This window comes from Pleuronectes platessa, chromosome 12, assembly GCF_947347685.1.
Source record: "Pleuronectes platessa chromosome 12, fPlePla1.1, whole genome shotgun sequence".
NCBI lineage: Eukaryota > Metazoa > Chordata > Actinopteri > Pleuronectiformes > Pleuronectidae > Pleuronectes > Pleuronectes platessa.
The window spans coordinates 21,474,889-21,540,924 of NC_070637.1; the positions used below are offsets into that span (position 1 = coordinate 21,474,889).

At 41.9% G+C, this 66,036-nt stretch overlaps 2 protein-coding genes across 2 annotated transcripts; both read right to left on the minus strand.

Moving 5' to 3' along the window:
* Positions 1–5,920: 5,920 nt before the first annotated feature.
* Positions 5,921–52,042, minus strand: srbd1 (S1 RNA binding domain 1). The gene is made up of 21 exons (XM_053436315.1): positions 51,952–52,042; positions 51,408–51,475; positions 50,469–50,913; positions 50,048–50,287; positions 49,353–49,519; positions 48,930–49,047; positions 48,678–48,816; positions 48,242–48,338; positions 47,928–48,090; positions 42,417–42,520; positions 41,530–41,637; positions 41,096–41,253; positions 40,194–40,284; positions 39,975–40,082; positions 27,552–27,643; positions 24,900–24,982; positions 15,413–15,519; positions 14,184–14,351; positions 13,403–13,552; positions 8,275–8,459; positions 5,921–6,734 (listed from the first exon to the last, which is right to left on the minus strand). The coding sequence occupies exons 2-21, from the start codon at positions 51,473–51,475 to the stop codon at positions 6,442–6,444; spliced, it is 3,084 nt and encodes a 1,027-aa protein (XP_053292290.1). The 5' UTR covers positions 51,952–52,042; the 3' UTR covers positions 5,921–6,441.
* A 304-nt stretch (positions 52,043–52,346) lies between these two features.
* On the minus strand, positions 52,347–55,699 carry LOC128453926 (SLC35A4 upstream open reading frame protein). Its single transcript, XM_053437060.1, has 3 exons — positions 55,600–55,699; positions 54,955–55,053; positions 52,347–54,837 (listed from the first exon to the last, which is right to left on the minus strand). The coding sequence occupies exons 1-3, from the start codon at positions 55,612–55,614 to the stop codon at positions 54,610–54,612; spliced, it is 342 nt and encodes a 113-aa protein (XP_053293035.1). The 5' UTR covers positions 55,615–55,699; the 3' UTR covers positions 52,347–54,609.
* Between the last annotated feature and the right edge of the window lie 10,337 nt (positions 55,700–66,036).

Below are 66,036 nucleotides of genomic sequence, written 5' to 3' on the forward strand. Positions count from 1 at the left end.
CCGCTGTGGGACAACAAGGCCTCTTCCTGCTCTCGGGTCATGACCGGGGTTTGGTGGCTCGGCGTGATTGACAGCTGAGTGTTTGGGTTAGGCCGCCACCTCCGGGGATTTACCAAGAGAGAGCGAAGCCTTTATACACGTCCAATACATAACACCGGTGAGATCTCTCTCTCTCTCTCTCTCTCACACACTCACACACACACATATGCAAACACACACAGGCTCGAAATGTCAAAGCACAGAGACTCACACACACACACACACACACTTATATATGACCGTATCGCGTCGACACATCTCCTGTTCGTCCAACTGGGAACACAATCCGACACCATAGCAACCCTGTGTCGGGGGGGGGGGGGTAGGAAGGAAGTGTGAGTTTACAGGGGGATTTCACTTAAAAACAGTTAAGTTATGGAATATTTCCTCTAATTATGTCTTTTTTCCCACCATTTTTAGGGGAATACTTAGTGAAAAAACTGATTCTACTAAAGACACATAAGTTCTATATTCTACTTTGGTATTATCAGTAAGGATTTGGCCACTTTGATAAAATAAGAACATGATTTGGGAGGCTGCAATACACAGACACAGCACAAGCCGCATTAAGTTGCATTATAACAATTAGCTTTTCGAGCCGCTACCGTATAAAGGGGTTTGTCTAACATCTCCAACCTGTGTGGAGCCCTCGGGGGGGGGGGGCAGAGACACATGGAGTCCTCCAGCAGTGGCAGTTGTTTGTTTAGCTGCGCATTTTGGCCGAGCCATTAATACTGAGGCCTAATAGTGCTGTCAGAAGCATTAACACACGTGGGAGCAATTTCCTGAACACAGATTACACACGGATTTAGACGAGCAGAGTGCTGCTTCCTGGACACGGATTTAACCTGCAGACTTAAAACCTGAGGAGGAGTGTCGCACCTTTTAGGCCACACAGATAATACATAAAGAAAGGGATTTTGTTTTTTGTAAACTCCCAGTAGATGTGTTTTTAATGCGCCTTCATCAGGAACACTTTAGGAAAGACTCTGAAGATCCACTGATGGTAAATTAGGGAGATTTTTAACAGCTTCTGTAATTTGTTTATTTTTAATCCTACAGCTCCGTCAAATGTCGTGTTCCCATTATCTTTGAGTTTGTAATCGAGCTCCACAACATGAGTCCGGGAGTGAAAATCCTTTTTGTAAATTTGTAAATTATTTTTGTTAATCTTGTTAGTTTTGTGGAAGCTTCATGATGTCAACTGAGTTTTGCTCGTAATGTCGAGGAAAAATACTCCACTACCCACAATCCTCAGGTATAATAGTGACATCTCTGATTGGCAGAGCTCCCTGTTACCACAACAATACATTTACCACAGAACAACCAGGATTTCACTTTGAATTTCCCATGGGATTAATAAAGTATCCATCTATCATCTATCTACTGCAGAGCTTTTTTAGAAATGAGGAGAAGAGTCGAAAGGGAAATGTGTGGTTTTATTCACTCTTATAATAATTATATATAGATGTCAAATGTTTTATGGTCACAATTTGTCTCGTAGCTGGTCGGTTTGGTTCCAGACTCATACAGGATTTTCTGAAAAGTCTAGAGAAAGTGACATCTACTTGGGAAGTCAATGTGACGCTCTATTGACCCCAAAAAACACACAAAACAACACAAAAAGAACAACACAAAAGCACAAGAGTCTGATACACTTCATTCCCCAAATACTCACCCATCACTCATCCTTTCGACAGCAGGGGCTGTTCTGCTGATATCAACCTGTGACTTGGAAATCTAAACTTCCCTTTAGAAGGTGGAATGTGACTCTGCTCATCTGGACCTGCATGAGAACTCTGAATCCAGGTCCAGAGGAGACACTAGTGCTCCTAGTGACTCAAGCATTTCACTGCCAGCGACTGCTTAATGTTATAGTTGTGCATTTGATAATAAAAATCTTGAATCTTGAATCTCCTGCTCCTCCACAGACGTAGCATAGCGCCATCCCCTTGTCGACTGGAGCAACTTCATGGAAATAATATTTTTTTGATCCTTTTTAAAAACAAACCCTTTGTATATGTTTGGCAGGCGACCGGTGTCGGGGGGGGTTTGAGGCTCCGCTGCAAGAGTGACAATGGGACAGTTTCTCCTCTGATTGTTTTCCTCTGCAATCATTGATTTTATTTTACCTGCCGTGGCAGCGAATCTCATCCCGAGCTGTTTTCATTTCAGTTTCCACTTTGACACCTGCAAACTCATCCTCCTTAAGAACATCGTAGCATGACAACAGTTTGGCTGCGGGTGCTTCAGAACGGCAGACGCCTCCCGTTGTCCTTACCGGTGATATGTGGCGTTCACACAGCAGCTGGATTTCTTGGGACATTTTGTAAACCCCCGCGGGTTCCCTGCAGCAGAGCAGAACTCAGCCCAGTGGGCAGCCCGCTCTGATACAGTGGGACAGGAGGAGAACGTTTGTGCACCAAATTCTTCCCAGATGTGCCGTCACGAGACTCTTATGAGATTAGATGCATTCCTTTTCATGCACCACACAGGTATAGAGCAGCTTGATCCTATAGGAAGCCAACTTGAGGAATCTTCAAGAAGTAATGTTGAGGCTTTTTTCAGTCAAACTTAAGTGGACTTGAATAGATATGTGGTTTTAAATAGATATAAATGATTTTGTGGTGTCACTTAGTTGGAGTTAAAGAGGCTGCGGGGCCTTGTCGGGGATATGAGCTCGGTTGACCTTCCTTCAGACACTCATATGTGTTCTATCAAATTGGTTTAGTGAAAGGTTTTTATTTCATTACACAGACAATCATATTTTCCTTACAGTCAGTATCAGAGGAGAGATTCTTTTCTGTGTCAGTGACTCTGAGTGTCTCTACTTGGTCGGGTTCGTTCTGGTGTGTGATGAAATACGTGAGAGGTTTGACGGAGAGACTGTGAGAAACGTAACAGACAGAGAGACAAAAACACATGTACTGTGTGATTGTCTCTGAGCCAGTGAATGAAATACACAGCCTGCAGACTGTGTGTGTGTGTGTGTGTGTGTGTGTGTGTGTCCTGGCACGTGTGAGGTGGTGTGTGGGCGTCGAGAGGGAAAGCTCATAAAACCCATGATCACACTGATGAGGTCACAGGGAGTGAAACCAGAGAAAGCCTTTCATTTCCTGTCTCATTCCATCCCTCTCTCTCTCTCTCTCTCTCTCTCTCTCTCTCCTACCTCCATTCATTCCGTCTCTCCTCTAACCTCCTGCGTATTCTTTTCTCCTGTGACGCCGAATGCCAGAAAGTCTTTCTCACTGTCTGAGCTGGAAATTTTCAATGTGTGCCACCCAGCACGTGAAAACACAGAGGACAAAAGAGATGTGTTTTTAAAAAACAAACAATGATTTGACTTTCAATAAATAAATTTGTTTTTGTATTTCAAAGTAAAGGTCCTCTCCCTTGTGCTCTATCTCTGAAAGTGTATTGGTTACAATGGGTTTTATCATCTTGTACTCTTGGGCTGTCATTCTTAAAAATACACATGTACACTAACTAAAACCGATTTTCCATCATCAATCGTTATTTTGCTGATTAAATTGTTTGGTCTTCAACTTCCTGTTACATCCGACCAAAAGAAAAAACACAAAACATCTTCACCGAAAACGAGCTGCAGCACAATGGAATCAGTTTCGAATGCAGAAACCCTCGACTCACCATTATAGCTGAATTTCTTTCCGTCCCCCCCCCCCCCCCACACACACACACACACAACCACACACACTCTATTTGATTCATGTGAAGGGCATCAGAGCCGCACAGAAACAGATGTTTCAAACTGAAACTTCTCCATCACGGCAGGAAAACATCCAATAAGTCAAACAAGTAGATTAACTCAAAATAAACCATTCCAAACGCACACATTTATCTGAGGTGAACCCAAACTTTGTGTTAGTGTACACAACTGATTACATACAAGTTAAAACCAATAGAGTTTCTCTGTCAGACGTTGGGTTTGGCCAAAGTGAAATGCAGATTTGAGCCAATCACCGAATGCTGGGAGTTGATGCGAGGACAATCTTTAGCAACACTGTTGGTAGAACCACAGAGAATTTAGGTTTTTTCCTCTACAGCCCAGTGGAGACCAGTTGGATGTCAGTGGTCTCACCTATAACCTGGAGTTACCAGCACTAATCTCTGTAATCCCCCTGTGGCCGTCACAGAAAGAAGCAGGTAGATAAGGAATGTCTAAATATTTTATACGTATAACCTAAATAAATACAATTTCTAGACACTATAGTCTATGGTGGTAGCAGAGGCAGCTCAATGAGGAGCACTGCAGCCTTCAGGGGTTGTTTTCAATGCTTTAGACATGGACTCTTGTGTTTTTGACAGGCGGTGGGAGAAACCAGGGATCAACAGAGAAAGATATATTCTCCACTCAGTGTTTCCTCTGCAGGACACGTTGACTAGCTGTGAGAGACGTCCCCTCTGCTACCGTGTGGGACAAAAGCTCTGAACAGTATCCACCTGCGTCTCCGTGGCTGGATCCCGGAGCAGAGGAGAAGATGAAGACACGGAGCCACACACGACCACTTGACCTCAGACAGCCTGGGGACTCGTGCAACAACAAGTGGCCAGATGACGTCTCACGAGTGCGTCTGTGACATTCACTTAGGAGTTTGCTTACCACCAACTTCCTTCAAATTTCACCAAAACCTCGAGGCTGCACCTGATCTCAATCCATAACACAACAGAAGAGAAGCGGAGCGGCGGAGGAGGAGGACAACAGAGAACTGAACCAGCAGCCGCTCGGCTTCCCATCACAGGCTCATTACTGGTCAGCGTTTGACAAAAGCTCCGAGGGGCAGCGGTCGCTGGCTGCCAGATTGCCTCTCCCGTCCCTGCGCTCACGTTTAGTAGAGGGAGGAAAATTAAAGGTGGGAAAAAGCAGGAATGATGCTGAGGGAAGCTGTGTTTACTGGCACAAGTCTGAAGAAAAGAAAACCGCTGGAAACACTAAACAAAAAACAAGAGGCGATGCCCGAGATCAGAGGAAACGAGAGACAACAAGATGACAGAGGCAGTTAGCGTCAGATAGAACCGGGCACCTTGATTACAAGACCAAATTCCTCTTTCGAGAAATGACTACGTAAAGACAGACGATGAGACGGAGGAAGTGAATCCAGTCTGGGTGTGTGTGCGTGTCCTTTTCTCAGATCATCTCTAAGCAAACTGCCACTTCTGATTAATCTCCGTTTTGAAAATCTGTGTTTGTGTCGACAATATATTCCATTTGTTTCCCCGAGGGGAGGAACCGAGGCAGCGGCGCTAGCAGTGATTAGGTATTCTGCATTCGGTATAAAGTTTAGCACAGGGGACCTCGGGCCTTCTCCCAACCATATTTTATGTTTTTTTATTTATTTATTTTTTATTTATTCCAGTTTCATGAGCACAAACAGATTGGATAATGTGGATGGGGAGTCTGGGATTAATTTTGAAGCAGCTGATTAGAGTGCGTGTGTGTGTTTGTCTGTGTGTGTGTGTCCTGGGCTAATTGTGTCTGGGACCATGCCGCAAAAAGCCTCGAGGCTCTGTAGCAGTCTGGAAAATAGAAACACACTCCTCCTCCTCCTCCTCCTCATCCTCATCTCTGCGTAACCCCCCCCCCCCTACAGCCCACTCAATCTGTTTTTTCCCATCTTCCTGTTGTCTGCAAGAAAAACTTCACTTGTGTTGTCTCCCGTCTTTCCATCACTTCACTAATCCGCTGTTGGTTCGACCACCTTACCCTCCCCCCCTCGTTTCATTCCATCCTCTCCAGGTGTGAAGTAGATCCCATTGAGTACACAAGACAAATAATTAAAGGTATATAACAAATACTCTGATGTATAGGTTGTGTCCCTCGGACGGTGTGATCAAGTGGTTCCACAATGACTGTGACATGTGCTTTGAATAACACAAAATGTGTATTTTTATTGAACTGTAAACAACAGCACAATAAAAAACAATTACAATTGATCTATTAAATCATGTTAATAATATCTAAGTATCATTTCATATTTGAAACCAACAACAAAAGGTATTAGCACTGTTCTGCTAAGTGCTAATTAAACGGGTTTCATGGCATCTCAGTCTATTCTACTGATTGGACCGACAGTGTGTGGAGCCCTACCAGAGGGTTACGCCCTAAATTAAGGAATAAAGTTTAGTGTTCAGTATCATAAAACACTAAGTCAACAATGCACAGGTAGTACTACTCAGGTTGAGAGGGTGACCTGAGGGAATAACTTCAGGTTTCCAATTCATTAACATGGAAACTGTAACTACTGTTTGAATTGAACACTTACAATTCAACCAAGAATAACCGTCACTGTCATCATCATGAAGTTATCTGCAGGGTCCGTGTGTGCGATTCCCGGTCAAAAGTAAAATGCAGGTACAGAATGTCAATAATGAATATGAATTCATTTATTCTAGAACCCTGATCAGGTCCAGGCCGATGCGTCCCCTCTGATGGTCCACATCCAGGACCCGGACCTCCACCCGCTGTCCAGGGCCCAGAGCCAGGCTGCGGCGGCGCTGATTCGCCGGCAGCTTGTCCAGTGTGATTTTGCTCTTGTGGATGAGGCCCGCGCGACCCACGCCGATGTCTACGAAAGCCCCGAACAGAGCGGTGTTGTCCACCCGGCCCGTCAGCACCGCACCCACCCGCACATCGCTCATGGACACGATGCCCCGCTTGAAGTCCGCCTGCCCAAAGTCTGGCAAAGAGAGAGAGAGAAAATATCAAAAAGATGAGGTGGCCAGACGACAGTGAGGCAGGAAGACCCGTGACAAAGTCCAGTATGACTTGCAGCTTACACAAATGTTTGGGAAGAGAACCGGGAAATGGGGACGCTCGAAAGTGGCGTGGGGGGGGTGGGGGGGGCAGAAATGACAAAAAGGTATTACATTTCAGGCGGTAACCAAACACTTGTGCCGACATACTTCCACGTTCCTCCGCATTCTGTCCTACCCCACTTTCCACTGGGCCGGCGCATGAGAGAACTTTTTCCTCTCTGTAGCATTAACACAAACAAGGAAGGCTCGCGCCCCAGGAAATAGTCCGGTCCAATTATCCTCCCCACAGCACTGATTTCATGCGGTAGTCTCGGCCCATCTGTTTACTCAGCTGAGCACGGGCTCGGAGGCCAAGCATAGTGCGCTGCAACCGAATAGGGCCAACCCGAGAGTGAACCTCCAAGCTGCGTTCCTTCATTTTAAAAAGGAGCTCGTTGCAATGACTCGGTCTCCAGGCTGGACTTTGTTCCCCTCGATATGAAACTGTATGAAAACAGCAACACACACCTAACTTCATGATTCTACCTAATTTGCAACAGTATTTCTTCTCTTTCCATTTTTGACTGAAATCAGGAAAATCTCAAGCAGCCCTGTCCAATAGTTTATATTTGTAGATTATTTTGCTTCCTGAATCAGCGAGTACACAAGTGCACGTACACAACTGAAGTGCAAGTTTCTATATTATACAGTATTTATATTATACTCTCAGCGAAAGGCTTTTATATTTCATCTTTTTCCAGAAAGTAGCCAGGGAAAAGAAAATAGAATAAACCTGAGCCACAGCTTCACTTGCTGAAAAAATCGAAATGCTTGTGACTGTTTATGATTTTATTGCTATATTTATGTGTGCCCAGACTCAGGAGCATGTGATTAAGGAGAAAAACAGAGGTCTTTTGTGTATTTGTGTCTCTGTGAAGATACTCTGTCCAACAACACTGTCTGCTGGACCCATCACACCCTGTCAGAAACACAGTGCTGGTGTTGTCGGGCCACGGGGAGGAAGCCGCAGCACTGTCAGTTCCTATCAAGTTACACGGCCGAGATGTGCCTATTATAAGAAAGGCACAAGACGAGACCGTGGGTGTGTTGCAACCAGCGACCCAGTCAGATACAGGTTTCTATCAGTCAGCGGGGACCTGCAAAGACCATTATGAAGGAAAGACGAGAGACTGAGAGACGTTACTGTGGCTGCGAGGCTGCTCTCGCTTTTACGAGTGTCTATGAAATTTTATATGATGAAAAACACGGAGAGTTTGAACGTGCAAAAAGCAGAAAGCAACACAGTTAAACTTCTTCTCACAACCTCGTACATCAAACCCGTTACAAGACAGCGTTATGTCAATGTTGAGTTTACGTGGACGAATATCGTTTTTTTCAAATGGTCATTATATTCTCGTTTGTGTTTCTGTGTCACATAAAATGAGTGGAGGTCGGTATGTCACGTGCTGCTGTGAGTCTTACTTTGTCGTATGTCGAACCCGGGGGGCTGCGAGAGGCCGTCGATGATGAGTTTGAGGGTCTCGGCTGTGGTGTCCAGTGTCCGGGCCAGTTCCTCTGCACTGCTGGTCTTCACCTTGCTCTCCACACACTGTCGCAGGCCCGCGGTGCCGATCTGGTCTGCGCTCCCCCCCACGAAGGACAGAAATCTACAGAGAGGGATGATACCTGTGAAACTCTGCTTTCAAGAGAGAGAGAAAATCTTTGAAGGGGGATTCATGGTGTTTTGATCTGGGACGTAAATGTTGTCATCCATTCATTCAACCCAAATTGTGTGACTGTACACTTCAACCGTTGATGGTCCAGGTACATTATATATATTATGTATTATTATGTATATTTTGTTGTTCGACACTTTCTGTGTAATATGGAGTCAGGTACGCAGCCCTGGAATGCCAGACCAATCCCGGACCCTTATTTTAGTATAAATGGAACAGGGGAGCGTGAACGTATGACTGGAATGAGATCGCAACTCTCAGCTGACACACAACTCGGAAAGTTCGGTCAACTCTCTACACTCTGCGGGAGAGAACTGGGCCTACAGGAGGATGTAGTCAGAGAAGGAAGAGGGGGAAGGGGGATGTAGGGAAGGCGGAAAGTGATGACAGACCCAGAAGAGTTATGAGGAAAAGAATAGTAGAACAGTCCAAAAAAGAGGAGAAGCTAAGTAACAGGAAGGAGGGAAAGAAAAGCTAATGCAGGTAAAGTGATAGGGGAGGGAGGAAGGTGTGAGAGTAATTACACCGAACGTCGGGAGCTGCAGAGAGACCTGGCTTTCTGTTCCGAAAAACACACATTTATTTTTACCCGCTTGTAAATCAGACTAATCCACAGTGGGCCTGTAAACGCCCCAACACCTTGTCTCCAGAAAGTGCCTCCACTTTGCTGAGGTTGGACTGTTTGTCCGTCCGTCAACCGCTTGGGAAAAAAAAATCTCTTTACATTACTTTATTCTAGCAGGATGTTCCACCTCCATCACGTCTAGACGCTCAGTCCGGCTGCACCACTTAAAACTCACAGAGCCCCGAGAATTAAATCCAAACTAATTAGCTGCTCGACAATCAAAACAGACTCGGTAATAAACTGGCAAAGGGAGTCAGAGTTACAAATATGGAAAAATATAGGATGTGTGTTGAGTGTGTGTGTAATGTGCACTCCGTATAAATTATTTACAGTAGGCACTTTCCAGAGTTGGTGATAGATGTGATTGCATTTGCCTCTATGCATGCATTCATGTGCGTACCAGCTGGGCAGCGACCGTGATGGATGTCGCTCACTGGCAGCTCGACGCCAAGCAGACTCCGCAGCTGTCCCCCCCCCCCACCCCCCCACCCCCGCCCTGTGATGGACAGAACAGGTGGACACACACACAGGAACCTACACACAAAGTGGATTCATGCAATGTGTTGTTCGGAGATGCTCGCTTGGCAGCGGCCGGGACAGTGCGGATGTAACGCGACACGGCTTGTGTACAAACTATGTATGAGACAGCTGTGAGCGGGGAGAGGCCCCCTGCCAGCGGGGTCAGCATCTCGCCTCCAGGAGAAGGAGACAAACAGAATCAATCCCTCAACACCAGCGAGCCAGATCGGTACAAAATAGAAGCTAAGTGTGTGCCAGAAATGGCTCCGTGGTGAAGAAACACCTTTTAGACCAAAATGGACGTCTGCCTTAGACAAGGATCTTCTCTCCTGTGGCTCCCTGCAGGCGTCTCGGCTTTCCAACCAAATATATCTCTTTACAGGGAAAGAAATATTTGTGCCTTGGTGGCCTGGAGGTCTGAGACACAAACCACAAAACTCCTCTGGAGTTCGTATCCAGCCTTGGACTTTTTGTTGAGGGTCATCCCTCTTCCTTTCTCTGAGACAGAATATTTCCTGTCTTTCTCTACTGTTTCAAAAACTTAGTATATTCACAAATAAAATAAAGCTTGGAGAGAGGGTGTAGACACATTTTTAATAAAAGGCAAAAGGAGCTCATGACATTGGGGGTGTTGTTCTTCTACCAGCAAGCTAAAGTATACTTATCATATTATGGGAAATTTAGGAACTCTGGCTTGCAACAGGTTAAAATATTGTCCATATATGTTGAGGCAGAATAACAAGCTTCTTTCCACCAACACTAAATCTATTCAAAGTCAATTCAAAACAACTTCAGTGACAAAATCTGTGAGAGTGAGAGAGACAGAGAGGTAGAGGTGGGGAGTGGAGAGGAGAGGAAGGAGGAGAAGAGAGGCTGGCTCTAAATCTTACAATGCTTTTGGTGGATGGTGGGTTATATTTCCAGGTGTGTGTGTCTGTGTGTGTGTGTGTTGCCCATCTCATTTTTCAGGGCTGTATGTTAGTATTTAAGGGGTACCAGGAGTCTAGGGGCCCACACCACAGTCGGGTTCATACTCATATAATTATGACCAACACAGTGTGTGTGTGTAAGTGTGTGTGTGTGTGTGTGTGTGTGTGTGTGTGTGTGTGTGTGTGTGTGTGTGTGTGTGTGTGTGTGTGTGTGTGTGTGTGTGTGTGTGTGTGTGTGTGTGTGTGTGTGTGTGTGTGTGTGTGTGAATGTGGGGTTGGGTGGGCTAGAATACAGATTTTATCCAGGCCCACAGCAAGAACCTATTCTGACTTGTATTATAAAGATATAGGGCCCCAACTGTTACACCCCCCCACCCCGGAGTAACACAATACACTTCACTGATATTTTTGAAGTGAAATATTCTGGATTGTGTTTCTCTGATTATTAACATTCTTTACAGAAAATCTTCACTGCAGATATGTTTTGCTTTAATCAAACAAATCATACCAGTTCTGAAACAAAAAGGTGGACAATTGTGTCTATGCCTTTGTGTTCTCGCTTGTGTGCGTGTGCGTGTGTGTGTGGTGGTATATGGTTACAAAGAGGAGATGATGTGTGGGCTGGGAGCAGTGATGGAGGATCCAGTTTCTCTAATGTGATGAACATGATATTCCTTATAAACCGTAAAGACGCACACACACACACACAAGCACACACACACATTCCTTCACAATCCTCGCTGTAGACCTCCTGTCCTGAGCTTTTGTTCGTGAGGATGTGAGAAAACGTCGTCAAACCTAAAGCTCTATACCCAATTTGAGTTTATGATTTAAAGGTATTAAATACAAGATGATTTACAAATAATTGACTGTACAGAAAAAGATTTACTTCCAGTTAACAGATACGACTGACACTCAAACTGGTAGTGGAGTGGAAACCCATTCAAAAGTTAAATACACTGATATATTTGTATCACCTTCAGCGAGGTGGTTGCGTCTTTGTTTTGTTTATTCGTCTGTTTATCAGGATTGTGCAAAAGCTACACAACTAATTTCCACACAGTTTGGGGGAAGGGTGTCACAATGTCAGAACAAGAACCCATTAAGGTTTGGAGCGAATCCAGGATCCCCCCCCCCCCCACTTTCTTGAACATGATGAAGGGGCTATGTTGCCTTGATGGAGGTCTGAGCTCCCCCCCCCCTTCCAGATCCAAATTAAACCATCACTTTGAATGAATGACAACAAAACTCAAACAGGTGAATCAAAGCCTAAACATCACAGCTGTAATCTGAGGACTTTTTTAAGGGAGACAGCACAAATCAGACTCAACTACACACTCACCAAGCTGGATGTTCTATTGTGCAGAGGTGGGAAACGCCCCCCCCCCCCCCCCCCCCCCCAGATTGCAAGTATCAGGTGATTAATTTCCCACTGTATCAAAACTAAACAAGGCTTTCAAAAATTCCGAGGAAGAGCGAGTTCTGACACGCGCGGCTTTTCCCGTCGTCCAACATCGTTAACATTTAAAACGGGATGTGACTTACTGTGAAACCACAACACGTGCTTTGAGAGGTTTTAAAAATATATATACACACACACACATCTCTCAAATTCTGCATAGCCTTGTAAAAAACAACGAGACCATCACTAAATGTGTGTGTATCAAGTGAGATATTAATCAGCAGTGAATTGAGTAGATTCCCAGACAGGGATTAGAAGCTAGTCAAAACAAAGAATACAGCATTTGCCGACACGGGGTTAAGAGTTGTGGACCTAAGGAAAAAATGTAGAAGCTGAGGATGATAAGTAGAGTGGTGAGAAACAGGAGTAAGATCTAATTATGAAGTTGGAGAGGGCAAAGACACAAGTCGCAGGACCGGGAAATGAACATCAGACTGAACTTTCTACTGTCGTGCCACCTAGTCATTTTTACTGTCCCTGATTACATTTTAATAATACATTCCCATACTTATATATATTAATGTTAATGTTGCTTCAGGATTTCTGTAAAAGATCTTTGATTAAAATAAGATAAACTGCAAATTTATCAGCTGTCACTTAACAGTGGAACATGACAGAGAATGAAAGAGAGAGGGAGGGATGGATATAGAATCAAGACAAAAAAGATGTGTGTTCATGTACTGTAGGTGTACAATAGGACAATTTACAATAAAGATAGATGAAGGAATAGAGTTTGTTTTGAAAAGAGTCCTTCTTCTCTTAATCTTAAGCCTTTGAACAACTCTTCAATACAGATATACACACAAGTCGCTGAACTGAAGTAAAAAATGATGTCAAACCCCAGGGTTTCATACAAGCAGCATCGATCCCTCTTCACACAGAGACACGTCCACTCACACACATGTTCTGAGCCCATTAGAGCGATGCTTAGAACCACTAGTGTCAGAACTTATGTAGACTAAACACAGTTGAGTGACTACAGCTGTATCAGAGAAGGCCCCGCCCTCTTTCTCTGTCTGTCAGTCCTGCTCTCACACACAGAGACACACACAGGACACAGAAGTCCCGGGTGGATGTTCAATGTGCTTTTGATATCAGCATCGGCAGCGCTAACAATCATTTCTCACACGAGGACACACACAGACACACACACACACACACACAAAGCCAACGCCTCCTCTCTTGTATCCCATGTCTGTGTAAATCAAATCAGGGTCCTCCACCACTGTAACCAGCCCCATATGAGACGGTGTCAAAATCAACTCCATCTCAGCCCAAACACGCTCCTGCCGATGGGGTGGGCTGTGTGTGTGTGTGTGTGTGTTGATGTGCACTCTACCTTTGGGCCACATGGTAGGACTCGGGGTGAATACAGGTCTGGTCCAGAGGGTTAAACGAGGTTGATACATTGACTGAAGTCTTTCCTTTGCCCTTCTTGGTCGCTGGTTTCTCTGGAACTGATGGTTCAGGGTGAGGTGAGGTTTTCAAACTGTTTGGAAAAGAAAAGGATTTTTAATCTTTGAGGAAATACAAGTCTTACATAGCCTGAATTAAAAAATAAGATACAAATTCATATCACCAAATTCTGAAAAAGGTGTATCTGGTCTTGCAGGTTGTATTTTGACCTAGACTCTAATTAAGACTCAGCATTATTAAATTAAACCGTGCACATTGAGATCTAAAGTAACTGAGGCATAGTTTATAAAGAATTCCCTTTATTCTATCACACGCCACCAGAAATGAACAAGTACTCTCCCCACCTTCTTTATATTATGTACATAAAATATTAATTGTGTTATTAATACTTTGATGGGTTCAATGAAATTTGCATTGACAGAGCTACACCTGCATTTCCGTGAAAACCTGCAATACAGAATGTCAATGACACTGAACCTGTCTATAGAATTTTACATGATACTAATAATACAATTGTAATAAAATTTGTTTATATAGCACTTTTCTTAAGGGGGTCATAAAGCGCTTAATGGAACAAAAATGGAAATTAAAATCAGAGCAGTTAAAACAGTTCATAAAACCAAACGCAACACAAATGCTACTAAAAGACACAAAGGATGTTGCTCATCATAATGTGCCCGTCTCATACACACGTGATTGTGTACCTGTGCAGGGTCTGTGGGTTGATCCTAATGAAGCCGGCACACTGCTGGAAGCTCTTGGGCCCCATGCCTTTCACCAGTGTGAGCTGCTCCCTGTTCATGAAGGGGCCGTTCTGCTCTCTCCACTCGGCTATGCTTTTCGCCCGGCCCACGTTCAGGCCTGCCACATGCCTGGGGAGACAAAGCAGACGTCAGATGATGCTACTGTAAGAAAACACTACAACTAAAGTTTAGTGTCAAAAGATCTTAAAAACTACTAATAACACACAGCTCTGAAACATTTGCTTCACACACACTGTCCACACCAGAGTTCTACCATATACAAACAAAAACAGCAGAGCTAACAGAGCGTGACCTGGCACTTCAGGCGGGGCAGGACCGACAGTCACAAGAGACGCACGTGAGCCAATATTTAGTGAGTGTGTTTGTCCCGTTTTGGCCGAGCAGAGATGAGAGGTGATTTAAAACTCAATTAGGTCGACTCTGTTAATGTCCGCGGTGACTCACCGATGCTAAAACACATCGCTATGTCAACACTCCACATAATACCTCAGTCATCAACACGTCTAAGTGTGTTTAATGTGTGTGTGAGTGTGTAGCATGACTTCTGGCAGGAGTGGAAAAAGCTCACTTGCAGAGCAGACAGGTAAACAGATGACCTGATGCCTGCCCTGCAGCTGATGCCAGCTCCTTTCACACCTCTTGTATGAAGCGTGCGTGTGTGTGTATCAAGTTTGATGACTTCCTGTGCTTCTCCTGTACATTTCATGGTAAATATGTGTGTGTACAGTATTCTGCCAGATATATGTGTAACTAAATGAATACATGTATGTAAACGAGTGTGTGTGTGTGTGTGTGTATGTACCTTGCCTAATCCCCTCTGTTGATTCCAGTCAGCCAAGTAAGCCCAGTAAGCCAGGCCAGGGTGTGAAGCATTAGTCTAAACAGAAAGCTGGCGGGACTTCTAAACATGTGTGTGTTTGTGTGTGTGTGTGTATGTGTGTGTGTGTGTGTATGTGTGTATATCGAGCATGCGTCTGTGCCCAAGTGTGAATGAAGCTTTGCCATGTTGTGACTGCTGAGGGAAAGTATGTCAGAGGTCTGAGCCCTATTCATCTCACAATTAGTGTGCGTGTGCATGTGAGGAGGAGAAAGTGCTCAGGTGTAACACGTGCACTTGCTCATGAGGACGTATATAAATATATATACACCTCTGTATGCACTGGCTTTACCTCATCAGGATCTCGGAGCAGATGTTGATGTCCACTCCCACGAAGCTCACACACTCCTGCACCACGCCGTCCAGCGCCGCCTTCAGAGCTCCGGCTGACACATCATGCTACACACACACACATTCAGAAAAACACATTTTATAACACACTTTTAAGAAAGGGAGCACACACACAATTTGCTAAATGCTAGATTTGTATAAGTTATATTAAATCTCTCTTCTACAGCAAAGTGTTAGCAAAAAAAATATTAGCACACTGAGAGGAAAGGGGGTTAATTGAGCGAGTAAGAGGCAAAGAGAGGAACTGTGAAAGAGAGAGGGAGCTGATTGACGGACAGGGGGGGTGCAAAAAGGAAGAGAGTGAATGTTTTGTTTGGCAGAGATATCTCTCTCTTTCTCTCTCTCTCCTGCTAACACAGTGTTCTCATTACTGTGGCTCGCTGTCCATCAAGACACTCAAAATGAACTCTTGACACTTCTCAACCTCCAGCCAATCAAACACGAGCAGGACATATTCTCTAAAGGGGCTAGAGTCTTTTTCCTAATAGAGAGGAGATGAGATGAGATTAGAGGAGGAGAGAGTCTACAAGTATTTCATTCAATTGCATTAATTACGAAGATTTCATTCCCTCCTTGTTCTGATGTTGGTTTATTAGTAAATTGGGCAACACAAAAAAAGAAAGGAAACTCAAAGGTCAAACTTTTTGGGCTACTAACAAATGATTTTGTTGAACCAGAAAATCCATAAGCCAAAAATGTTTCTCAATATAATCAAGGCCACTTGAATTTTTTAATCTACTTAGTTTGGGACGAATAATAGATATCAAATCAAATGTAACTGTAAAATATATCAAAATGTAAACCTAAAAAAAGAGCAAGGAGAGACATACCATACAGCAACTTGTCAATAAATGATTTGTATGAATATTAAAATGGGAAGTTCTTAAAATAACCACAAATAATATTTCAGATATTAGGCAGGATGGGGCCAAAAGACAGTTCTGCTGAAGCCTGACTGCTGGAGGATCACACCACACTCACTGAACTACACTACTGTTGTGCGTGTGTTTGTGTGAACCTGAGCGGGACTATCATGGGTTTCTGCTGTAACATGATCGTGCTCTGAACAAACCTTTACTTGTAAACAGATAACAGGCAAACGCACCTTCCTCTGTCAGCAATAACAGGACAAAGGGACGGATGAGGACAGATGAGGACAGAGAGGCTCACATGTTACTGTAATGCAACAAAAAAAAAATCACAATGCTCAATATGCTCTAACATTACACATAGATAAAAAGAAAATGAATAATGGATAACCACTCGGGACCCAAACTGACTGCCGGGTAATATTATCCTGGAGGGTATAAAAGTTCTATGAACAAGCTCCTTCAAAAAGGTAAGTGGCACATGTCTAATGACAACAGCTCTACTCATATAAAAAAATAAAATACTGGTAATTTAAATTAAATAAATGCTCTGCATGCTGTTGACATTTCTAAATGCCTGGCTCCACATACAATTTATTGCTTTATTTAATTAATGTAAATTGCTGAATATAACAAGCTCAGGTTTCATTATCGCTCATCTTGTTGGCAAGCTCTTCCTTATATGAACTGTAAAACTAGCATTAGCATATTAACAGTGAGTTTAAACCTCACCTGCATTAAGCAGGACGATAAGTATTGCGTCATTAAGCAGAGATGGGATAACAGATAAAGAGAAGAAGAAACCCTGGTGACTCCTCCAGTGACCTGCAGCATGAATCTGGGTGAGAGCGCTGAGACTCCACAGCCCGAGGCATTTTGGAGACAGTAAAAATAACTTTCCAAACAATAAGAAGTTCCCATCGAAGTGAGACTGAAAGATTTATGACTTCCGATGAGGACATGTGGGAGAGGTGAGAGACGAAAGGTAGAGGGAAGAAAGAGAGAGGAAATCACCTGTAATGTCACACCGGAGAACGATGTTTTCACGTGAGAAAGGTGGAGGTGTGCGAGGAAGCGTGATTTTTAACCTGCAGTAAAACCCCGGTGAATATGTTCTCAGATTCTAATTGAAACCTTATAGAGGTGGGAGCAGCACTAGAGGATTTCAGGTATTGCGAGTGTTGACACAGAGGCGGCATGTGCACTACAGTACATAACTGAAAGCCTCACGTCTATCAGTATTCATTTCAATCCAATTAATAAGAACATTTAAGGGGGAAAGATAAAAACTTGAGGTGACGAACACAGATCACAACAGATCACTGCACAATCCTCCATTAGGAAACAGGTTCATGAAGAACCTTTATTGTCGATAACTAATGAATTAATAATATTGACAACACTTCATCTTTTCAGTTGCACCTCTACTGTTAGGATCAACACTTAGCTGCATGTATTCACAGGTTTAGAATTCTGGAATTCCTTGTGAAACTAAAGCATTCTATTTAAAATGAAATGTGCTTTAAAGTACAGATCATGTTTCTAAATGATTACTAATGATTCTATAATGATTCGCCAAATAATCTTGAGGCCAAGTCTAGAAAATGGCCTTCAGCCATAATTACATGTACATAGACAGACGCTACCGGCTAACTGTGCTTTTATTTCCCTGAATTTCACAACCAACAGAAGCTCAGAGCTCTGTGATATGGATTTGTAATAACAGCTTTATGGCTAAAAAGATTAGTCTGGGTCTGAGTAAGTTGTCTTAGAAGTTTGAAGTGAATAACTCAAGAGGAACTGAAAAGTCAAATTAAAAAGAAAAGAGGCCAATCAGCCAAAACAGATAAACTATTTTGTGATGGGTTCAGACCAGCCTGTCATCATGTTGACATTCTGACCCATTAGTACTCAGTAGTCATTACATGAGTCATCCACGCTCTTAAGTAGGACAACACCCATCTTTAAACTTGGCCTTGATTTGAACTATCCACCTATAAAGCTTTGTGACTGTGTCTCGCAATCTCTCTGCAGAAAGACGCATGAAGACCTGCCAAACAAACTGAGACATCACCGCTGTGCTGACGTCCACAGAGCAGAAGTGCTCCTGGAGCTCGACCCAGTTAACAGGGACACTACCTGCATCAACAGAGCCTCCTACCTCTCAATGCATGCAACCATTTGTTTATTAATTCTTAAAGGTTATGGGGGCACAGAGATGTTTAGAACGTCCTGCTCCTCTGCGACCAGACTTCTACAAACCGATCCTCATCCACCTCGCCCACAGATACCATTTTCACAACCACCTTCACTCTCTCATTTCATGGTCCCAGTGCCCGAACCCTCAAACCCATCTAACACCAATGGGCTGGATCCCTAAGGTCATGTTTGAATTGGCCAGAAAGCACCTGAAGCCAGCCAAGCAACACCCGAAAGACAAAGTGTTTCTGTCTGCACCTCCAGCACTTAAATGCTGCAGTTACCACACGTCAGTCAGAGAAAGACGGAGGAAAAGAGAGTGGTGAGAAATGAGAGCGAAGGGCAGAATGAAAACCAAAACACGTCTTTGTGCGTTGTTTCACAGAGAAAAAGAAAAACATGAATGTCCTTTTCTGTGATGCAGAAATACACACATACTGTAAATGTGGGCAATACAAGTCAGATATGAGCCTATCAAGGTTGATATTGATATCAACTTTTGTTTGCTGATGAGCATCAATTTGAAACTTTAAATCTTACAGAATAAACAATGCAGAAAAGATGTGCATTTATATTTACATTTAATGTAATGTTTCTTATGTGGTTCTACTTGTGTTTTCTTTTTATGCATAGTTTATAATAAAGTCTGTCTGTCTGTGTGTGTGTGTGTGTTTGCACATGTGCATGTTAAATGTGTTAAATGCCAGCGTTAAATACCACCTATAAATCAGCAGCTGAAATTGATATGGCAGCGAGGAGATAGATTTATGTTTTTCCGACAATGCTTAATGGCTATTTCTCTGCTTCCTGCCTAGCAGTCTCTCACACACACACACACACACACACACACACACACACACACACACACACACACACACACACACACACACACACACACACACACACACACACACACACACACACACACACACACACACACACACACACACACACACACACACACACACACACACACAACCTGAGGGACTGCAAATCACAGCATGTGAAAATCAGAGCTCAATAAGGCATCGGAAGTGCAAATGACAGAGTGAAATTACCAGGATTTATGAAGTAACGTTAGATCAGTCAAATATTCAATTACATGAAAATAGGTTGAAGCAATTTAGGCTTTTTTATGACATAATAGTTACAGAACAACTTGGTTAGCAAGATCAGCAGCTAATCAATCACTGAAATACCAATTTCCCTCTAAACAAACATCAACAACACTCATATTTGATCTATTGATGAAGAAGCAGACAAGTGGTATTTAGCCTGTTTAAATCTATCATACAAGCATAATTACAAAGTGTGTCTTGTCTCACCTCCCGACCCATCATCGAAAGACACAGACCCAGACAGACAGGGACATACCTAATCAAAATAATTAAAATAGTAGCAGATTGTGTTTGGCAGCTTCTGCCACTGATCAACTCTGTAAGAGACCGATTGTTTTTCCCACGCCTCAAATCGCAGAGGCAGGAACCATCAGTCACTGTCAACGCTCCATTTCTCACTCTCCTTCCTGTCTGCTCCTGTCTCCCCTGTAGGCACAACCATTCAGGAATGAAAGCATGCTGTAGCGCAGACACACACACACACAGACACACACACAGCACTATAGCCCATGGTGTGACAGTGACATCACTTTCACTTGCTGCGAGTTAAATCGTCAATTCAGGCGCAGTTTATCAACAAAGTCTGAAACCTCATTTCACTTGTTTTGTTGTATCAATAAGGTATATTTAATTATTTCAGAGGCAGATTAATCACTAATATGTGGGTGTCGGCCTGTGTCAGCCAGCAACCAAAGCACATAAACGCCAAGATATGCACTTCTGGCTGACATTTTGTTTTGAAACCTTCAAATATCAATATTGTTACCAGTCTCCACTGATCCGTGGCTCTAATAAACTATGGTGGCCGCAGCTGCCAAAATCGGGCTTATCCACGTTGTAATTACATAACATAGCATACAAAATCGAATATTAGACCCTTGTATATATTACAGAAAAGAGCGATAAGTCACATGTGTTGAAACTTAAAGATTTAGCCCGACTTGAAAATATTATTGGTTATGTGTTAAGCCAGAAACGGGGGCTGCTACCTGAAAACCTATTAAAGCTGTTTACGTTAACAGAAACTGAGGCAGATTGATGGAAGAATCATTTCAAAAGATCCAATATGAACGTACCACATTGAAGCAGATGTGAGTGAAACTGTGGAATTCTCTGCACAGTTATTTCAAATGTTGCTTTTAATTTTCAATTTAAGTGTATTGAGTCATATATATTGTTTAAATTGATTAATCTATATGTGAAAGTTGAAGTGACTCTTATGTTAAGTTATTTATATGAAAGGTTAATATCAGATTTTTCTCCTATTCACTCCTAACAAATTGAATTAACTTCAATAAAATTCCCCAAAATAATGTCCCTGTACAAACTGTACTGCTTACAAAAATAGATTATATGGCATGAAAGGAAAGCAGAGGGAGAAGAGTCATTGGGACGAGAGTGTAAAAGAATGGAGAGAGCTGGAAGAGGTGAGCTTGACTGACAGTTTCTTTAATATCCGGGTGGCAGGCAGTGTTTTCTTACACAGCAGTGTGTGTCTCTGTGTGTATTTTCCAGTAGTTAGTCTCACAGCCCTGGGGATTACTCAGCTGTCAACAGACCACAGCAACCTAAAGAGCTGATTGACAGATGGAGGAGCTGTCCAAAGGCCACACCCACTAAGCGTCTAATTATAAAAGGAATCCCATCCCGAAACTTTCTGAACTTTAAATACAATTAATCTCAAATCTATAAGAGCATCAGCACAATGTCAATATGTAGGAAACCGCAAATATTAGCAAATAAGAAGAACATTGTCCATTCAGACAGACGTGTATCTGGCAAACTCCAGCACACGGCGAGGCCTGTCCGTCAGTGGTGCTGCAGTGAAAACCAGAGTTCCCACACCAATAGTTACGTCCAATCTGAATTTAATGGGCCTCACCTTTTCAGCCCTCAGCTCATTTCCTCCTTTCTCTCAGAGCTGTCACTCACTCGGTCAGCAGAGGGAGATAGAAAGAGGGAGCATGCTGTGCCAACTGTCTAGAGTTACAGCTGCCCTTATGCTTTTTTGGGTCTAATGCCATTAAACTCTCAGAAAGCTCAAAACACCGCAACTCACACAAAAGAACACCAGTGTGCATGAACGCACTTTTCTCACACATTTACATTCACGCATGCACCAACACAAACATATACACACACCCATGCAAGGACACACACTAAAAAAGGGATGTGTGTGCACGTGTGTGTGTGTGTTTGTGTGAACTCTCATGTAGGTCAAAGAGATGTCCCATCTCATATCTGTCAGCACCCAGAGTTTATTTACCTGGTTATATTATCATTTGTTGACCTAGTCACATGATCTGAGAGCGGGAGGTGCAGAACCCCCGGCACCCCGGAGAGCCCAGTCAGGACATGATGAGAGAAACGGGCCTGTGACCTAACAGCCACACATGCACACGCACAGCCACATGCACATTCTGACCTCCTCGTTTTCTCAGATCTCCATTTCTACCCCCCTACCCTTAAGTCTCATAGCCATCCCTTTTCCTTTGACTTTTGTCCCCCTCTGCTGTCCTTTCCACCCCCCCGTCTTCTCTTCTCCTCTGGAGCAGTTGTCCACTGAGGCTCTTTCTTTACGCTGCTGGACTCTTGATCTTGTTAACGCTGTAATGGATGCTCTGGCAGCCAACACCAACAAATGACAGAACTTAGACACACAGGCGAGTTTCAGCTGCTAAATGTTAAAAATATTTTGACACAGAGGAAAAGTGCAAATGAATCTCGACCCAGCGTATCTGTCATCTATTGAGAGAGTGTCCTCTCCATAATCTGGATGTATCTGATTTCCCTCAGTCCCTTGGATATCCCCTTGAATACCTCCCAAGATTAAACAAACACAAAAGGAACAGCAATCATTTTCAGAAGGCATTCATGTTTAGCCGGCTTCTGAAATCTGAGGATTTTCTTCCTTTGTGGATTAACAAATTGCAAAAAAATTATAATAATACAAATCTCCGTTTGATGTCATCCAACTTCTTGTTCACTAGAAACATGGAAATACTTTTCTTTTGTCAGATAATTTACAAACTAACATAATTGATAAATAGATTACATCACAGGCTGCAGACTTAAAGTCACTCAGCCTCCGAGCACATTAACTCATCTCTCTTATAGTTATCCAATGATTAAGTAGCCTTGGCATCTCTATGAGGAGAACAGCTCTTCTTCACTGACCCATGGTCCCACCCTCTTCCCTATTCCCACCTGTCTTACTAATGCCAGATCATGCCCCTGTTTTATGAAATAAAAAGACTAAATAAAGATGAATTATTAGATCTGGAAGCTTTGACTTGAACCTCTGGATTATTCACTAATGGCTGCATCGTGTACGAGTGATAATTTGACTATTATTTTAGCTGCTGAAGTATGAAAGCCACTGCTGAAACTTCACGCTTCATTTATATTCACAACGGAAATATAACCACCCCAGCTTTGCTCAATGCTTGCAGCTGATTGGTGATATAATAAAACAAAGGGAACGCTACTACAAACTCACTGTGACATCACCCTTTGAACAAAGCACAAGGGAGAAGCAACACATGGGGACTCTACTGGACAGAGGTTGTAGAAACATGGTGCAGGTTAGGAAGTGAATTCTGTTTGTAGAAATAACTACTGAAACTTGGGCACACTCTCCACAAATGACAACGCATGTGATCAACTTTAATTCAATTTAAACGTCCTTGCACCAGTTTTGAGAAATTAAATTTCTTCTACAGGAGCAACCCAATCACACCCAAATGGTCTCATTCGTTTTTTACATTGTTTGTGCACATTTATGCAAGCGGAACAAACATCTGTGCTTCATTATTTCTCAATGTATTTATCTGCAGTGCACTGCGCCTAACTGGAGAATTAATGAGAAAAAGAGTTCTGCTTGTACAAACGATGTGATGTCATTTAAACATGAGGCCTATGCTAAAATAAATGAAATGTTTAATTTCTCAAACTCTGTGTGAGTACAAATGTTTGTTGCCTTTGCAGATTAATGCAAAACCCGCCAACTTGAAAAAGGTACAGACTAAAACTTGTGCAACTTTTTCCTGTACTCTTACACTTTGTTAGTTGTTACATTGCAGGGATCCACAGCCGGAGTCAAAAGCCCCTGATAAATTACCACACAGATGATATGACATACATGAGTAATCCTATCTGTAACAGTTCTATGTTTGTTTTAAGCTATTCCTCCACCGACATGTGTAAATAACATGTTTAAAGAAAAATAATCTGAGTGGAAACCTGTGTTCATCCTCCCTCATCCTCATTCGTTCCCATTTCCATCCTCTCATACTTTTCTTCCATGATCTACTATCTGAGGAGAACAATGCTGCATCGATAGCTGATGTAAACAGTACGCACACCGACCTAATGCCCGTCTTCACTTCCTTACACAACTACACAAAACACACTCATGTGCAAAGTCAACATTGAGCCGTCTGTTGTTTCATCTGCACACGCATATCTGAGCACATGGAGCGGCACACAAGCAAAAACAAATGTCCAAACATACGTCATGCCTGAACTTTCATTAATTGAATTTGCTGTCATCCTGAACATCATCTGTTGACACAGGCCTTCGCCAAGTTTATCTACTTCCCTGCTCGCCGGGCTTCTCTCAACCTGTTCCACTTTATCTCATCTTAAATCCTCTTAATCCTCACTCGCATTCACTTAATGCCTCGAGCACCAGCTTCTGCCTGAAATAGGGAAGTCACATCAAAAGACAGTAACAAAAGACCAGGGCCTAGTAACCAGTTGTAGTTTAGCGTTTTTAATTATTATGTACATTATTTAAATTGTGTGGGAAAAAGCTCCAACTGCTGTGACGTGTCCCTACTCGACCAGACAAACATTAATTACAAATCCGGTAATAAATAGAAAGTAGATCTGATTGAGTAAACAGATACAACACATCATTATTGGGGTTCAGCTATTTTGTCTCAATCATTATTTGAAATTTATTTTACTGTATAAATTACAAAAAAATTGAAAAACAACAAAATACAATATTTGTCATTTTTCTCTAAAAATAGAAACGCCATTGTCAAATTCTACTTTTCATGTACACACGTGTATTGTTTTACATGCTATCACTCAAACACACACTCTTGCACACACACACTTGTCCACTGCCCTCTTTACTGGAGTCTAAATCACAGCAGATGTTCCACTGCCCAGGGACAAGAAGCTTTAACCCACAGAAAAATCTCAACAGAAAAAAAAACGAATACACAATTACCTGGTATGTTCCGATGCCTATGTGTTTAGGATCAATCTTCACAAGCTCAGCTAGTGGATCTTGGACACGTCTTCCAATGGACACTGTAGACACACACACAACAGAGACCAAGAGAGAAAAGAAAAAGCAGGAGTGAGATTTTGTCTCAAGAGATTCTATATTTTGTGTCCTGATGAACTAACAATCTGAATCTTACTTATTGAATATGCAAATCTATAATTTTTTCTAATGACCAAATATGTAAATTGTCTGCATGTGATCGGCCTGAGGGGCGGCCAGACCTAATTGTGATTCCTCCACCCCCCTGGTTACTGGAGTCCCTGCACCTGTCATTTAGGTTCCTGATCGATGCTGGGAACGTGAACCCTGAAAACCACTGATTTAACCACACCCGGGCACACGCAGCCAAATACAGCGCACAAATAAACACACACATGGTCTGTGTTGACTAAAATAAGGTTTGCTGTTAACGGTGGAGTCTGTAAGGCTTCAGCCTGCTGCTGCTCATGAAGCCAAATGTCTTTTCCATGAATGTGCTGGCAGGGTCCAATGACAAGGAGAAAAATTACAAACAACCCGACTCACACACACACCATAATACATGACATCAGCTCTCAACACACACAGGCGTGCACACGCACACACACACACACACACCCACCCAGTGAAGGGGGAGAACAACATAACCTAACAAATGTTCTCAAATCCCTGTAACAGACAAAGGATCTGCTGCTGTGGGTGTGTTATTGCCATTATTTGCAACATAGGAATATATTCCCTGCAACATCCTTTCTGTGAAAGTGGCGTTTGTGTGTTTTGTGTGTCTCCATTTTGTGACTGTTTGAAGTTCAGTGGTGGACATGGTAGCACGACACATGAAACATGTCAGACTTGGATCTCCGAGGCGGAACCGACAGACAAAGAGAATAAGGAGGATGGGATGTAATATAGTAAGAGAGCATGTCTGGAATCAATGGCTTTCCTCTCCTCTCTCTCCTCTGGCTGCGGTGCGAGGCGGCTGCCTGAGATAATATTTAGACAGGGATGGAGTTTCAACCCTGGCCTTACTCAGTGCACCACCAAAACTCTCCAGCACTCTTTTCCATCTATTCTGTCTCAGAATCCCTCCCTCTCTCTCTCTCGCTCTCTCTCTCTCTCTCTCGATGAGTGGAGCCGGAGTCGAGCTCCTCATCGCTTATTGAAAGTTTATGAGCCGTAAACTGAACTAAAGGAACAATGGAGAAATCAGTAATAGAGGAAGGACACGTTCAGGATCAGACAGGTCGCTCTGAAGAACGGGGGCGTGCAGCGTTGTGGTGACGAAATGCTACCTGTAACCACCAGGTGTCCTACCTCTTGTATAGACAGTCAGAAATACTCATAACCCCCCCGAAGGCAGAAGAGAAGCACACAAACACTGTCACAACATCCAAATCCGTAACAGTAACGTCCTGGCTCTTAATACCCATGCAAAGTCAAACGCTGTAGTTCTCCTTGTGGCTTTCATTAGAGGTATAAATATGGCTTTTCATGGCTCTCTGTGCTGCTGACCACAGGAAACTGGTGAGGAATAATCCGGCCCCATGTGATTTATGGCTTTTATAGAGGAAGTCTGCTGGAAGCATTTGTTCTCCGAAAACTCTGAGTGTTTCTTTTTTGTTCTGCTATGTGTTTTAGCGATGTAGTGTGGGGAGAGGGTGAGGGGAGCGGTGGCAAGTGGGAGAAAAGGGGGAGGATGAGAGTTATGAGGGAACAGCAGAGTTTCACTGATAATCGGACAATACTGTATTTTGCCAGTAACAGGATGGAAATAAACTAATAAAATTAAAACTCTTATATTTTTAGACGGAATTGAAAATGACTACTTAACATAATTAATTTAAGGCTGCTCACCATTACAAAATACTTTATTGTTTATTCGTCTTAGTTTCTAACCAGTGATATCATTTGTTTATGTTGCTTCGCCCAAAAATCCAACAGGAGTATAACAGAGCCCTGTGTCCTGTAGAATCTTTGCCTTCTGTTTCTTACCGTGCATCAGTTTGTTAAAGGTTGTGAAGGCAATAAATCTCGAGGCAAGAGTAAGTAGCTAATCAAACAGTTAGATACAGAGCAGTTAAGCCAATTAAGTGATTAGACGAGCACATTACAAGTTAATGACCTGTGGGTTTTTGATTACTAGTTGTAGAAAACAATTGGAATAACTCTCCTTTGACTCAGGATAACATTTTATAGACAGAAATAATTAATAATAATAATTACTGTTTAGTAAATTAATTAAAATGATAAATGCAACTGTACATAGTGTCCTCTACAACACTAGCAACTTTGCCATAGAAAAGAAAATCACACAAAATGTCGACTCTCCCTCAGAGGAAAGTTATTTGCTGTTTTATATACTGAATTATTAAATTGACTGTTTACTTAAATTTATATATTGTATTACAATGCACATATTTATTACAAACATTTTATTTAATACTCTTTACACCTTAATTCTATATTTATTTGTATTGCTAACGTCTTGATAGATAGATATATATATATATATATATATATATATATATATATATATATATAGAGCCAGATTTCAGATGGATAAAAATAGATAAACAAAGTATTTCTAAATCAGATTGTGCTTTTCAAGTGTACCTGCACTCCTAAGGTTGGGGTCCAGGTCTGGCATCTCTTTGATTGCCTCAGGACTCACACTATAGATGGAGGATCCTGCCTCATTGGTTATACTATGGAAAGAAAGGGAAGGAAAAATAATTAAACCAGTGAGACCAAGAAAAGGACGAGATGACGAGCCCTAATCTAGAAGTGGGAAATAAGAGGCAGGGTGGTCAGTGGGGGAGAAAATGAGGAAGACAAGGGTGCAAAGGGAAAACATCTATGGGAATGAAGGGAGACAAAAAGCAGTGATTACTGCATGAAAGAGAAAATGAAAAGACTATAGGCAAATCACTGCGATGCTAACTCATTAGAATCTGGCTGACCCTTTGTCATGAAAGATTAACTATTATTATTACTGACATTTAGCCATTATAGCATTAATCATTCCTGGCCCTGCCCAAACATTAACATCACAATTACAATATTTGATGAAAGAGTCACTGGCTTGGTGAGCAAATATGAATGGTGAACCCATTCAGATTCAGAATGGGTCGTTTAGCGAATAAGATGATTGAGTTTTATTTTAGATAATTTTTCAAAACCACCTGTTCCCCGTTGACACTTCAATAACAATCAGGATATAAATGAATCTGTGTGTGTGTGTGTTGGCGTGTGTGTGCGTGTGTGATTAAGTGCAGGACATTGAGTGAGGACGCCTCATGCATTTTATGTGACACTCTTGCCATCTAGAGGTCATTGGGGTGTACTGCTATTATTGAGACTCGAGGTGAGGAGTGCTTTTCTTCATTCAATGTCAAGTTCTCACTGTCACATTGCAAAATCCTCAGCTTCAGAGTGTCAGGCCCCAGCATCAAACTATGAAGAGAACCAAGTGTGTCTCTAGTTTTTAATCTTAATTGTTCGCCAAAATATTTGAGGTAAAATAAAATCATAAGGCACTGGACAGTAAACAATTTACTGAGTCTTAAAAAAAGAATAAATAAAGATTAAAAGAGTGACTGTCTAAAATTTATCTGAGATATAAAAAGATAGAGCCAGATTTCATTAGAACATTCAGTTGGATAAAAACAGAACTTCTGTCTGAGTATCCTTTTTTTCTTGCGTTTGAAATCACTGGATAAACTCACATCTTTGATCGTGTCTGTAAAGTGAGGTGGAAAAAAAGAAAAGTTCGACAGAGCAAGAAGAGATAAATTAAAAGCCCCTTCATAATCACACAAAATGTTTAATGAACTTTCTTTTAAAAGTACATAAAAGCTTTTATTGCTTTATGACAACTTAACAAAAAGCAACATTATTCAAGTTCAAGTGGCAATTTCAGTCTTGATTATGTTGATCTGGACAATTTATAATAATTCTGCAGGGCAACATTGGATTGTTAATGTATTCAGATAAAAGTAGGGTGCTTATCGTCCATCAAAACACAGACAGGATGGTGGGACAACAAAGCCAGTGATACCCGCATTAATGCTGCTGACGTACGACTGAAGCTGTCGTATTGTTTAGTCCTTCTGCTCTCTCGGCTGAATGGAAAGAGAGGGAGAGAGGGAGAGAGGGAGGACTGGTGGAAGAAAGGGGGGCTTTTTCCTCAGGGCTGACCAATATGATGAGGGGGTCAGCACCTCCCCTGTGTGCAAAACTCAGAGTGAGGCCCCTAACACACACACAGACACACACACACACACAGACACACACAGTCCCAGAGGCCTGGACCTTGCCAGAACAACCTTGCCAATTATAAGTATCTTGTTAATGAGGAGTGGCAGAGGCCTTCTGATGAGAATCACATTTAAATGAACTTGTCCTCGCTCCCTCTTTCCCATCCTCTGCATCCATCCCTTCCTCCACCCCACTGTTCTTTTTGTCAGCTCCTTATCCATCGCTCTGACAGCTGACATATCGCCATGGTGACGCCACTAACTAGCACTGGCACATGACCTTCAAAGAGGTCAACGCGGAGCTGGTCATTAGCCTGGCACACATACAAGCACATGCACACACATGTTCATTTACGATGAGTAATATACACAAGACATACATATAATTGTAAAAAAAATATGCCCTCTACTTCAGTCTCATGCAGTTCTCTTTCTTTAACGTGTGCACAAATGGACATGGCCTTCAGTTAGTTCACATGCAGAGAAAACCTCCCTCTCTGCCCTCAGTCAGAGACTCAGGCACAATGGAGGTCAAGTGAACCAGTGGCAGCATCCCAGGCGAGTTGTTCAAGAACCAGTGACAAAGAGAGAAAGCTAAGGAGAGATGGGACAGGGCAAACCTGGAGGAGAATAGGGAGTGAAAAGAAAGAGAGGCCACCAGCCCCTATCATGTCCAACTTAATTAAGGCTGCCGCTGGGGCAGCTGGGTAACAGCACTGTCATGGATACAGCTCTGAGCTCTCGTTGCCACAGCGTCCATGGCTGTCGCCATAGTGAGGGCATCGTCCTGGCAGCTAGCAGAAGGTTGTCAGCTCCACAGCTCTCCGGCTTAAGTGGGTGGATGGTCAAAGTGCGGACACACACACACACACACACACACACACACACACACACACACACACACACACACACACACACACACACACACACACACACACACACACACACACACACACACACACACACACACACACACACACACACACACACACACAGTCAGTGGTCGGCTCTTGATGTAAACCAATGACATGATGGTCCCGAAAGATCATCATATATTCACACACTCTTTTGTCTTTGCTAATTTGATGTATAAACACACACAAAAACCCACCGGCCTGCCTGTGGCCCTGTCCCATCCCGGGGCAAAGTCACAAACTGGCTACCAGTTCCCCTGCTGGTCGTCTCTGAGACACACCCTTGGGCCTGACACACGAACACACACATCATGACGGGCCCCCCGCTGCCCCTCAAGAAACGTAACATTGGAAGAGATGGATACACACTTTGATACCTCATTATAGCCTTCTGGCACACACGTCTCTCATCTAAATTAAAGCAGCTCATCAGATCAGTCAGAAAAGAAGAGGGGCAATAATATCACCAACTAATCTGATACAGAGGACAAAGACTGGAGAGGAGGGGGGTGGGGGGAAAGACAGGAGGGCCACGGAGAAAATTAAAGCAAAAGCTAAGATGCGAAAAAACGGACTGAAACTGCAAAGCCTAAGTTGAGAAAGGCATCAGTGTGACTTTTCATAGAAGTTCCCATTGGTACGGAACAATGCTGTGACACAGCAGCATGCAAGAGAGCGAGGTTCGGTTTCACAGTATGTTATTATGTGGCCCAAGAAAGATCTTGAAAGTGAACAATAAAATCTTGCCATTTGGAATTAAAAAGCACCACCATGAAATTAGTCTGACTGTAAAATTGAAAAATTCAGGTTGATTCCAGTGCAAATAAGTGAAAGTGTGTGGCGTCTGCAGGGATGTGGTCGCAGCGATGAAAGAAGGCCAATCTCGAGCAGCACTACATCTGGAAACATGCTGCTCTACTGGACCAGTTGCAAGGACAGAGCTACTTGGACAAAGTCCCTGCTCTCTGGCAGAGCTCGGTGTGTCCAACAGGGAGCTTTTCACAAGACCACATTCTGACAGACAATGTTAGGCAGGCAAATTTTGTGGCCATCGAATTATTACCCAGGGAGCTGAGACCTCGTCCAGAAGGAGAATTAGTTGCTCCACTTCGGAGTTACGAGAACTAGACAAAGTAAAGTTTGCTCCAAAGTGTCAGTTTGTCCCGAAGAACCAGCGCAGAGCTGATTTCTTGTATTTGAAAAAAAAAAAAAAAAACACTGAAGGATACCGCAAGAATTCTCCAGCTTTTCCAGTTTCCTTTCAGGTCTACGATGAAACAACAGACGTAACGACCAACTGGCCACATGGGTTCCCTGCAGAGTTTGATACAATGGAGGAAGCCGTGCATGACACTACTGAGGTACAGGAAATAGCATCATCATCATCACTACCACCTGACATCGGAAACCAGGAATTTAGAGCTTCTGGAGGAGATTCTGATCAAAGTTCATGATATTCCCATATGAGGTGAAAGTAACATATTGCGGGGAAATTTAGTTTAACAAGGAAAAAGCTGGGATTTATATACATCCACCATATAAAACATGTTTAATCCTTCTTTAAATTGATCTCATAAATCCCTGATACCCAAGATAAGATTAGATGTTATTGATCCTCGTAGAGAAAATTCTAATTTGACACAGCACCACAAATGAGTAGCTGCCAAGGGGGTGTAGTAAGAAATAAAACTAAGACAAAGAAACAGAAGATAAGATACAAATATAAACACTATATACAGTATTGGACCGTTCTATAAATATTCAAGTTTATGCGATTGTCAAAATATATATTCATGTATAATATACAAAATATGGCCTACTTGAAATTACAATACCACAGTTGCGATGCTTTCTTTTGTGTCAAAAAAATGATCTACTTAACTGAGCTGCAATTTTCTTTGCAGCATTAACAGGTTGTTAGCTGAGATACATAAAACAAATACGGCATCAGATGAAAAATATAATATAATATATCCACAGGTAGACTGCAGTACAATGAAGTCACGGAGGAAGACAACTCGCCATCTAGAGGGTTTCAAGTTATAAAACTTGTATAAACACACATGATTCACCTTGATAGTGTAATGTCTCTATCTGTCGTTTTCTGTGACCATAACTCAGACTCTATTTACCTAGATCGACTCATTTCATGGCCTTAGAATGAGCTGTGATGTCACCCATTACCAGCCCAAAATACATTTTTAATAAACACACACACACAAACACACAAGTTCCTCTGTCCCGGCTGCTCAAACAGCTTGGCTCCATTGTTCAGTCAGCTGCAAAGCTTGACCTCAGGGAAACAAATTGAGGGACGCACCCTCTCTCTCTCTCTCTCTCTTTCTCTCACAGACACACACACACACAGTCACACACACACGTCGGGTCTGAAGACGATGACATTTTTCACAGAGAAAAGCGTCCAAATGGCAGGTGTCAGGGGCCGTCAGTCTCTAGCAAGGCGCTAGAAGGCAGGCAGGCAGGCACGCAAACACACACAATCACGCACACACACACTCACACACACAAACTCCAACTGCCAGTGTGAGGCACGTCTGAAAAGAGCAAAGCCTCACAGACACTCATGTCAATCTGGTAGCAGGGAAGGCTTGTGTCAAGCACAAATGCATACACACACACACACACACAAACCCCAAATCCCAAATACACACATGGCATGTCACACAGACTCATCACACATGTTTGTCACACGCAGGACCATCGCTCGGAACAGTGGAGGCCTTGGGGAGGACTGCATGGTGGATGAGTCGAAAGAGGGGAAGAAGAAGAAGAAGAAGGGACAGTCCGAGGCTGACCACCACTGAGGCATGGTGGGAGGGGAGAGGGAGGCGCGGGTGATATGGACAAGGCTGGCAGATATTCACTGTACACCACCTGCGAATGCCAAAGGTCCCCAGCCTGACACTGCCCTCCCACGAGGAGCTACACAAACAAACACGAATATACTTTTTATAAGAAAACAAGTTGTGGTATGATGCTTTAAAACTAATTTACACCAAATTGATGATCTAAGGACAGAAGGTGTTGGATGTTCTACAGTTTTAAATCCTTAGGGGCAACATTTGGGATTTGAAATGTTGAGCTATATTAATAAAATTCCTCAAAATTACAACTCTGTGCAAGCCCCTTTTGAGGGATGTCCACTCCCTCACCCATTCGCTTTCATTCTCCATCTCTTTAACTATTAAAGGTTTCAGCCTCCACATTAATGTTGGTTCTCTGTGATAGAGTCGTTAAAGATTTGAAGTGAGGAGCTCTGAGTCTGACGATTCTTAACTCTTCTATTCAAATCTTCCTCCAGCACTATATCCATTTACACCTGAATATGGATCTTTTATATTTATCACACCACTTAAATACTCTGCTATATTCATATTAGTTAGTATGTATGCTACTTTACCGCTCTTGTATACCCCCTCACTACCTCGGCTTGTGCCATCTTATACTTTTATTTCATGCTTCCTTTGTTTTTATTGATATTTTATAATATAGTTGCTTGATTTCTTTTACTTATTTCTTCTTTTTTTTTAAATCACAAAAAGTTAAGTCTGAGCTTTGAGACGATTACAGACATTAATCCATCATTTTTTTTTGTATCTCCTCTTCCAATTCCAGGGTTAACTTTTTTCTCGATGCTTTGATATAATAAAATCCATCAATCCATTAAAAAGATTTTGAAATAGGTTTCAGCCTTCCTCTATGCATCCCGCATTAAGTCAAATACACAACCTCCTTCTAATGTACCCATTAATACTTTCAAAGCAGCCAGACCCATGCTAAGGCCTTCTCGCATGCCTCCAAATGCATCTGTCCCTCTGCACCTCCTCCTCTCCAGCCTTCAAACCCCCGGTGAGTGCCTGGATCTCACTCAGTCATCGCTGGTCCTGCCACTGTATGTTCATCACTCACTCGGCCTGGCCCTGGGAGCATGCCCGGTCACAGGACATGACAGGGGATACACACACACCCGCGACCATGCACAGCCATGAATACAGTCTACACCACTGTCCTCCAGGTCCATCAGCTAGCCAGTAATAATGATCTCATCCCAACAGGAGAGGGCTAGAGGGGAAGACGGTCAAGGACTTATTGTGAGATTGTCTGTGTGTCAGTGCAGATGTACACTGGTGGCTATTTGAGTGTGTTTCCTGCTGCAACGGCTTAGACTGCCCTGGGACAGCTTCAAGTATGAACCAGTCAAGGAGAGAGTGATGAATACTACTGGAAAGAGAGATGGCCAACTACTTTTGTCAGTACAACATCAGGCAATGACCGACCTGCACGAAGGGGAACACGTCTTCACAAAGTGAACTCCCTGCATCTTTAACTATCGACATGTAGAGTCCTTCGATCAAATCAAGTGGCCCCAAATTTCACACACTCATGGAAATCAGTTGTCTTAACATACCTGATTTTGTTCACATCAATATCCATGAATTACTCTCAAGGAAATCTGTGGAAATCTTTAAAAAAAAACGCAGCATCTTGCAAAGCTCCTGCATCCACACCAAAATTGAAAGGAACCTTAGTTATTTTTGTGTGGTCTTGCAAAAGAAACGCACAGACAGTATATTCCTTCGAGGTAATTATAAAGCATAACAATTGTATAGCCAATTCCCACCTCACTGAATTACCTATAACTTTATTGTAATTCATCAAATAATGAATTAAAGGCTGGTGACTTGAAGCGCCCTCAGGGATGTGTTAGTGTGTTTATGAGAAAGAGTAACGGGGTCGGTCATCCCGTTGCCTTGAGGAGCGACGGAGCAAGTGGTCAAGAATTTGGATGTCGTTTTTGTACGCCTCTAGCTGTGGTCACTATGTGTGTGTGTGTCTGTGTGTATATGTATCATCACCATTGCCCAAAGATCTCCCTAACCTTACCCCACATATTCTTGCCCTCTGTTTTCATTAACATCAGCCAACCGCTGTCAACTTGTCACACTTCATGTACACAGACCAAAACACATGCATTAATATTCACATAAATTACAGTTAAATCAAAGGACGGTGAAAGCAAATAGTTTAAGTCTAGTTTAACAGCCTGAAGCAACCACATGCAAAAAATGTTTTTATCAAAGTGAAAATTAAAACATGATGACAGTAACATTCCCTGCCGTCAATCACTGACCTTTTTTGTTGGTTTTGTCTGTTAAATACCAGTGATAAACCAGCTGCTGAAGTAATGTGCCAGCGGGGGTGTGTGTGTGCGTGTGCGTGTGCGTGTGTGTCATCACTGCCAATCACCTCCATTTACAAAATCTGTCTGCTGTTACAGACCACTGCACGTCTCCAAAACACACCGCTGCAACACACACACACACACACACACGCACAACTGAAACACAAACACACCCACACCTGTCTGGCCAGACCCAAGCACTCTTATGGGCTTTGACAAAACCCACATGCTACCAGTCAGTGCATTGACAGACAAGGTCACGCTGCACTGATCTGTCAAGTGCCACAAAAAACACACACACACACACACACGTCGGAGCTCTAGCCATGAGCAGGTGTTAATGACAATAACCAGGCCATGAAACAGACACATATTTCCACACCTACATCACACACATCTATATACAGTGCATACATACGGGTTTAAACCACCTACACACAAGGAAATAATTTACTTTATTCAGAGACATCAAGTTTTTTTGTGTGCTATTTTAAACCACTATGTCAGAAAGTGACGTCCAGCAGCAGGTCCTTATATTATTGGGACGCAGCTGCAGTGCAGATAACCTGCTGTGCATTCAGTGGGGGGGGCACCACAGGCGCAGACAAACCTTGTCAGCTAAATAAAACCTCATGCTGTAAAATGTCCTGCAGGATGCAGGTCAGTGATAAAGGCGATGTTCAGGCTTAATCATGTAACTGTTACTTTGCTATAAATCTAACACAAGAGTTGTATCTGTGGATTTTCTTCCTTGCCTCAGCTAAGACAAAAATAAAGGTTACGTGCAATGTTATCTGAGATGCAGTTGAAAAGGAAACACACATAATGGTGAGGTTACACTCGTTAGTTAAATCTAATGATAAGTTATATTGTGCTCTATGTGCAGTAAACTACATTTTGGCCATGTAAATTGATTTCATTGCATTGGTTTCTATTATAGTATTCTTTTCCGAGCGACTTCCACAATTTGATGCAATATGTAGAATTGATTTATGTCGTTAGCATAACAATTTATAAGAAAGGTAATACAATGAACGAGCAAAAACCTTTAAGTTTACTAATTATGCTAAATATTGCACAAAATAAAAAATGTAACAGGAAAATGTATTAATGAACATCGAGTTGTGATGTAATGAAAAATATTAGCCTCCAAGACAAGTATTCTCATCATCTATCAAAACCTAAACAGAACAAAATATGACTCACTAGTTCTGTAAATAGAATCTTTTTTACAAGAATAAAACCAACAAAAAGCCAGCTAAAGCACGTATTGCTCTTATTCATGCATGGAGAGAGATTTAGATAAATAATTTGAATTGAAAATTAAACTGAGCAGCATCTTATACAGATTCACACCTGCCTCCATCTGCAGGACACTACTACATAGATGTGCCCTTGTTTGGATGTCTTTCAAAAACACACCTTACAAATTATGGAAGAAGTGACTCAGTGAGTACGATGAGTTTACTCAAACAGGACTAAGGCACTGAAAAAATACACACACACATACACACACACACACACACACACACAAGGATGTCCCGCAGGCTGCCATTTCTGGCTGTCATTCCAGCTGAGCACTGAGGCAGAAGGACGGAGAGAGAGAGACAGGCGGGTAGAGAAGAAAGGGTGGAGTAGGGTGGGGGTGGTGACACAATGAAGGCTCACATAGGGAGACAGGAAGCAGACGGTGCAAATGAGGCTGAGGTCTTAAATGAACTAATGCACTGTCAAGCTGCAGCGGAGAGGAGAGGTTTAATTGCCTCTACAGACACATGTGCTGGTATCGGTACACACACAGATTCATAAAAAAAAAAACACAGCCATATAAAACCTCTAACAGCACTTCTGCTAAAATGATATATGAAAAAAATGAAAAAACCCTCTTTCAACATTTGTAATATCAAATTCTACTGGCTGGTCCTCACAAGGTCATGATGTTAAAGAATCCTAACAATCAAGTCTGCTCTTCCGTTTGGTCCAATACAACAATGATAATGAAACACAACCCCTCTCTCTCTCTCTCTCTCTCTCTGTGTCTCTCTTTCATTTTGACACAACATTCTCTGGATTTTTGCTTTCGAGCCAAAATACATCTACAAGTGCACAGCTGCTTTTAGTGGCTGAGGATGACAAAGAACGAGTAGAAAGAAAAATAAGTCACTGGAAGCCAAAGAAACAGATGGTAAAGGTGGAGCCGTGATTTTGTAAAAGACAGTGTGGGCTTCACAATAGTTTTGTCTCGAGCATTTATTGATGTTTGGAGGCCAATGCTAATATTAGGGATTTAAAAAGTTGACAATGACTCCTAAGATGTCATTATCAAACGTTTTTCTGTTTTTTTTTTTAATTCATTCATAAACTTCATTACAAATTGGCCACTTTTTAATCCCCAAGCAGTATATCACTCGGGCTCTAGTGTTGCCTGTGGTTGCTGTATGTTCTGCTGGGTGAGCTAGCTGTCGACGAATGGGACGCCTGAAAGACTTCCTATACCTGTCGATCATAAACAGTTTGAAGCAACTTGGGTATAAGGTCAACGTACAAACGTATAGAACGTACACAACGTCACAAAGTGTCCTGGAAATCTGGGTCAATTAATTATATTGGGGACAGTCACAGCACGCACCGAGGCCCCGTGCTGTTCCTGATGCAACGTGGCTATTCTCTGTCATAGCCATCACCCTAGTTGCTGTGGTAATGAGGTTTCCCTAATGGCAGGTCAGGGTCGGCTGCGGGTCAGTCAGCGGGGGAGAGAGACCCTCACAGCTACTAACAACCATCACTCTGTGAGGCCGGTCGTCCTCCGCTGACCTCCCTTCCTCATACATCAAGGGAAATTTTGGTCAAAATTGGCATATCAGAGGCCAAGGTCAACGTTCATCCAGATACCTTGAAGGAGTCCCGATTAAAGAAAATAAACATATTACTAATAAGAGAGCACTTGGAGCTGAGGACTTTACATTTTGTTGGCCAATTTTGTGGTGAACTCCACCCAGGTATCACATGTAGCTCATACTGTGTGTAACACTTCAGTGGAAAGTGGGTCCATACCCCAGAGTCTTATATTTCAAAGACATAAAAAATGTGGGGGACCACATCTCAGAGGAAAGAGTGGGAGTAGACTGGCATTATGTGGATTTCCTAGTCATTTCCAAAGCACATTGAATTGATTGCATGACGATAGTAGCAATGAAGTGAGGAGGGAGAGGACAGCAAAGGGATGAGTTCAGACAGGAATCAAGATGGAGAGGGAGGTCTAGTAAAAGAAAAGAATATAACTCGAGACAAACTAAGTTTTAGCTCTATCATCCGTGGTTCTGAGATTTCACCAGGCACAGTCTGAAGAAAACCAAAGTGAAGCATAGGACCAGACAACTCCAGGGCAATTCCATCGGGTTCACAACAACCATATTTCTGTGGCTAATCTCAAAATAACATTCATCTGCTCTTCCATAGTTCAGGCAAAAGCTTTTTTTCTACAAACCTTGCTAAAGCGTCAGCAGAACGTTCATACATGTGTTTCGAGCAGCAAAAATATAAAGCTAATCATATCAGGTGGCAGAAGACATTCAGCCAGCACCACATCAAACCAGAAGCCCCAACATTCTTACGTGTTGTGAGACGCATGAACACCGAAAGACTCAACAAGAGAGACATTATATCAAGATGTGAAATGTCGCTGCTTTGAAGGTGCTCCAGTCTGCTCCCGGGAGAAAAATGTCTTTCACAAAAATAATTAAGTGGAAGTTAACTTAATAAACCCATCACTTTGACGGTTTCAGCTTTAGCAAATAGACAGAAAATGGAACTTTAGAGAAAAAGCATGGGCTATTAAAGCCGAGGTATGACCTCTGGAGTGTGCATGTGTGCATGAACTCAGAAATACTGAGAAAACGCTTAAATACACACACATTCAAGCAAAGCTCAGAATCATTCTAGGCTGTGGTCCCAGTGCAAACCTCAAGTCAACAAACACACATGGAACTCTGCAGTGGGAGAAGGAGACGGAGCAACGAGAAGCCAGTGGTTATTATGCTTGGATCGAGGTTCTGTGCCGTTGTATTCTGAGGTGTAGACCCGGCCTGTTCGCAGACACAACGTGCACCGCCAACCTTCAATCGGACCGAAGTGAAACGAAGTCCAGATGGCTTTCATAGACAATATTCGCTTGAGGGACACATTCCAATTTGTCTTCCTCACCATCTGTGTCCCGCTGTCTCGCTCCCACACGTTTTCCGACTCGGTTCTTTGCCCTTTCACATTCTTCCCTCTCTCTTTCCTTTCCACACCCTTAACTTTCTGCATTTTTTTTTATATATCAACACCATAATATCATTTCTCCCCATCATTCCTGATCTGACTGACATCCCTCTTCATCCCAGAGTCGCCCGCATTGAGCCGTGGCGTTAAAACCTTTAAGAATGTGAAGGTCTTCATGTGAATTACGAGGTTTGTGAACAATGGAAACTATGAAATGTAGTTAATTTTACTAAAAAACATGATATACTATGGATTATTAATTAATTACTCATGGAAATCACAATATGCAACAGGGTAGGGGAGTAGGGTTTCATTAATCCATTTTCTATAGCATCTTTCTCTATTCAGGGTCCAGGGTAACTGGGGCCTGCTCTGGCATGCAGTGGGTGCACGAGCTTACCAGTAGGACACGTCCAGGGGGTGAAAGTAGCGCCTGGAGATGAGGTCAGCAAAGAAGGACTCGGTCTCACGGCACGCTGTCCCATTACCTATGACAACCTTGGTACAACTGGTATGGACAAGAGGAAGAGGAAAAAGACAATGAGGGTTAAGAAAGCAGCCACCACAATAGTTTATACATCTGTAAGTTTCATGGGTCATTTAAACTAAACACCAATACCTGTATTTGGTCATGAGGTGGCGCAGTTTTTCAGCTTCTTTTTGCTGGTTTGCATTATGCAGGTATGCAACATCAGTATAGAGAATCTGACCTGATGGAGAGACAAAGACAAAAGAGGAGAAAACACGATGTCAAAGTATTATAGTGACAAGAGGGGGCTCAATAGAGATAACTCCATACTGTCAGCTGATGTCTTTCCACTGTCAGATGTCATATGAGGCAGAAATGCTGCAAATGAACTCAATGATTTATGATCTCCACATCTGCACTGCCTGATCCTCCACAGGAAGTCCAATCCCTGCCAGTTCCCTGCTTCCTCAGAGCACAAGTATAGATCTGAAGGGAAAGCTCTGACAGGAAGTCATGTGTGCGCTCGGACCCAAACATGCGACCATAGCACGTGATGTATGTACAGTAATATGCTGGTGTCTGTCTGCTGTAAGTGTGTCAGCGTGACTTGTGGCCACACAATCAGTCACCCAGAGGGTGGGATCTACCCCTGCACAGCGTGAGGCCACACCCACTGAGAGACATGCTGAGACCTACAGTGGACATACAGAAAAAAAACACACACACACGTGCACACACATAATCCACCCACCTAGGTCATGCCAAGTGGTATCTACACACACACCTCAGTGGGAATAACCAGTCTAGTGGTGCCTGGTTACATGGAATTCTCTCAAGCTTATTAACATATGTAAAATAACCGAATTTCTCTTTTCTATTAGTGAATTCAGTTTTTTTCCTTTTCTGTGTCATGTGTGAATGCACTGATAAAAATCGTCTTGTTGTGCTCTGTGCAATGAGAGAGGGAATTTATCTACCTGCCAACCTACCTACATACCAGCCTATCGACCCCATTAAAACCATAAATACCAGTACACTCTGAGTTTACTTACTAGTGGGGGAGAGAATAGCCAGTTTACAGCCGTGTCTAAAGCCAGGGTCCACCCCCAAGACGGTACAACCCCTGATTGGAGAAACCAGCAGCCGCTGGCGGAGGTTCCGCACAAACATAGCGATTGATTCCTTCTCTGCTGCAACTGTCAGCTTAGTCCTGAAGAGAGGGAATGAAAGAGAAGATAAAAAGGTTGGGACATAGAAAGACGGGGAAAGTAGTGCACAACAACAAAAGGAAGATTGAGATGGTAGCTGCATGGTGAGGGTGAAAAGAACCAAAGAATGAAAGTGGAAATTAATTTACAGAGAAGAAAGGGAAGAGGTGAGAGATGAGGGGGGGAAGGGGACTAATAGGGCCACAGTGCTAATGAATAAGTGGTTATGTAATGAAGAAAAGCCCTGAAAGCAAAACACACAAGCACGCTTAAAGTACCTGTAACTCCGAGTCAGGAAAGGCAGAATGAGTCTTTTATAAGAGTCCTCCACTGCATTCTTGATGATTGCATGAAGCTCTTGTCTCGCAAATGTCTTCGGCCTCCACCTGCATTAAAGCAGCGGAGAAAAAGTTGATTATTTTTCTCTATACAATCTGTGAAAGGAGACGTGAGGTGAAGTTGACTGATGAAAAATGTCAGGAAAGTTCAAATTCACTCGCAAACATTTTTTCATTTTGTGTTTTACAAACTCCAAATATATAATATGCTTTTGAAAATATCTCTCTAAATTATATAAAAAAATAAATGGTGCAGCAATAGATTGTGGAGCAAGTTCAAGTCAGACAAAAAAAAAATTACACAAACCATTACACATTCTTTGAGTTTCTGCTTTCTTTTTTCATTCGAATCTATTATCATTCAAGGTAAAATCTCCTCTAAAAAACATGAGGACCAAACCTTGACCAATGAATGGATCATATTGAAGTGAGGAGCCTTCGTATTTGTCACAGTGGAAAAGCTATTTAATATTCAATATTTCAGCTCCAATCAAGTGCTAATTCACTGCCTGAATCCTTTAATAACAAATATCTACTCATTTATGAATATATTCATCTTCAAGTATCTGCAGTTGTGTCATTGTACTTATTGTCAACCTCTACCACTTGGACTTGGCATGGACCAAAATCAATGATCTCTTCATAAGTTTGTATGTATTTTATGAAGCACTCTCCTAAATTAATGACTACATTATAATAATATAACCATGAATCTGGTTATCTATGCCCTAGACATAGAAAACTGTGTCTGTGTGTGTGTGTGTGTGTGTGTGTGTGTGTGTGTGTGTGTGTGTGTGTGTGTGTGTGTGTGTGATCTTTTTCCTGACCTGTTGTTGATGCACCACCAAGTGAAGTCAGTCTTCACTCTGTCGGAAATGTTCACCTTCACTGTCAGAATCTTCAGACTCTCCCCTCGGTTAATTGCCAGGGTCTGTATGCGTACAGACAAATGAATGAAAGCACACACACACATTTCCTCTGGTTAATGCAATATAATAAATTATTAAAGCAGTGAGCAAAGAAAGAAGCCACAAGTAACACATTTAAAGTAATGAACATTTTTTGTAAAAACGTCTAAATCCATACAGCCGATTACTCAGTAATTGTGGGTGCTACAAAATGAATTCTCCAATTTATTTATTGTATAAATCTAGGATAAAATGTTGTAGTTTGATCATTTAGCCTCAACAATTGAGAAATATGTTTTGTTCAGACTTCAGGTGAATTTAAACCACATATCTCTGCAAACAGTAAACATAAAAATACATGCAATAATTCTCATGCTCAGAATATTTAGTTGTTTCCATTCAGGCGCAACAAAATCAAGAATAAAAACCATTTTATACCAGAGAATATACTGGTTGGCAGATAAATATCACGGATATAAATCCTTAACAGTCATATCGACAGTGATGCTTACGTGTGTCGTTGGATGTGAAAATATGAAAACTTATATTTCACAGAATAAGCAATGCAGAAATGTGTGTATTTATATAAAAACATTTAATTTCTTGATTCAAGTTATATTAACAGTTATTATTAATAAAGCCTCAATTACGTTTCGTTTAGAGTTTGAAAAGGACATCTTAGAAATGTCTTAGTCCAATATTTTTATCAGTATCGGCTCTAAACAATTCATATCAGTCGGGCTCTTATCTGCACATATGAGTTTTTTTTTATATATATATATATATTTGAAAAAAACATGTGCTCCAAAACCTCACAAACACACAAAAACAAAACTCTCCACACACGTGTAAAAGTGATGAGCCTAGCAGTGTGTCCCGTGGCCAGGCCTGTTATGTGCGGGTCCCCCCTCAGAGGAACTGTTACATGCTGTTAAGCAAACAGTAGTAAGTGTCTGACCTTTTCAGTGGGGAACCTTTAGCCCGCCACAGAACAGGAGCAAGAAACAAGACGTCAATCTGGAGCCCAAGCGGAAGAAGCGAGCTGACAAATGCCACCACTACGCCACCATCAGCGCTGAGACCGCAAGGCCTACCCCCACCTAACCCAAAACACACACACACACACACACACACGGTGCCACAACCATTACCACTCAGCAGCACCCTCGGATGTGCTGCGCCCGTGTGCAACTCGCACACACGGATATAAAAAAAACACAGCTAATGGCAGACGCGAGAACTAATGCAGCGAGCTTCTTGACTTATGATGAAAGTAAAATGTCTCTTCCGTTGGCATGTTCCCGCCCGGGGCCGCCGCTGTGACTGTGATGTCATTTCTAAAACAATCTTCATCAAAGCACTGAAGTTTAACATGCTGTCCAAGGAATGAGGGACAACACCTCTGTCTGCTCGGGACTCTCGGGGAAAAGCCACGAGTGACATTAAAGTGGTAAAATAAAAACACCGCTTTGCAGAATCGTTTTTTTCAGGATTTGATATTCGATCATTTCGTGCAGCGACGCATGACAAACGGTCTTTACACGACTGTAGTTCATTTATGAAGCAGTGTTGGGTGATTGCAAAATATCAAAAATGAGGAGCACCTGTAGCAAAAAGTCTTGTAGCCAAAAAAGGTCTGTTGTTGGTCCAAATACTTCAAAAGTCAACTGCCTCAACACACACACCCCAAACTATCAATTGTCTGTTCTTAACAAGTATTAATGAAGAGTCAGAGATTCAAGGATTTGATTTTTTACGGAAAAGACAAATGAGCACTGCTGAAAATCAATACCCCCTTAATGACCTCCACCATAAACTTTTGCTGTGCATCCTGAAATTCAACAACCCAAAATGTATATTTCCTTAAACTTGCTGCCACATACCAACAGATGTGTCTTAGCTCCGTTTTCCCTGGTAGCGGGCCACTGTCCTCGCTAATGATAAATAACAGTGTCTATGAGCACATCTCTCAGTTTCCGCCTGCATTAGGTCAATGGCGGGACACAGAGAGTGATCTGAAAGGAAGGGTGATGTGAGACAGAGTGAGAAGTGTGTGTTTGTGTGTTAGATGGGCCACGAGTGACAGGTAGCCAAGTGCTGGCCAAACCCTGACGAGAGCAGACAGACTGTCTGCTGGATGCCCCCTTCGTCCTCCCACCAGCCCCGAAGGGAGGGCAGCGGGCCAGCCAGCGTCCCTCTCTCTATCTGTCTCCTTGTCTCGATCACCCTTTCTTTAGAGGAATACTGTCATCAACACATCTAGCCATCCAACATAGCAGGGATAAACAAACACACACAGACAGACACAAAGATCCACAGCAGTGTGTCAGCCGCGCAAAAAAAAGTGAGAGGCAATCTTACTTGTAGCAAAGCAGCCCTATGCTACAAGGTGAGGCTTTGCTCTGTTGGTGCAAGAGGATTATAAAAAGATCTGCACGGACCATACAATGTTCTTCATAGACACTGAAATTATAGCAGGAATCATGGTTCAGCTTGATTAACATGTTTTTTTTTGGGATAAACACACTGGCTTCTTGGAGAGAACATTAACGTGTGTGTTGGGTGATCGGCACCAGACTACGCCCAAAGTTGATCGGAGGTCGATGAGTTTTGGGTGGAATCACATCTCCATTTACAGTCGTCCACTTATGATCACATTATGAAAAATGTGTTAATAAAAGTTCCTCTGTCTATTTTACACGCTCTCATTTTACCCCAAAAACAAACCATGGAGTTCAGAAAAGCTTTACGTTATTTTGCCTCCATTAAAAGTTTTACAATTTATTTCTTTATCTCAGTTGCAAATACTGAATATTGAAAAAATAAGGCACGGATTCCTTGCACATGTTTTGTAAGGATTCTTAAAATAGAATATATATCGCTGTTAACATGATAAGTTCTGTTTGTTGTTCTCCGGATAATTTACTATATTTTACAATATAGAAACAATATATATATATGTTAAGCACCACCTAAGAATAGAAAGTACTCGTACATCCTGTGAGGTCCTCTAAAGCAACACACACAAACAGATATACACACTCACACAACTATTATGAGTATTTGTATGAGAGGTTGACAGTGGGGAAATAAACTTTTTTTCCCCACCTGTCCATCAAAAATCAGTGTTTAATTGATGAAGCAGTTCCATTTACCAGAGCTCCACTGCAGGGGAGCCCCAGACCGGAGCGCTAAACTGCTGTTGATCAAAACGTAAATCGCATTAAAAGTAGCTCACTGCACATTCAACAAATCCACTCTGGCATACTCCAGCACATACCAGCTGCTGATAGCTATAAGCTAAATGTGTAGCCTTCCAAGACAGTTTCAAATCAAATCTGACGGAATTAAATCAGAGCTATGCACCCCGACCAGACATGTCATAGGGTTCATGCTTTGAGAGACACAGTGAAAACCAGAGCTTTATACACACTTAATATTAATTTCTTTATAAAACTAATAGAAATAATTCAATAACAAGGCTTAGTACTTAATTTATGACCCGAGATCAAAATACTTGATGTGAACATTTTTTTTTTAAGAAAAGACACATACAGTCTCAGGTTCCAGCTTCTAAACCATAGAACTCTTTAGCTTTTCTTTGTCTTATTTAATTGTAAAATATATAGAAATCAGATGATATCATCCTGAGCCTTTTACAGAGCAAGTAATTAATCATGGACAAAAACATCATCTGCATTTTTTTTTATATCAGCATTAGTTGCACAGAGATGTTTTTATATTCCTAAATTGCATTAATGTTCATGTTTAATCTTTCTTCTATAAAAACAAATTTTTGTTTTTGTACGTCTCAGTTTTAACCATCTACAGGTGAACTTGTATGTTTTCTGGACCACATCACTCTTTACTGATTCATTCCTACAAGCAAGACCCTGTCCTTTACTTTAACAACCAGGCAAGTGTGTGCTCAGACACACACACACACACACACATGCCTCCTGTCAAAACACATCTCCCACCTGCTCCCACTTCCCGCCAACTTGACGGCTAGAAAAGGTTCATTTTAGCCGGAATCCGACAGCTAGCAGGGTCACAGCAGCCTGTGGATTAACACTCCGTGACAAAGACGAGTCATCGAATTAAAGGCCCCGCATACTAAGGAGAGGAGAGGGGAAGAGGGGGGAGCAGTGGATTGGAGGGCTTCATCGGAAAAGGGGGGGGGGGGGGGGGGGGGCAGATCAGAGCAGAGCGAGAGAGATAAGTGACGGACGCACCTCAACGTCGCTCATCTGTTCATTCTCTCCCTCCCTCCACCACCCCCACTCCCTCTCCACACCCCTCCGTCCGCCTGTGGGCCCAGCAGCAGTGGCTGTCACTACAGGAGAGCGCCTGTCAATCAAAGCTTCCTAATCCAATGGCATGTCGGCAGGGGACATGTCACATATGTTAAGAGGAGAGAACGAGGGGACTTGCCGGGTGTGCTTGTGTGTGAGCAAGTGTGTGTGTGCGCGTGTGTGTGTATGTGATTGTATGACTGTAGGGCAGAGTGCGGTTGCCAGAGAGTGTGATGTGGCAGAGAGGCAGCGGGTGATGGAAGTTATGGTGACACATGAGGCCCGGGACCAACTCTGAGTAACCCACCAGTCACTAGAGGGACGGGGGGGGAGCAGAGGAGGCAGAGCAGGGCACAGGAGGGGTAAATGTGGAGGCGCAGACAAGGCTAACTGCGACTGACAACACTAGCATTCAGAAGCAGCACACACGAAGGAGACAGAAATGGCACTAACACAAACAGATGGTGTGCACGTGTGTGTGTGTGTGTGTGTGTGTGTGTGTGTGTGTGGGGGTGTGTGTGTGTGTGTGTGTGTGTGTAACCCTATACAGGACTATAAGAGCAAACAGGTTAAACTACACTATTAAGAATTATTATCGGTTATTACTTTTAGATAACAGGCGTGCAAATACAATTAAGTTCACTAAATATAAGACAGTAAACATGTGGCTATGAAGGTTTTTTCAACTGTGTTCATGTATGAGATGTGTATAAATATATATATATATAAAAATAAATAATATAGAGTTGTCATGATAACAACATTTTAGACTTCAATACAATAGTTGAATTAAGAAAGGACACTTGATACCACAACAAAGAGATGATATAATGCTTTTCTTGGAAGCAATACAGATTTATTCAATTAATTAATTAAGGCCAGGAATTGATGTGCACAACAAACTGGCCAGACGAGTCTGTAATAAGCCACAGGTTGAGGTAAGTTGATTCTTAAATGCACCCTTGCGTTGAAAAACGGATTTTGGATCTGTATTTTCTGACAAGCATGAAATAATGTCACTTGTATATGGTGTGCTGATGTGTTTCAAGTGTGAAATTAAGCTCTCCTGACACATTAATGCTCCAACTTATGGTAATAGAGCTGTTAAATTAATTAATGAACAACCGGTAACTACCTGATGAGCCTGGATGCTTTGGATTTTGTTGGTGAAGTCAGCGTAGAGTTGGAAATTGTTGATGTCTGGTTTTCGTCGGCTCTGGTCAGTCTTCTCCTGCTCTTTTCCCTTCAGCGCGGACTTGGACACAGACGACTGGATGGAAACATAACTGTTCTCACACCTGACACAGCAAGAGAGAAGTTCAGAGAGAATCAATTGAGGTTGAAATACTTTGATTCCCAGGAAGGCAGACACAAGGGAGAAAAGTGCAATGATTCAATGTACAAAACAACAACAATAAAGAAACATTGTGTGCATGTGGACGTTCTCACAATGTTTTTACATAGGTGAGTGTCTCCGGGTCTTTAGCGATCATATCAGCCAAGATATGCTCCACACCTGTAGCCACTTCTTCCACCGAGGACAGACCTGTCACATAAAAAAATGTATAATGTAAATCTAAAGAATACTATAGGTGACTTTTAATGAGCTCTATAAATATGCAAGTAGAAATATAATTTCAAAATGGTGTTAATAAAATATTTCATAACTGAGTTATTATTTATTTGTGCATGAATGTGGGTATAAGACTTCACATCTAAACCAATTGAATATAAGCAGGAAAAAACTTTATTATTATTATTTAAAAAAAATAAGTCTAACACAAGGAAAGGTCAACAAATCCAAAGAGCTCTTGGGTGGAAAAAATGCTTTCAGTCAATTTATGTTTAAAACTCCTCATTTTGAGTGTGTGTGCTCATCTCTTGCCTTGAGTATCAGGTTTTACCCATGTCTGTAAATCCAGAGTGTGAGGTGTTTCCATCAGAGCAGAGGCAGCCACCTCAAGGCCAAGTGCTTTGGCTTTGCGAGCCTTTGTGAGCTTACTTCCTTTTTTATAGGGAGAATACTACAAAGACAGAAGCATGAAAAGGTGTAAGAGATTCATTCAGGTGTAGACAAGTTAAGATAAAATTGAGATCTCAAATAAAAAAATATTGGAATGAATAATGTGATTCTAACCACATGATCCAGGTCATCAGCCGATCGACAGCTCCTCAAGTTTTGTTCCAACTCGGTCGTCAAAACTCCGTCTTTCTTCAGGGTCTGAATCGCAGACTGGGTCTTCTTAGCCAGGGTACTGAAGCAAAACACACACACATAAACAAAGACAAATTGATTAAATGAAAAATTATAACACACACACTGAAGATAAAGTTGCACACATGTAAAACATCACACACAAAACTGATCCAGGATTTAAAGCTTGACCACCAGCACCATCTAGTGGCCAAAGTCTGTAAAGGACCCCAGTCCTGCTGAGTTCATATGAGAAAAGATTTCATGGCTGCTACATGAAACTCAATAAAGTGTGCTAGGGAGTGAGTGGAAGAAATATTTGTTTGAGTGTCTTTTCCTTTTGGTTTGACTGAAAATGGTTCCTACCATAACTCCTCATATACCAGCTGGACGTCCCGGACAGCATCAGCATCCATGTGGTTTATCATCTCTTTGCGGTAGCGCACCATGAACGGCACCGTGTTCTCCTCACGGAGCAGACCAATGATATTTACACACACCCACTTCTCCACACATGTCAGGACGGACACCAGCTGAGGGTAAAGACATGCAGATAATAAATGGTACATCTGTTTGCCCGTTGTTAATATCTCACAATCAGTATATTAGGGTGAAAATACAGTATGGAGAGAATTTAGACATGAAAGGGTGCATGAGAAATGGCCACTCTCCCTGACTGGACAGCTACTTAAAGCATGGTGTTGTTATCAGTGCACGTAACAGTCCATCTCCCGGACCATGCATCTGAAATCCGCACTGTTGTCCCTCAATGTTGTAATATATTGCGTAAAATAGGTCATAGATTATCAGCATTATTTCTGGGGGATAAATTGCCATGTCTGTAACAGTGTCCTAGTGAATTTAGGAGTTTGTTCACAGAGGCAGAAATGTGAATGTAAAACCACGTCAGTGTTGCTTTTGGCAGGAGCAACTTCCTAAGTGAGCACCTGGGTCACTTTGAGAACATTCATTCATTCAGTGAGGAACAGGACGTGTCCCCTGCTACACTGCTTCAACCATGCTACAAAGAATATACACTAACACATAAAACCCAACAGTACCTCCTGTAAGTCCCAGTTCATATTGAGCTCATTCCTGAGAGCTTGTGCGACTGCATGTGGTAAAGCAGTCGGTCGTCCCAGGGAGGCACCGCTGGTCTTCTGCTTCTTTAGAGAGGGCTCATCGAATGTGAAATCCTCCTCCTCTACTTCCTCTTTCTTTGCTTTGAGACCAGCGAGTGAAGGCCCCTCATCTGCCCACCTGTCGGCCTCGTTGGCTCCTGACACGATAAACGACACCCTCTACAAAACAAGAAACAGAAAGATACAACTGAAAACTTTAAAAGGCTCAAAAGAATATGAGAGATTATTGGCAGGATATCTACTTTGTTGAAAAGTAACTCCAGCCTATTTTCATCTTCTTGTTGTTATCAAGGTATGTGTGTATTTGAGTATGTACATATATATATACTCTTACTCCTACCTCCTTTTTCATACTAACACTTGGCCCACTTTCTTCAGCCCTCCATCCCTCTGGGCCGTCTGTTTGTTCTTCCCCTTTGACTTCTCCAGCCTTATCAACCTTTTTCCTCTTCGTTCCAGCCAACCCGGATCCACCAGAATCCTTGAGCGCTGCAGGAACCCGTGTTTTTCGCTCTGCTGCTGGTTTGCGCGGTGCCCTCGGCTTAACAGCCTTAGGCTCTTTAGGCATTTTGGGAGCTTTTGGTTCTTTGGGTGCTTTTGGTTCTTTTGGCGCTTTTGGTTCTTTTGGCGCTTTTGGTTCTTTCGGTTTCACAGTTCTCTTGACAGCTGCCTTCTTCTCCCCTTCAGCAGGGGCGCTGGCAGTCTTGCTGGGTGCTTTTGACTTTGGCTCAGATGGACTCCACTCATCACTGTCCTCGTCGCTACTGATCGTCTGGGTAAAGGACCTGATGGTAGAGTACGAACAACGGAAAGGAAAAGCCGTTAGGTACACTACTCCAACAAGATTTGTCTCTTTACCACATTTAGTAGGTTTTTCCCAGGTAGTAGGGGGCTTTGGATCAGCTACAGTCCACTAACCAAAGGATATGTGGTTCGATTCCCAGCTCCTCAATTCCACAATTGCCCCTTATCGCTGTGTGCTGGCAGTGTGTGAGCGAAACTTGTATTTATTGATAGATAGACAGACAGACAGACAGACAGACAGATAGATAGATAGATAGATAGATAGCACAGGCTACCTTCTGTATTATGCTACGCAGTCTTATTTATCTAGTATAATATATATTAATATAGTAAATGCCTATATTTCCACCCCCAACAGTGAGGACAGACCCCAAGCTGCCCCAGAGACAACGGACACACATGTGATGTTTTGCATTAAGTGGATTATCCTCGGGATAGAAATGCTAAATGCTATGAATAAATGAAAGTCACTTACAGGTCGGAGTCCTCCATGTCTTTGTACTGGGACACCTTGCATGTTGTTGCTCGGGGTTTTCGCATCATCTGTTAGAGAACAAGTGTAGTTATGAAGCTTAACATCAGGGTTGTTGCGTTGGAAATTAATCACATCATTTAGCTAAGTGACAATTTGGGAAAGGGAGCAATTTCAGTGTAACACGAGGTTCCTACGTTGTGACAAGGGATAACATCAAGGTGTTATTAGCGTGTTAGCATCAACAGGGGCCACGTCACCATCAGCTAAGCTAGCGTTAGCAGCATGTCCCCATCCAGCAGGTTAGGGTTGAACAGACAGCAGGAAGCTGTTATAGACGCTAACTGTATCAGTCATATACATTTAACGAAACGGAAAAGGAGACATGTTGCTAGCTATGCTATCCCGGGGTTAGCCGCTATTTCAAATTTGCCGCTTCACGCTGACGCTCGCAGAGTTTTCCGTTTAGTGGACTGACAGCTGAGCAAGTCCATGGATGTCCGTGTTTTACTCGCACGGGTTGACTCGGGTTAAACCACCAGTTTACCTTTATATCGCTTTAAAGGGTGAAATAGTTTGAAGATGCTCGCAGCAGCTGTGTCTCTGCTTCCTGCAACATCACCGGCTCAGCCAATCACAACGCCCGGAATTCTTAAAGGGAGGGTACCCCTTTTTTAAAAGGAGACTTCGCTTCTGACATTTTAAATATATTAAAAAAAATACATTACATTTCTTCATTAATCTGATGATGTTTGTCATTAAAAATGATTTTTATTCTTTCCATTCAGATAATGCGTTGGATCACAGTTAGATAGATAGAGAGATAGAGAGATAGATAGCTAGATAGATAGCTAGATAGCTAGATAAAGTTATAGGAATGAGGCTTTGGTTAAAAAACATTGTCACACATTTGGACACAATCAGGAACAACTGAGACAAGTGTAAACTGTATTTTCCCGTTTTATTCAAAGAACACAAATAAACCTTATAAAAGACAGTTTCACTAGTTTTCTTTTACAAAGTTGTGATGGAGTTTCACACTGTCAAGTTGAAAACTTCTGCGTTGACAAGCAGGAGTGAAAATCTTTCGATAAAACAGTGAAGTAAAGAACCATCAACTGACCCGTCTGGCACTGACTCCACAGCACATAAAGCTTTAAAGTAAGATATCGAATAAAGAACAAGAGAAAACAAGCAAACACATGATGAACAGGAAATACAAAAAATAAGAGCATGCAATATAAGGACAACAACACAATGATTGTCAATAGGCACAAGTTGTTTATGTGTTCCAGTTACCAAACATACACTTTGTATATTTTCCATCACACTTTCCAGTTAAAGTAAAAACTAAAGTGATCAAAACCTCAGACTGAACTCGGTTTCTCATCTATGGCTTTTTGGCTAAAACTTACCACAGGTGAGACTGTGCAGATCAGCAATGTGCTTTAATGTCAATGGCAACAATACACAGAACCTCCGTAAACTAATGTCATGTAAAAAGTAAAATCTTAGTGCAAAATATTTATCTTTTATATCTATTTATTTATATTTCTTTGCTTTGAGAAGAATTCATTGTATAATGTGTCAAGATGCGTAGACAAGGTTTTATCTTCTTAAATCAGTATATACTTCTATATAGGTTTACATATATAAATATTCTTTGGGGAATATGGCCTAATTTACAATGAAACACTTGTATCTCAAATAACAAGGTGGAGAAAAACACATAATTCTTTAGGTTGTTCCCCTTCACATCATAAATAGAGCGAACTCCCTGAAACCAAACAAATGCAACTGTCTCTTTACAAATAAAACATAATTTTTGATTTCCTACAAGACAAGACAGACTTTAATTATCCATTTATTATTAAATTTGCTACAGTTCAGAAGTTGTTCTGTGCATTAGGTTTCAGATTATTGTCCTAACAGCTTGGTTAAGGACATTTATTAATTAATATGAATGTGTCTCAATTTTATAGTTAAAATTTCTCTTCCTCAAAAAGAAAAACCAACCTTGCAGAAAGTACTTTACAACAACACGTGACACAGATACCACTTTTTAAATAAATTGAATATTCAGCATTTCATTGATTTTCTTTTCATAGTTCAATCAGTGATTTCTGTACAATAACGGAACAGCTTTCAATCCTAAAATTTCAGAAGTGCAAAATAATCAGTCTCCAGCATATGAAATAGGCAGCCAAATCCCAGCAGGAAGAGGCTATTGCACACATGGCATGAGATATTCATATCAAGTCCACACAGCGTAGGCACTGTTGATATATGTTTTACATAAAGTACTTAAACACACACTTCCAGGTTTGGTTTAAACTCCCAAGTGCAACAAGAAACTACATTTTGTTTATGTTTGTATTTTCATCTGACGATCTGCTAACTATCTCCAAAACTCTTGATTTAGTTTTTTTACAGGAAATATTATATTTATTAGTCTTTTTTACCATTATAAAAACGACAGGTCTCTGAAGTAAACCTAAATAGATTTTTCATGGACATCTCCAGAGACGAGGGCTACGATTCAAAATAGAAATTATTCAGCAACAGAAAACTTGACCTATAACCACATGAAGGTTTTTGACAGCTTCTACACAAAGCATCACCTTGTGATGTGGATGGATCATCCCCAGAGCTTCAAGTACTTTATATTAAAGCTTTAAAGGTTGTGGAGAAAAATAAAAAAATATATATTCAAAATAAAATGATATATTTGAGACTTCATCTACCAGTCAGATTATACCGTTGGGTCGTGACTGGAAATGGTTGAGAAACACTGCTTTAAAACACTATGACACATAATGAGACCATGTTTTGGTCTAATGAATCTTTGCTAAGGACCTATTGAAGTTTTAAGTACAACTTGGGATCAGAAATCAGCAGGTTTAATGATTTCAAGTCGTACCTAAATTTAAGTCATAGACCACAAAAATACTGTGTATTTAAAATAACTAAATTATAATCCTTTTCCTGGGTATTTTGACATCTCCCATGTAACAATAGTTCAAATAAACAAGATTTAGATTTAAACAGAAACAGAAAAATATATATTTAACCTTACCCTAAAAGCGGACCTGACAGACAACAATTTTCCTTTTCACTCATCTTTGTGTATCAATGTAATAACTTTTGAAATACGTATCTGTTCCCATCTGTAGCTGTATTGATGCCCTCTTCTTGTAGATGTCTCTCATCCTCCCCCACTTTTCTTATCATCTTCTGACTTGCGTCCTGCTTTCAGGTTGTTGATGTAGTCTTTGACGGTGGTTTCTATGTTGGGAACGGCATAACTTTGTGCTGCGAAGATCCCCGTGCATGTTCCTACTGCAACACCGAGCAACGCTGAGGAGCGGAGCTTGGCGACAATGTACCCGGCCATAAAACCCTTCAGGAAAGGAGAAGCGAGCAGACTGCCTCCCTGGAGAAGAAAGACGAGGAGGAATCAGATCAAGTACTCTGTAGTTGTGCTGCATTCTGGTGTAGTATTCATGTTCTTTCAGTTATCCTGAACATGGACGTTAAGTGTGAGACTTACTGGTGGAACCCCAGCCTGTATCTCATCCTCCATTCGTCTCTGGATGTCCTCCAGCTGGTCCTTCAACTCCACCAGGTCCTTGAGCTGGCCAAGAGAATTCTACACACAGACACACACACACACACACACAGACAGAGAGAGAGAAAGAAAACCAAGGTTTGACCAGTTCTTCATAAAATAGAACATTTTAGTTATATATATACATTCAAATATAATATAATAGTAAATGTTTATACAAGTTTTAATAGACTGTGGAGCTCATGTGTGTCTGTCTCACTTTTTCAACGTCACACTAAACTTTAAACTAGCGACGTTAACTCGGCTAATTCAACGAGTAGAGCTAGCAGTTAGCCACCAGCTAATTCTCACAGTAACTTCACTTGCTGTAAGTGTCTTGTTAAAACAACACACACCGAGATTCTGTCTTTTCATTCATTTACAGAAGCTAAAGAGCCAACTAGCATGAAGCTAACAGTTAAGCTACTTGAGCTGAAGAACAGCCTGCCTACACTTCGTTTAACGTCGTTGAAGCTAACTGATGTTCGTTGAATGAAGATGTGACAGTGAAGTACTTATATATAATATAGTAACTTTACATATTTACGCTGTTTAATGTAGCGTCACGTTATAAAGTTGAGCACCGACCTTGTCATTAGCCATAGCTTCTGTGTTGTTGATGCTGACGTCACCTCTGTCTTCTTCCCTTTTTGTTCCTGACTTCGTTGAAAATGTATCATCGCCCTCTGCTGGTTTCTCTCCTGCACTGCATGTGCTTTTTAAACTATTAAACTTTGAAAACTTCACTCCAGGTTTATTACAGTCATTATGACTCTATAACTCAAAGACCCTTCAGAATGTTTCAATCACTTAACCAGCAGACGCTCACACATTCTAAACATGTGTAATAACTTATATTTTTAAACATATCCACCATTTTCCCAAAGATGTTCCAGATAGAGTAATTTATATTGTTATTAGTCCAGAAGCCTTCATGCATGTTGCAGTTCATTTCAAATATTAATAGCAGAGAGTGGTTCCTACAAACCTCAAAGCTCAGAGGAAACTGTCTAATTAGCGGGAGCTTCCTGTGAGAACTGTGCAGCGTGAGCTCATTACTGGAGCTGGAGATCCTGCCTGAGAGAGCAGAGGCCACGAGGAGAGAGTTGGAGTAGATAATTAAAGAGGAAGTGTGTCATGGAGGAAACAAGGTGCCCGAGTCGACACCGATATGTCGCCAGCGCTGCAACAACTGTGTCCTAAGATGGAAGAAAGATTGTAAGGATTGGAAAGGACAATGCGACACAATACAGCAACACAATTTTGGTGACATACGATGTGTTGCATGGGTTAAAGTCAAAATGAAAGGGATAACACGTGTGATTCACAGGGAGGCTGTTATCGTGAGAGTGAATGATGGAGTTACAGGAGGCGAGAAAGACAAGAGAGGACATGTCAGAGAAGACACTGATTGAGAGATGGGACGAGACAAAAAGACAGAAACTGTCTCTGACGTTCTGTGCTTTGGGTTCATTTTAAAAGATTAGCCTCGCCACAACAAATTATTACTTTTTTGACTGTACTGGGCGGTTTCCTCCAGAGGGGCCCTCGGAAATGTTTAATCCTCACGCTCGGCAAGACACAGAGTCCATTAACCTTTCCTGATCGGTCTTATCACGGGGCCGACCTGCACTGGATCACAGTATTTAATGGTGTCTTCAAGCTGGAATTAAACAGTTTGCGTACTTATTTTCCATGAGGCTGAACGCTGGTCTGCAGGCGAGTGGGAGCTGAGCAGAGGGATGGAGGTAAGGTGGGCTGTTGATGGTTTAAAGGGGGGGTATTGATTTTGGCTGAGACATAGTTGGCTAGTTAATTTAAAGGAAAGGTCAAAGCATCCGGGGCCATCCTGGTTCGTTCTGTCAGCTTGATTTCAGTGAGTACTTTACAGCTTTGGGACTAAAGCCTCATCCATTATTTAACAAGGCTTGCTGAGTTATTACATTCATACAATGCAGGGGCTTTGTTTAAATAGCACAGACATAAACTTCAATTGCTGTTTTAGCAGATATGAGCTTTATAATTCAAACGATTGGAATAGAAAGCCCTCGGCAGGTTTAAGACATAAAAGCAGGAGAGTGTTTCTGTTCCAGTATAGACCTGGAGGAGTACTTTGAAATGTACTTCATTGTTAATGCAATGAGTAAATCTGTCTTCTAGAAGTCAGTGAGTGGGGGGACTTAACAAAGCACATTTACTTTGTTACTGTACTTATACATTTTTCATGTATCAGTACTTATAGGGTAGGGTTATTTATAGATTCGAGTAGTACATAATGAATATCAGCAAACATCTGTACTTTCTACTCCTCTATATTTTGTATATGAATTGCGTTACATGTGACCACGACTGAAATTAATCTGCAGCCGCTGCCGGGGGACTCGGCTTTAAAGATTTTAATTATATTTGAATGTAATAAACTTACAATAAAAGAAAAGTTAAAAGTTAATGGTATACGTTACTGAAGTTGAAAAATATAATGTAAATTATGTGTAAATTGTGGCCCCTTTGGGACCCCCTAATTCAGAGAAATCCTAGATCCACCACTGCTCCTTTAATAATAATAATAATACAGTATATATAATATAATAATACAACTTTATTCATAGAGCACCCTTTTAAACACAGTTACAAGGTGCTTAACAAGTTAAAAATGAAAACTCACGAGATTTGCAAGATGTTACATATTAAAAGCTTTCTTGTCTTTGTAATGTTGTAATCACATTATCTATAGTAATAGTAATTTGTGTAATAACTATAAAGCTACCTGCGTTTGATACTGTAAATGGATGAAGTGCAGAACACGTCCTCTGATTAACACTGGGACTGAGACACATCTCGGTGGGAGAAATGTTATTGATTGTTTTCATTACATGCGAGTGAAACCAACGGCCCCCCCCGCTGCCCCTTGTGTCACAAGCACTGAATTATAGTTTCATAACCACTTCTCCGCCTCAGGAACTTCTGCTCTGCTGCGTCTGGGTGTGATGCATCTCCTCGGGCTGTCATGGAGGAACCGGTCTCTGCGGTGCAACGCTTCGGCAGAGTGAGCAATGTTTTCAGAATGTTTTTAATGTTTTTCAAACTGGTTCACACAAAGCTCTTCCTCAGTCACACACCTTTGAAGTCGGCCACACGGTGTAATGCCAACCCCCGTGGTTGGAGCCAGAGAGCCTTTCAAAGGGGCTGTGTTGTTGTGGCTTGAGTTGGCCCGTGTTCAGGTAACTTCCCTGATGAACCTCAGTGTTCAGTATTCAGTGAGCGTTTCCTCTGCTGGTCACTGATACAGTGAGTTCTGCCAGCTCGGGGGGGAAATGTAATTGGAATACATCAGGACTGAATCAGAGGGAAACGATTTCTGCAGAAAGTCGTAGATCTTATTTATAATTTTTATGAAAGCCTGATCATAAATGTGGGTGACTCAGCGTTATTGAGCCGCCATAAAGAAAAATCACCTCCCACTTTAAATTATTAAACAACACGACACTGACTGTAACATGGATTCTTTGTCTCTGTGAATAAATAAGCTTAGTGATACTGATAAAGACGTCAGAGGGATGTATCCAGATGTCAGAGATAACATTCAACTAGGACTGTGTGTAATATATATCAGATTGTGTTAACTTTCAGTTTTGTCTAAGTTTTGTCACATTGTGATTCTTAGTATCACACAACTTTTACAGCGGCATTATAAGATAAAATCTGAATCTATGGAGCGACGCCTGCAAGCGACTTCACACAGCCAACTCGAGCTGCGCTGCGCCAATCATGTGACATACATCATGTGACAAACATCATGTGACATACCTCACTCTCCACAACCATCTATAATCACACCCATCTTATCAGGTGGTCTATTTAAGCAGAGACATTTCCAATCTTTTCCTTTGCTCGCACTGCAGCTGCAGTGTTGCTACTGCTTCAGCCCCTCCATCACTCCGCTCCAATGGGGGGGGGGGGGGGGGGGGACGACTCCCATCATTCCTGTGCATTCATATCTGGTTAAGTTGGAGCCTGGACGCAAAACCCTTAACCTGTTCTAATGCTGCAATTAATGTTTGAACTTGAGTTGTTTGACTGAACTTTCAGTTTGCTTGATAACAAACACAACACAATGTGCAACAAACACTTGTGTACTTACAATCCAACAAGTTAAATACACCACTGAGACATGACTTCATTGTATACGCATCTGATGCTGCTGTGTGTTCTCTTTCAAAATTGAAAACCCTTTATCCACCCACACAATATTTCCTGATTACCACCCTGATGATGAGAAGAGTGAATATCTCAAGGCTCCTGAGTCTCCTTCAATTCAAGCAAGACACACCACCAAGCTGCACCTGAGCATCAGTCCCCTCATTATAATCATTCCCTGGGAAAGCTGTAAAATTGTCCAATCTTCTGTCACACATCGCAAAATAAAAAAGAAGTGATCCGTGCCATAAAACAGATTCTCTCTTGTCTCAACCTTCCACAAAGTTTCTTGAAAAGCCGCTCAGTTGTTTTTGTGTAGTCCTGCTGACAAACAAATGGACAGGGGTCAAAACATAACCTCCTGAGGTCACTAGAGAACACTGGAAACAGAACATTCGCTGACTGTCGGATATTTGTCTGTTTCTGGATGACAAATGATGTAATTCAAGGAAATACATCAATTTACCTTTTCCACCGTGTCAGTAATGAAAGTGTTGATTGATGAAATGTCAATATGAACATCTCATGAACAAGATATCTCAGGAACAACTAGAATTAATTTCTCCAACTTTCTCTGTGATTTAAGAAACAACTGATGCAAATTTGGTGGTCAAGGAGTTATATCTTGAGTTATTGCCATAATAAATGTGATTACATTTTATATCCGAAACGTCAAAGTTGAACTTCACTGCGACATCATGATATTCTACAAAATCCCTCCTCTGGCCATTATTCAACACTTTATCTCAGGAGATAGATAGATAGATTACTTTATTCATCCCCTAAGGAAAATTAAGTCGTCATAGCAGCAGGTATATTTGAATACAATAAAATACAATACAATAGAATAAAATAAAAAATATTGAGGTAGAAAGAATAAAAAAACAGGAACACAAGATAAATAGGTATATAAGGTGCAGTGGCAAGATGATGGTAATAGTACTGATGATATGATGGTAATGTTATTGTTAGACAGTATATACAAATAGTACAGTATATATAGTATATAATATAACATAATATATATATTTATATATGATAGTAATTCTACCAGTATAATAGCAGTATATAGTAATAATGGCAGCAACAGTATATATAATAATAGTAAATATAATAATAATAACATGTACACATGTATAAATATTATATACAAAGAATATACAAAGAGTATGATATAATATGATATGATATATAGTAGAGGTATAAATATAAGTATTCGACTATACAATAGATAATACAATATACTATGAGTGTAAGAATATGTAGACAGTGTGCAAAAGACAATATTATTGTATAAAATGATATATAGTATCAATATGGTTTATATTAACACATAGCGGAGTGTTTTACAGGGTCGGTGTTTTACCTGGTCGGGCACGGCAGAAGGAGACCGTGCCCGACCAGCTTTCCTGCAGCTGGACGTGGCAGGAAACATTGAACCGTGAAGTGGTAGCTCCACTTCCCTTATATTTCTTTAATATAATTGGACACCACTTATATTTTTTCATATAATAAGCTGAGTTGATCTTTGCAGTGGTATTCTGTGGCTGAGGGTAAAGTAATTCAACAGCAGTCGCTGTGAGTGAAAAGCATGCAATTAAAGTGGATTGTTTCCATTTCAGGGACTTGAGGTGCTTTGGCTTTTTGCCACTAATGATTTCAACATTTAGATATTAATGTGTGTGTGTGTGTGTGTGTGTGTGTGTGTGTGTGTGTGTGTGTGTGTGTGTGTGTGTGTGTGGTGTGTGTGCATGCAGCCTGTATGGATTTGCCTATATGCCATCTATCAGCTAATTAAAGTTTTTAAGCTCTGTTGCCTCTCTGGCACACGGAGCCAAGCCAAAGAACTGAAGGAGAGCTGCTGCAGCCTCACTGCACCACTCTGCTGTGATGTGCCAAAGTGTGTGTGTCTGTGTGTATGTGTGTGTGTGTGTGTGTCTGTGTGTGTGTGTCTGTCTTTATGTGCTGTCCGAGGTGCGGATGTGCTGCCACCCTGCCCATCGAGTCAAAGGGGCGAGCAAGAAGTAAAAGAGGAATAAAACTTTTGGAGTTAAGAAAAAGTTTCTGAAAACACATCTTTACGTCCAGGCAGCAAACAAGTGTGCAGGAGAAAGAGAGTTGTTACATGTACATGGAGAAGAAAGATGATATATACTAGTGAGAGAGAGTTCAGCAACAAATAGGAGAGTCGAGGAAGAAGAGTTACGAAGCTGTGAAGAGGAAAGTGAAGGAGAAACAGAGTGAAAGGAATTAAAGGAGGGATGCAGATATGAGAGTGTCATCAGGACGCACTGGTGCCTCAAAGGAGGGACTTTCCTTTCCTCCATTGTCTGCATCACCTGCCTCTGTCCCCCCCCCCCCCCCCCCTCCATCTCTTTCTTGGAGTTTCTCCAGCCCTCCCTTCTCCTCTCTCCTCCTCTTCCTCTTCCTCACAGACACACACACACACACACACACACTGGGGATGCCTGAAGCGGTGGAAGCCCAGATCAGAATAGTCTGAGTCCCTGAGCTTAACAGGTCTGTGATCAGCTTTCATGAGAAGGTGAAGCCCTGCTTTCATGGAGGAGAATTTTCAACAGCCTGTGGACATTTACCAAAACTGGTGAAGACAGGGATGTCCCCACTTTACGAGGACAGGGGTGTGATGTCAGAGAAAGCCACTTCTCATTTCATTTGAGGAAGGTGAAGCTTCGAACTAAGATCTTGTGTCTTTAAGTAAAGTGGTGATAAAAGAAGCCGAGGACAAGGATCATATTCTTTCTTTCTCTCATCATCTTGGAGCTGGACGCTTGCCGCAAACTGCTCTAGAAGAAAAACACCACCCATTACTGGATTATTGATTTTCGTTGATTTTTCACATCTTTCAGGGAAAAGGTGCAGTGACACTAACTTTACACGATGCCTCCGAAGAGAGAAGAGTTTTCTTCAGCTATCAACAAAAGATTAATAACATAACCAGTTTCTTCATCAAGGCGGAAAGAGATCCGCCCATCCAACTATCGAGTTACATGGAAATGCGAGGGAGCCGCGGGTCCATGGGCGGCCATGACCTGAGGGGTCAGGGGTTAGCTTTCGGCGTCGCGGCTCCCGGGATCGCGGGCAGCTCGGCAATAACAGCGGTGCAGCAGCAGGAATACTCAGCCGGCATCTGGCTCCGCAGGAAGGACAAACTAGAACACGTGAGTCCTGAATAACATGGAGCCGAGGTCCGAGAGACAGATTCGTTTCTCTAAAATATGATTATGAAGAATTATGAAATCCTTTGAGTTAAAGGTAGAGCAATAGAACCAACTGAAATGGAATTTAATTAATTGGAATAAGCTGTAGATGTTAAAAAGTTTAGTTGTTTTGTTTTTAGCAAAGCATGTGGTTGTTTTGTAAGATGTGTACAAATTCAAGAAAAACATAAAGAAAAAGAAAAGTACACTTTTAATATCTGGATAAATTTGCAGGAAACTACTATGAGTTGGTATATCAACATTTTATCGGCAATTCTGATGATGGGGAATTTGCTGGTCCCCGTATTTTCAGCTTCTTTCTGTTTAATACGATTGATTCTGAACTGGTGGTTAAACAAAATGAGATGTTTGAATTTATTGCCCTGAGCTCTAGGAAATTGTGATTTTGCAATTCTCATTTCTTACATTTGATAATTTTATGAAGTGAAAAATCTGTACAGGAAGTGTACCAGCATCATGGCTGCCTCACATATCCTGTGTCTGTATGGTGCGTCCATTGTGCACAGCCTCAGAAATGAATGCATGCAAAGCGTCTGGGGTGCACTTTGTTTTCTAAGAGAGAGGAGTTAGAAGGTCCTCAGCAGACTTGCAGCTTGCAGGTAAACACTATCGGCCTTCGACAGAGGGCTGCTGCCTGAGTGTAGAGATGAAGTGTCGGGGAAACGACTGGAAAGAGGTGTGTGTTGAATATTTGATGCCGGAGGGGAACAGCGCCACGTCCAGGGAGCTGCTTTCTAAGCACGTCTGCAAAAGGATGATGAATCAGCCAGTCCTTCTTCCTGCAGACCCCCACACACACACACACAGACACACACACAAAGAGAAACACACTCACTTAAATGCACACATGCTCATTTTTACCCCAGTCATTATAGCTTCATGGACTTAGGATCAGGGTGAAATGAGGAGTGTGAATTATTAAAGCATCAACAAATAAAAACATAATGTGCCGGTTTCTTGGAACACAGAATATCACTGACTGATACATTTCAGCTCCTGTGCTCTGAGGTCACAGCGGTTGCTTTTCACAAACTACATAAGTGCATCTAAGTGGATTTAATGCCCTTAAGAATCTGGTTAATGACTCCATGGATGTTTGTTATGTTACCTCTGCTCTGCACTTGGACTAATGACACGCTATGATTTACATGCTTGGTTTCTGATGTGCATTTGCGCTGTGGTTAATATTAAATTGAAGTTTGTGTTGTATCGGATACAGAGTGTGCTCACTGCTTTTGAGATGGAGGTAGATGAGGCAGCGGCTGACGGACGGGCAGACACACGTAGGCTGACTCCAACATCTGAAGGTTTGGCAGCTCAAAGTGGAGCCGGCCCCCCACGCTCTTTGCATTTTCAATTTTATGGTGACCGATGTATAGACATAAGTCTGAAGTAACACTCCTCAAACTATATAAGACTCTGAGGCTTTTTCTCCTTGAGCTGCACAAAGAGGTTTATTTTTTTTCTCCCTTCAGGTTGTTGAGGCTGATGAGCTGAGCTTCAACATGTGGAGCTTAGAGATAGATTTAGTTTTTGCTGTCAAGGTTTTGAGATCCATCTTTGATATTTCATTTTAGTTTCACTTTTCTGTAACATTGGGTAAAAGATTGATTTAAATAATCTGAAAGGTTTAGGGGACTAATGCCTGCAATTTGGTGCAAGTCAAAATAAAAATCTGGATAAATGATTTGAATGTGGTTTAATAAGGAAACTGTTGGGTATGGACTCTATTGTAATACGATTAAAAGAATATTCTCCTTCACTCATGTTCTTTGTTCACTAGATATAGACACAGAGTGAGATGTACTAAGAAACAGCTATTTATTTAATTCCACAGTAATGTCAGGTTTAAAGACACAAGCAAATTCACATAAACACAGATTAAATTCAGTTACACATCAGTTTTCCTCAGTTGATCTACAAACAAACAAATCCCTCTGATAAATGGTGAATCCTCCCAGAAGAGACCAGAGCCTCATTAATGCTCCTGTGGGTTTTTCCTCCGAGCCGAACAAAGCTCTGTGAGCTGCTCCTCACCCTCAGTTTCCTGTACAGACCCTTTGTCTCCACCACACGTCCGACTTGTGTCAGTTGAAGCTGGACAGACTCTTGTTCTCCTTTTATTTAATTGTTGACAGATGTTTATTTATCATCCGGCAAAGCTCATGTTGAGATCTGAGCTGCTACTGACTCTCAGTTCAAGTGAGGAAACTCAGGAGGATTTTTGTCATCAATAAATCTTCAGGCTACGTCAACACATCCACTTTGCACACCAACACGAACAAGCCTGACAAACACACCACGTGACCACTCACATACACTGAACATGAATGTGTTGGTGTGCAGAGGCGGAAATTAGCTCCACTAACAGCTCATCTCGTAACCATGTAAGACCCATCGTTGTAAAATGTAGAATTTAACTGGCCAACAGCTGTTAGCAAAGACCACAGGGTCAGAAAGCTTTTAATGGATGTAGTGTTCTCCAATGTTAGACGAGGCTAAAGCCAGTTGTTTTCCTCTGGAAGGAGATCATGTGATAGGAGTCTGACCAATCAGCGAAGGCTACACCACGACGGTAGAGCTCTACAGTGTCTACATCAAAGAAGTTTCTAGACTCTACTCTAGTGGCTTTAAAACTCCAGAGAAGTGTTGAGTATGACTGTAATTATCTGTCACAGACGAGTGTGATTGGTTAATTAAGGCTGTTTTATACCAATTAGAGAGGAATTCACTCTGTGCCAGTGACAGGAAGCTGTCAAATAAAACGTTGTTTCGGTGCATTCACAGGTTTCATGGATCTTTAGCAGAAGCCCAGTCAGGGAGAGAGGTTTCTGTGGAAGCTGCTGCAAATGGCATCAGATTGGATGAGGTCCCTTTGCAAGCCTTTGGCCACGAGCTTGCTGTCACCAGTCATCTACTCACATCATTGTATTGGATGCTGGGTGCCCATTAAAGTGACGGGTCAGGGGAATTTGGCTTCCTGTTTGACAGTTTGGCTCAAGTTCAGCTCCACTTTACTGCAACAGCAACTGAATTTAAAGCCTCTGGCTGTAATGAAAGGTGTCTGCTCTGCTGTGGGTGATGCTGAAGGTTTAATCTAATTATTTCCTCTCTGTCACTCAACTCATCGAATCTCCTCCCAGTCCAGCCAGTTGGACCAGCATCGAATCCCTTTACTATGGTGTCTCTTGTTGTGGCTTCCTCCTCCAGAGAAAGAGGGGGGGGGGGGGCGGGGTCACATGAGTACAGTGGGTGTTTAAAGTGCAGACTGGATTTGAACCATTTCGATCCGATGAGCAGCAGAGGGAGCTGTTGCCTCGTGTGAGAAACTACAAACAGGGGAAAGTTGTGTCTCTGTATGAACGTTGTGCAGGTGTGTGTTACATGTGTCGTGATAATGAGCATCTCTCTGTTTGAAGCATGATGACCCTCAGTTTCCTGTATGTGAGCTTTTAATCTCCGTTGTCTCATTGACTGTAATTGGCTTGCATCACACGCACACGCACACACACACACACACACACAGATACACAGACACACACAGACACACAGACACACACAGACACACGCACACACACACACACAC

Coding starts and splice junctions, on each gene's coding strand:
- srbd1 (XM_053436315.1), bottom strand. CDS start 51,475: ATGATGCGAAAACCCCGAGCAACAACATGCAAGGTGTCCCAGTACAAA. Junction 50,914..51,407: donor GACATGGAGGACTCCGACCT/GTAAGTGACTTT, acceptor CTCTACCATCAG/GTCCTTTACCCAGACGATCA. Junction 41,254..41,529: donor TTCCTGACTCGGAGTTACAG/GTACTTTAAGCG, acceptor CCCTCTCTTCAG/GACTAAGCTGACAGTTGCAG.
- LOC128453926 (XM_053437060.1), bottom strand. Junction 54,838..54,954: donor TACAGGCTGGGGTTCCACCA/GTAAGTCTCACA, acceptor TTTCTTCTCCAG/GGAGGCAGTCTGCTCGCTTC.